This window comes from Hyperolius riggenbachi, chromosome 4 (genome assembly GCF_040937935.1).
Source record: "Hyperolius riggenbachi isolate aHypRig1 chromosome 4, aHypRig1.pri, whole genome shotgun sequence".
Lineage (NCBI taxonomy): Eukaryota > Metazoa > Chordata > Amphibia > Anura > Hyperoliidae > Hyperolius > Hyperolius riggenbachi.
Window position 1 is genome coordinate 116875907 of NC_090649.1, and position 72089 is coordinate 116947995.

Here is a 72089-nt window from a genome sequence, read left to right on the forward strand (position 1 = left end):
AGGATGTGCGCCATCTTGTGGCCAAAGTTGAGAAAGCAGTGCAATAAAGATAAGTGGGTAAAACATAATAAAACATAATAAAATAGTGATTAAGGGCAGGAACCTGCCTATGTGACACTGGAATCATTAATTTATTGCTTTGCATAGCAAATTAGTGGCCTAAGTGTAGGCATTACATTATCGCGTGCACTAAATACGTGAATTATTAAATATATTGCAAACTGTGCACTCAAAATGTGGCGTGCCAAGTGGAGGTAGTGGCTAAAATAAGGACAGCATCGAGCTGCACTTGCTTAAAATACAAAGTTCGGGGGGGGGGGGGGGGGGGTAGAATGAGGGGGAGTCTACTGGGTATAAGGACTGTTTTTTTTATACATAACTGGCACAGTGGAACTATGTTCTATAAAAGAGGGGAAGGACAGGCACAAAAAGTGTATATCCACATTAGAGACATAGCCTCCATTGTGCGGTATAAGATCATTATCAATAAAGATAGGAAGGGGTCAAATGGAGGGCAGGGGGCCATGGACCAGGGACACGGATAACAGACAACTGTTCACATGAAGTCATGGATCCAAAAACAGGACAAATCAGTGTAATCGTTACGTCCCAGTGCACCCATTGCATCTGAACGTATTATAAGGAGGACTTCCTCCCTTTTGAGTTTCCTTTCTCTATCCCCACCACGAGACAGGGGGGGGGGCACTTGCAGGATACTTGCAAAAGTCATTAGCCTGGGATTTCCTCCATGAGCTTCTCTCATGTGTTTGATCAATCGTAGTGAGCCATGTCCCGATTTAATAGAATTGAAGTGTTCTCTAAACCTTCTGCTGACTGCTCTAGTAGTCTTCCCTATATAGAATCGAACTGTGTATTTTAAGCAAGTGCAGCTCGATGCCTCCGTTGAAGCGCACGTTCGCGCGAAACGGCCGTCAGGCACACAGTGCCCAGCACCCACCGCCACCCACATTGCTTCATCTAACTGGTATGTCTATATTTTCACACTGAATATGTGATTTTTGTATGCACCTTATACAGTATGGAACAAACAGCTGATTGAAGTGCCGGTCTCCTCTCCTCTCTCTCCTCCTTCTGCACAGCAATACTACTTCATATACCAGAGCACGCAATTGCAACCATACTGTTTGAAGCACAGTGGGTCCTGTCAGCTCCCCACTCAAGTTTTCTACACCTGCTGTAGTGCCAACCTGCACACCTCTTTACGCCACAACTCTCTAGAACAGGGGTCTCAAACTCAATTTACCTGGGGGCCGAAGGAGGCAAAGTCAGGATGAGGCTGGGCCGCATAAGGAATTTCACAATCGCGGCGCATCGCCGCCTCTGCCTGCCCCTCTCACTCTTCTTTCACAGAGAGGGGCGGGGAGAGGCGGTGATTGACGTCAGGAGGGGCAGAGCTGAAGCTGAAAGCTCTGCCCCTTCCAGGAAATGCCGGCGGATTGCCCCCCGGGCGATTTGGGGGCTCTGCAGCCCTCGTTTAGCGGCGGGGATGCAGCGGATTACTTGGGAGCACTGAAGCGAACTATAAGGAAGCTTTTGCCAGCGAGGGCCACAAAATATTGTATCGAGGGCCGCAAATGGCCCGCGGGTCGCGAGTTTGAGACCCCTGCTCTAGAAGTAAGAGTTCTTCCTTAGTTCACACATTACAAGGACAAGTAGTTCCCTAAAAAACCGCACCACTCAACCAATATATCAGAAAATATAATTCATCTTTATTCAGTACAAAAATCAATAAAAACACTAAAAACCATGAACAGAGGGGCACTCTGTGATATAATAAATCATGCAGTAAATACATATAACCACAATGCCTAGCAATACATCTCCTATAATACCATATTACTGAATAATAGTAATAAGCTGTCCCAGGGGCGTAGCAATAGGGGGTGCAGAGGTAGCGACCGCATCGGGGCCCTTGGGCCAGAGGGGCCCCGAAGGGCTCTCCCTCAACTACAGTATCAGCTCTCTATTGGTCCTGTGCTCATAATAATCACTTCTATAGATACTGTGAATGGTGGTAATCACTAACAAACTGCTCCCCATCCCCTTCTTGCACCTCTGACACTGTAGTTGCCATTGGCAGGTTTTGGTGCGCAGTGGCAATTGTTATGTATAGAATGCTTGGGGGGCCCCACTGTAAAACTTGCATCAGGGCCCACAGCACCTTAGCTACGCCACTGAGCTGTCCAAATAAATATAAGGTAGTATTAAAGTAGCCCCGGAAAAGATGTCAGCCAAAAAAATGCAAGAACTAGATGAAAAATAAATAAAGTGCATAAAGACATCAGAGGATGGTAGAGAATAGGGAACCATCCATAGTAAGTAATATCAGTGAAAGGACCGTAGTGCAAAGATATGAGCAAAGCAGTATGCATTGAAGTGATGTGTAAAAGTAAGAAAGAGGCTGCAGCTTACCGGAGAAAGTGAGAGTCAGTCAAGGGAAAGGTGTGCCCCACACTTGCCGTCGCGATTCGCTGCCTGTAATGCGCAGCTTCGTCAGATGTATATAACTGGTCCATAGATTAAGATCAATTAAGCTGGCCACTAACGTCCAATTTCTAGCGAAAAATCGTTTGAGCGATCAGAAATTCTGATCGGACGAAAAATCGTTTACTACACCATCAACTAACCAATCATTGCTTCCTATCTATCACGACCACCAAGAAAATCCAAATTTTCGTTCGACGAAAATTCATTCGGGCGACATTTTTTTCACTCGTTCATAATCGATTGTGTCCACCAATGGAGATTATTTACAACCAATCCGATCAGAATTTCTGATCGCTCGAACGATTTTTCGCTAGAAATTGGACAGTTAGTGGCCAGCTTTAGATTGATCCAGCCAAAATTAATATATTTTTTAATTTTTGATAATTGAATTTATGATTGATAATAGATTGATTGCTTGGTTAATTAATTTAAAAATTGGTTATTGAGCCTTATGAGAACATTAAATAAAAGAGGTTACACTGGTCCCCTAATTAGGGATTAATGACTAACTAATTACATTTACTGCCAATGTTGACCAATTATGTATTGCTGGGCTATTGTTGATTCTTGTTGATTGTTGATTCTAGCTGCTGACTTTTTGGGTTGTTTTTTTGTGATTGTGATTATCGTTATTTATGTGCGATTATTTTGAATTTTTATGGATCCTTTGTTGTATGTTTTTTTCTGTTCCAGTTGCTCCTGCTTGTATGTGTTTTGCCTGAGGAAGCGGGCTTGTGTCCCGTGAAACGCGTTGCAAACTAACTGTTTTTCATTTGGAGTGCTAAATTGATTAAATTTATTTTACCATACAAAGTGGTCCTTGGCTTTCTGTAGGGTAGGCAAGTCCACCATTGCCACCCACATTTTAATTGATTTCAATTGGCATTATTTTTATTCTATTGGCGCCTCTGTTTTCTTCATTTACGCAATTATCTATCTGGTGGATGGGTGTGGACACCCTTTCTTCTTCACAGAGAGCGACTTCTTAGCCTGAGCGGGGACAGGTCTAATCACCCCGTCTGCGATACAAGTGGTTGCCTGATCTCGGCAACCCGCACTTGTGAGTATAATCTACTATCTATTCATTTACGTCAACTAACTTACAATAATACACTATTGGGGGCTCTCGATTGTTCCTTCTTCTCTTTCCTTCCAGTGCAACTCGAGGGGCTTGATCCACAAAGCCATGCTAACTCATAGCACGGTCACGCTAGCGTTTTTCGCGCAACGATTTTTGCGCACAATCACAGTTTTTCTATTCGTGGTTGTGTGCGAAAATTTGCGATTGCACATGAAAATTAGCAATTGAGCAATCGTTACGAGCGTTATAATGCGCAAAAAACTCTAGCGTGACCGTGCTATGAGTTAGCACGGCTTTGTGAATTAAGCCCGAAGTGTGCAAGACCCCATACACTTGCATTGCCCTCACATTACCCTGTGGTAAAACAGGGTAACTACACAACACACGCTTGAAATACAAATGTAAAAGGGGCCTGAAAAAAAATGCATACCTTTATTACTGAATGATAACCTGATGCTCTGGTCTTGCTGCTGGTTCTCCACAACCTTCTGGTGACCTGCAATATATATACACGATAGTAAACAGGAAGCACATGGAGGTCCGATGCCAGAGACAGTGTACGCGTGCATCAGCGGGCTTGTGACGATCAGACGGCTTGCCGAGAAGCGTAGGAGCCGGCGGTTTGGCCCCAGTCCCCCTGCCTCTCCATTGCAGACGGATCCTTGAAGCCCTGGCCAGGCTCAAGACGTGGGTGATACTCGCTGGCGGCCTCCCACATGTGCAAAACCTGTACATAGACTGTAAGTGCAATTGTTTTTAGCGTGGACGTTTAAAATAAAAAGTTAATGCACCATAGGAGCGCACCCTTGTTCTCTTGTTTCCCATACGCTAGATTCCTGGCACCACCCAGTGGAGGGAGCAGCACCGTGGGCATAACATATATCTAAAGGGCCATACCTAGCTGAAGCTAGCGCAGGATAAACTACTTCTCTGACCTGCAATATAGTTTGTAAGAACTTTTGTATCAATGTCTTTATCTTCACTGCAGAGCCGGGACAAGGTCCTCCAACACCCAAGGCTGAGACCCCAAAGTGCGCCCCTTCATTCCTCCCACCCCAGCCCTCACACACTGATTACTATTGGACTAAGAGGTTCCCCCCCCCCCCCCCCCCAACATCTTAATATCTAGTTATTTGGCTTGCAGTCACCGCCATGTGTCCCCTTTTCTAATTGCTTCACTGTGACATTAACAGGAAGTTCACTTATGGAGAGTATAATTAATGATTTTTATATTGCCGTCATATTCCACAAACCATGACAGGAACATAGGTGAGTAAAGTACATAGTTCAACTACAATATAAATATAAACATATGTACATACAAATACATGCAGTCACGGCAATATATATACAGCAATGATAAGAAACAATAAGAGGGTCCTGCCTCTACAGACTTACATTTAAGAAAATAGTCGGGAGGATGAACTTTTACTTCATTAAAAAAATAGCTTTCAAAAGGGAATAATTATGGTCATATTTTCTGCAGCACTAAAATCTCCGGTGCTGAGAATCTCTGAAGTCTGTGGTGAATCCACTCAGTGTCTGAATAAACTGTGTGGAAATGATATGGCTGTTGTGTAATCTCAGCACATGCTGCTTCACCAAGGTAGTTTTGGCGTGGCTGCGGTCACTACTCTATTCACATACATGGAGCACCCATGGCCACTAGAAGCAAGAAGCAACTAGTTTTTGCAACTAGTTTTTGTACTGGTCATACTGGCCAGTGGCCAATATGACCAGTGATGGGTCCTGCACCAAAAACTAGTTGCTTCTTTGTTCTAGTGAGATGCTATTTCCAGATAACAAACAGCTATAGTCATTGTTGCAATAGAAGCATTTGCATTGTAGTTAAAGGGTACCTGAAGGGAAAAAAAGTGCCCCTCCAAGGTACTTACCTCAGGAAGGGAAGCCTTTGGATCCTTAATAGGCTTTCCCCATCCTCCTTCACTGGTTTGTTTTACCCCTGAAAAGCCAATTGTTGCAGTAGACATGGCTCAGCTTTTTCCACTGGAGCCTGAGCTGGTCTGTGCTACTGTGCAGTCGCTCCGCGCTGCACTTTTGGGGTCACATTGCTGGTTCGGCCTGGCTGAAGAGGACGGGGGAGCCTCTTTAGATCCAGAGGCTTCCCTCTCCTGAGGTGAGTATTTGTTCTCTGGGTTTATCAAAAACTTAAAACTACATTTACTTAACTATAACTATATGGACCTAATTTCAGAAAAGTCAAGGACTGAAAACAAAAATCATGTTTTAGAAACCTGGATAACTACTCACCCTCTCCCTCTCTCTTCAAATCTTTGTTTCCTTCATCATTCTCAAATCCTACATGAGATGAAATATGTGAGCAATACCTTCATTACACATTTATTGCACAATGTCCAATTTCTAAGTTAAGTTACACGTTCCCACTATATGTCAGCAGTGATACTAGGCCTGGGTGCTGCTGACTAACCTAACCACCATGCTGCATTGTACATCAGAACCTTCACACACACAAATAAGCCATTCTGGTGATATATAAGGCCGAACTTCCCAGCACTGATGCTTATATTATTGCCTTGAGATCTTGATCTTCAGACTAAGCAACAATGCTGGTGGCAATAGATGGACAGATGTGTCACCAAAACACATTTCAGTACAGAGGATACCAAGTGGAATACCGTTACACTCCACTCATCTCCAGGCAGCGCACGGCCAGGGATAACCAATCCCAGTGAATATGTAAAGTCGATTACATCCACATGATGCAAAAATGAGTCTTTATTTATGGGTGTATCCAATCACAGCAACATTATAACACAAAGCTGACATGTTTCTGACTATACTAGTCCTCAGTCATACCTGTTGTACAAAGGAAAAACATCTGCATAAATAGGTATGGTGCTAAGAGCAAACCCTCAGACCCCCCACAAGTGGGATGGAGGAACCGTATTCCACCACCCAGAGGGAGGAATATCAAATAATATAAAAAAAGGCTGGCCCTCATTGTGAGACCATAGCCTATACCTATCTAAATACATTTCATACAACACAAAATAAAATATGCATATTAAGCACAACAGGTAAAAAAGATGTTAAAAAAGAGAGAGAATGATGTGATGTGTGATTGGACACATCCATAAATAACAACTCATTTCAATATGGTGTGGAGCTACTCTCTGCCTTTCAAAGGGGATAAATGGACAGCAGGTCATGTGACTCAAGTTCATTGATTTTCCAGCAAGTTACAAATCTGTGTGATTTCCGTGATTCCAATACTTAGAGAAGCTTCTCATCTTCCCTGACAGAACCTCTATCATTTATTACTCAAGATGTTTTATAAGCGCATAACTGCCTCTATACATTCCATTTACAGCGGGCCACACACTTCTTCTTACCTTTATTTGTAAATGACGACTTCTGTTTTTTCTGCTTGACTTCATCTGTGTTATTTGATAAAGTACATATTACAATAGAGCCATTACAGTATATTCATAAGTGTATAGCTACAGTATATGACCTATTAAATAATCACTTACATCTATTTTCACACACTGTCTCCTGCCCATTATCTGTACAAATATGAATCTAAAACACCCCTTACCAATATCTATCTCCTGCGCAGTGTGGAACTCATCAGCATCAGCTTTCTTACCTACCCACCTTGTCATTCTTCTCTCTCTTCCCCCTATTGTCTAATTCAGTGTTGTCAAACTCAATCATGTGAGGGACCAAAATCTAACATTGTCGCGGGCCAAATTGCTTATTAAAGCGGTATAAAACCCTGACATAATATTTATTCAATAAAAACGTTTTCCTACTTTTTATATGTCATACGGTTATCATATTTGCTTTTGTGCATAAGTATTATTATTCATTTAGAAATTACAAGTTTCCAAAGTACACTTTTTTTGCCCTGAGAGCTGACTTTGCATTTTATTTATAACTGCTTTATTCATCTTCTAACTTAACATGAAATGCTTTCTGATTGTCTGACTTTGTTCAGCAGAGCCTGCCGTGTCAGAGAAGTGTTTATTTACATTCCTCACTTGATAAAATTAAATACAAGATAATATTATCTACGTTCAGATGGTCCAGATTTGCTGGCAGGGAACATCTAAGTCCTGTGTGTAACCCTTTGAATGCTGTTCTAGTAAAAAAAAAATCCTGGCTGCATATAATATGCTGTAAATAATCTATTAGAGCAAAGAAGAAATGTTGGGTTTCATTCCGCTTTAAGATTTAACATTTATTGAACAGTCTCAAATAAAGTGGTGTAATTAGAATGACCAGAGGGGGGTCTGGATCCCAGCTCCTCCCCCTTCTGCAGAGAGGCACAGTGGAGCAGTTTAAGGCTCCCTGCACACTGCAAATCCGTTTTGCGATTCCGATTCCGTTTCCGATTCCGATTTTCCCTGAATGCAATAAACAGAAAAACGGAGGAAAAAATAAAAATCGGAATCGGATGTAAAAAACGATTAAAAACCGGAATTGGATTTGCATGCAGTGTGCAGGGAGCCTAATATTTACCTGCTTCAGTGCTGCATCAGGTCTCCTTAACCACTTAAGATCTCAGTCGTTTTCAGCTTATGCATCCGAGCAATGTTCACCTCCCATTCATTAGCCTATAACTTTATCACTACTTATCACAATGAACTGATCTATATCTTGTTTTTTCCGCCACCAATTAGGCTTTCTTTGGGGGGTACATTTTGCTAAGAGCCACTTTACTGTAAATGCATTTTAACAGGAAGAATAAGAAAAAAAATGAAAAAAATCATTATTTGTCAGTTTTCGGTCATTATAGTTTTAAAATAATACATGCCTCCATAATTAAAACCCACGTATTGTTATTGCCCATTTGTCACGGTTATTTCACCATTTAAATTATGTCCCTATCACAATTTATCGCGACAATATTTTATTTGGAAATAAAAGAGCATTTTTTCCGTTTTGCATACATCACTATTTACAAGCCTATAAAAAAAAAATAGAGAGAAATATTTCATCTTTACATAGATATTTAAAAAGTTTAGACCCTTAGGTAAATATTTATGTGTTTTTGTTTTTTTTATAGTAATGTTTTTTTTTGTTTTTTTTTATTAAACATTTTATGTGGGCATTTTTGGGAGGGTGGGTTTTAAAAGTGTTTTATTTGGGGAAATATTGGTGTATTGTAATGTTTTTGGGCATTTACATGTAGTTTTACATTTTGGCCACAAGATGGCAATCTCGATTTTTTTTACATGACGTCACTCTAAGCGTACAATGTACGCTTAGAGGGACACAGCTTCAGAAAGAGCGAAGCTTCCGAGAGAAGCTGTCGCTTTTTCAGCGGGGGAGAGGAATCAATGATCGGGCTCCCCAGCCCGATACATTGATTCCGTGGCTACCGACTCCGCGGCCGGGAGTGCGCGTGCACGCGCGCGATCGGCCGCGGGAGCGCGCGGGAGCGCGCCTGTCCTCCTTGACGTTTTTATACGTCAAGGAGGACAAAGTGGTTAATATTCCTGATAGACACACATTCTATTCTGCATAGCTCTGGCTGTGAATGCTTGTCATGTGATTGGGAGCTGGAGGTAAGTATAGAGCTGTGATGGCTAACCTTGGCACTCCAGCTGTGGTGGAACTACCCATGAGCTGTGGTGGAAGCAGAGCCGGGACAAGGTCCTCCAGCACACAAGGCTGAGACACCAAAGTGCGCCCCACCATCCCTGCCACCCCAGCCATCACACACTGATAGCTATTACACTAAGAGGCGCCACAGGGCCCACAACCTCCCCAACACCTTCATCTCTAGTTATCTGGCTTGCAGTCACTGCCATGTATCCCCTTTTCTTATTTCTTTCTGCTTCAAACACAATTAGGAATGACAGCTGAATGAATTCTGCGTCCCCTCCTACACTGCGCCCTGAGGCTGGAGCCTCTCCAGCCTATGCCTCGGCCCGGCCCTGGGTGGAAGTCCCATGAGACATTGCAATACTCTGACAGCTCTAAGCATAACTCGGGGAGGCAGAGGCATGATGGGATTTGTAGTTTTGTCACAGCTGGAGTGCCAAGGTGAGCCATCGCTGGTATAGAGTGTACAACGGCCAGGAAGAAAATAAGGGATGGAACATACTATGCTATGTGGAGAGAGGGTGCCAGGGGGAAGGTATACAGGTGTGTGTGTGTTTTATCAGTTACGTAGGGGGATTTGGCTATTAGGAGGGGACCCTATGCTAATTATGCATTTTACTACTCACAATGGTGCACATTGAAGCTTTTGAGGGTCACATAAAATGGCAAAGAGAGCTGCATATAACACGCATGTTTGACGCACGTGGTTGAATTTATATTGTGAGCTCTCAAGGCCAGGGCTCCCTCCCCTATTGTTTTCTTGCAACTACTGTTTTGTATCGTAAAACATTTTGCGGTAGCAGGAAAAAAGGGTGCCAGCTGATGGTTGATGAAAATGGCGCTGCCATGGACTCTAATGCAATTATCATTAATACAGCGAAAAAAGCAGAAAAAAGGCACTGCAATAAATATCGTTAACTACATTAGAACATTAAAGAGAATCTGTATTGTTAAAATCGCACAAAAGTAAACATACCAGTGCGTTAGGGGACATCTCCTATTTCCCTCGGTCACAATTTCGCCGTTCTCCGCCGCATTAAAAGTGGTTAAAAACAGTTTTAAAAAGTTTGTTTATAAACAAACAAAATGGCCACCAAAACAGGAAGTAGATTGATGTACAGTATGTCCACACATAGAAAATACATCCATACACAAGCAGGCTGTATACACCCTTCCTTTTGAATCTCAAGAGATCATTTGTGTGTTTCTTTACCCCTGCAGTTCTCATGCACTGAAGTTTCAGGCTGCTCATTTCTTCCTGCAAACAGCTTTGCCTTTGTCTGTAATTCCTCAGTATGTGAAAGCCCAGCCAGCTCAGAGGACGATTTATCCAGCTTGTAAAAGATAAAAGAGAAGAGAGAAGCTGCCCTGATCTAAATAATACACAGGCAGTGTGCATAGAGGGGCCTGGAAGGGGGAGTTCATAGCAGAACCACAACACTGAAGAACTTGGCAGCCCTCCAGACACAGGCTGACAAATCTGACAGGGGAAAGATACATTGATTTATTACAGAGACAGTGATAGTATAAAGTGCTGCAGTAAGCCAGAACACATTAGAATAGCTTTTTGAACTTGTAGGATGATAAAAAACAGGATGCAATTTTTGTTACGGAGTTTCTTTAAGGGTTCTGCCTCTCAGTAAGGAGTTCTTTGGGCAAGACTCCCTAACACTGCTACTGCCTACTGAGTGCGCTCTAGTGGCTGCCTCGCAAGCGCTTTGAGTCCAACAGGAGAAAGGCGCTATCCAAAAAAAAAAGGAAAAGTACCAATAAAATTATTTTCAGTATTTTCTTGGTTGCTGTGGTTGAAAGGGAATTTTATTGACAATTTTGAAAATATCACCTAGGAGACTGTGATAGTAGAAAGTGCTGCAGTAAGCCAGAACACATTAGAATAGCTTTTGGAACTTGTAGGATGATAAAAAACAGGATGCAATTTTTGATACGGAGTCTCTTTAAAGTTATTGAAGTATGTTATCGTTTCAGAAGCTTGCAGCATTATAGTTTTTATCGTATTATTTGGGGGGGTTAGGCGTCTACAGGGGAGTGGTTAGTTGTAGGTAGTGGTGCTCAAATACCCCTTTTTAAAATTCGAGTTTGGTCGAATTCGAATAGTAAATTATTCGAGGTCAGTCGAATATTCGAGTCGAATAATTTTTACTATTCGATTCGACCTCGGACTTCGAGCTCACTATTCGAGTCGGTATTTGAGCTCATTATTCGAGCTGACTATTCGAATTGGCCTTAAATAGCTTCCAACACTTGTTTTGAGGGTGAATGATGCAAGAAACATCTTTTTTTCCAAGTAACAACAGCAAGTGATTATGTGGGGATGTTCCTTTAAAAAAAAAAAAGGTGAAAAGAGAAGTTGTGTCCAGAATTTTGTTCAGTACTGTATATACTTCTTCTTCTTCTTCTTCTTCTTCTTCTTTATCTTCTATCTTCTTCTTCTTCTATATCTTCTTCTTCTATATCTTCTTCTTCTATATCTTCTTCTATATCTTCTTCTTCTTCTATATTGTCTTCTTCTTCTTCTTCTTCTTCTTCTTCATCTTCATCTTCTTCATCTTCTTCATCATCATCTTCTTCATCTTCTTCATCATCATCATCTTCTTCTTCTTCTTCTTCTTCATCTTCTTCTTCTTCATCTTCTTCATCTTCTTCATCTTCTTCTTCTTCATCTTCTTCTTCTTCATCTTCTTCTTCATCTTCTTCATCTTCTTCATCTTCTTCTTCATCTTCTTCATCTTCTTCATCTTCTTCTTCTTCTTCTTCATCTTCTTCTTCTTCTTCATCTTCTTCTTCTTCTCCTTCTTCTTCTTCTTCTTCTTCTTCATCTTCTTCTTCTTCATCTTCTTCATCTTCTTCTTCTTCTTCTTCATTTTCTTCTTCATCATCTTCTTCTTCTTCTCCTCCTTCATCTTCTTCTTCTTCTTCTTCATTTTCTTCTTCATCATCTTCTTCTTCTTCTTCTTCTTCTTCTTCTTCTTCTTCTTCTTCTTCTTCTTCATCTTCTTCTTCTTCATCTTCTTCTTCTTCATCTTCTTCTTCTTCATCTATATCGTCTTCTTCTTCACTTATTTCTCTTTTCAAAATTTTTTTTTAAAGAAATGCAGCTATTTTTGAGCGTAACAAATAGCTGGTGGCGCACGCATGTTGGAAGCGCCATTGTATGTGCTCCCTGGCAGTGGAAACACACAGACAGCAGGAGGTAAATTCAGCAGCAGGAGGAGGAGGATGAGTGTGTGGCAGCAGGCAGTCAATGAGGCAGGCAGCGTGACATAATAGCCCTGGTACCTAGCGGTGATACCAGGGCTGTAAATAAACACAGCAGGCAGGAGGTCCCAGACAGCGGTCGTGCAGCCCACATCGTGTCCAATACACAACTGGGACAACACAGTTTTCAACCCGGGCACCTCAGAAAAATTAAACTTTTTTTTTTTTTTAATGGTTTTTTGGTTTTGTTTGTAAAATCAATTACACAGATATATAGCTATTGTTTGACGTAATAGCTGGTGGCAGAGTGGCAGCAGAATGTAATTCTGTGTACCCTGGCAGTGGGAAACACAGACCGACAGCAGCAGCAGCAGGAGGAATGGAGGAGTAATGTGAGCAGCTATTGTTTGACGTAATAGCTGGTGGCAGAGTGGCAGCAGAAGGTAATTCTGTGTACCCTGGCAGTGGGAAACACAGACAGACAGCAGCAGCAGGAGGAATGGAGGAGTAGTGTGAGTGTGGCAGCAGGCAGGCAGCGTGACATAATAGCCCTGGTACCTAGCGGTGATACCAGGGCTGTAAATAAACACAACAGGAGGTCCCAGACAGCGGTCGTGCAGCCCACATCGTGTCCAATACACAACTGGGACAACACAGTTTTCAACCCGGGCACCTCAGAAAAATTAAACTTTTTTTTTTTTTAATGGTTTTTTGGTTTTGTTTGTAAAACCAATTACACAGATATATAGCTATTGTTTGACGTAATAGCTGGTGGCAGAGTGGCAGCAGAATGTAATTCTGTGTACCCTGGCAGTGGGAAACACAGACCGACAGCAGCAGCAGCAGGAGGAATTGAGGAGTAATGTGAGCAGCTATTGTTTGACGTAATAGCTGGTGGCAGAGTGGCAGCAGAAGGTAATTCTGTGTACCCTGGCAGTGGGAAACACAGACAGACAGCAGCAGCAGGAGGAATGGAGGAGTAGTGTGAGTGTGGCAGCAGGCAGGCAGCGTGACATAATAGCCCTGGTACCTAGCGGTGATACCAGGGCTGTAAATAAACACAACAGGAGGTCCCAGACAGCGGTCGTGCAGCCCACATCGTGTCCAATACACAACTGGGACAACACAGTTTTCAACCCGGGCACCTCAAAAAAATTAAACCTTTTTTTTTTTTTTTTTTTTTAATGGTGTTTTGGTTTTGTTTGTAAAACCAATTACACAGATATATAGCTATTGTTTGACGTAATAGCTGGTGGCAGAGTGGCAGCAGAATGTAATTCTGTGTACCCTGGCAGTGGGAAACACAGACTGACAGCAGCAGCAACAGGAGGAATGGAGGAGTAGTGTGAGCAGCTATTGTTTGACGTAATAGCTGGTGGCAGAGTGGCAGCAGAAGGTAATTCTGTGTACCCTGGCAGTGGGAAACACAGACAGACAGCAGCAGCAGGAGGAATGGAGGAGTAGTGTGAGTGTGGCAGCAGGCAGGCAGCGTGACATAATAGCCCTGGTACCTAGCGGTGATACCAGGGCTGTAAATAAACACAACAGGAGGTCCCAGACAGCGGTCGTGCAGCCCACATCGTGTCCAATACACAACTGGGACAACACAGTTTTCAACCCGGGCACCTCAGAAAAATTAAACCTTTTTTTTTTTTTTTAATGGTTTTTTGGTTTTGTTTGTAAAACCAATTACACAGATATATAGCTATTGTTTGACGTAATAGCTGGTGGCAGAGTGGCAGCAGAAGGTAATTCTGTGTACCCTGGCAGTGGGAAACACAGACCGACAGCAGCAGCAGGAGGAATGGAGGAGTAGTGTGAGTGTGGCAGCAGGCAGGCAGCGTGACATAATAGCCCTGGTACCTAACGGTGATACCAGGGCTGTAAATAAACACAACAGGAGGTCCCAGACAGCGGTCGTGCAGCCCACATCGTGTCCAATACACAACTGGGACAACACAGTTTTCAACCCGGGCACCTCAGAAAAATTAAACCTTTTTTTTTTTTTTTTTAATGGTGTTTTGGTTTTGTTTGTAAAACCAATTACACAGATATATAGCTATTGTTTGACGTAATAGCTAGTGGCAGAGTGGCAGCAGAATGTAATTCTGTGTACCCTGGCAGTGGGAAACACAGACCGACAGCAGCAGCAGCAGGAGGAATGGAGGAGTAATGTGAGCAGCTATTGTTTGACGTAATAGCTGGTGGCAGAGTGGCAGCAGAAGGTAATTCTGTGTACCCTGGCAGTGGGAAACACAGACAGACAGCAGCAGCAGGAGGAATGGAGGAGTAGTGTGAGTGTGGCAGCAGGCAGGCAGCGTGACATAATAGCCCTGGTACCTAGCGGTGATACCAGGGCTGTAAATAAACACAACAGGAGGTCCCAGACAGCGGTCGTGCAGCCCACATCGTGTCCAATACACAACTGGGACAACACAGTTTTCAACCCGGGCACCTCAGAAAAATTAAACCTTTTTTTTTTTTTTTAATGGTTTTTTGGTTTTGTTTGTAAAACCAATTACACAGATATATAGCTATTGTTTGACGTAATAGCTGGTGGCAGAGTGGCAGCAGAATGTAATTCTGTGTACCCTGGCAGTGGGAAACACAGACCGACAGCAGCAGCAGCAGGAGGAATTGAGGAGTAATGTGAGCAGCTATTGTTTGACGTAATAGCTGGTGGCAGAGTGGCAGCAGAAGGTAATTCTGTGTACCCTGGCAGTGGGAAACACAGACAGACAGCAGCAGCAGGAGGAATGGAGGAGTAGTGTGAGTGTGGCAGCAGGCAGGCAGCGTGACATAATAGCCCTGGTACCTAGCGGTGATACCAGGGCTGTAAATAAACACAACAGGAGGTCCCAGACAGCGGTCGTGCAGCCCACATCGTGTCCAATACACAACTGGGACAACACAGTTTTCAACCCGGGCACCTCAGAAAAATTAAACCTTTTTTTTTTTTTTTAATGGTGTTTTGGTTTTGTTTGTAAAACCAATTACACAGATATATAGCTATTGTTTGACGTAATAGCTGGTGGCAGAGTGGCAGCAGAATGTAATTCTGTGTACCCTGGCAGTGGGAAACACAGACCGACAGCAGCAGCAGCAGGAGGAATGGAGGAGTAGTGTGAGCAGCTATTGTTTGACGTAATAGCTGGTGGCAGAGTGGCAGCAGAAGGTAATTCTGTGTACCCTTTCAGTGGGAAACACAGACAGACAGCAGCAGCAGGAGGAATGGAGGAGTAGTGTGAGTGTGGCAGCAGGCAGGCAGGCAGCGTGACATAATAGCCCTGGTACCTAGCGGTGATACCAGGGCTGTAAATAAACACAACAGGAGGTCCCAGACAGCGGTCGTGCAGCCCACATCGTGTCCAATACACAACTGGGACAACACAGTTTTCAACCCGGGCACCTCAGAAAAATTAAACCTTTTTTTTTTTTTTAATGGTTTTTTGGTTTTGTTTGTAAAACCAATTACACAGATATATAGCTATTGTTTGACGTAATAGCTGGTGGCAGAGTGGCAGCAGAAGGTAATTCTGTGTACCCTGGCAGTGGGAAACACAGACAGACAGCAGCAGCAGGAGGAATGGAGGAGTAGTGTGAGTGTGGCAGCAGGCAGGCAGCGTGACATAATAGCCCTGGTACCTAGCGGTGATACCAGGGCTGTAAATAAACACAACAGGAGGTCCCAGACAGCGGTCGTGCAGCCCACATCGTGTCCAATACACAACTGGGACAACACAGTTTTCAACCCGGGCACCTCAGAAAAATTAAACCTTTTTTTTTTTTTTTAATGGTGTTTTGGTTTTGTTTGTAAAACCAATTACACAGATATATAGCTATTGTTTGACGTAATAGCTGGTGGCAGAGTGGCAGCAGAATGTAATTCTGTGTACCCTGGCAGTGGGAAACACAGACCGACAGCAGCAGCAGCAGGAGGAATGGAGGAGTAATGTGAGCAGCTATTGTTTGACGTAATAGCTGGTGGCAGAGTGGCAGCAGAAGGTAATTCTGTGTACCCTGGCAGTGGGAAACACAGACAGACAGCAGCAGCAGGAGGAATGGAGGAGTAGTGTGAGTGTGGCAGCAGGCAGGCAGCGTGATATAATAGCCCTGGTACCTAGCGGTGATACCAGGGCTGTAAATAAACACAACAGGAGGTCCCAGACAGCGGTCGTGCAGCCCACATCGTGTCCAATACACAACTGGGACAACACAGTTTTCAACCCGGGCACCTCAGAAAAATTAAACCTTTTTTTTTTTTTTTTTTAATGGTTTTTTGGTTTTGTTTGTAAAACCAATTACACAGATATATAGCTATTGTTTGACGTAATAGCTGGTGGCAGAGTGGCAGCAGAATGTAATTCTGTGTACCCTGGCAGTGGGAAACACAGACAGACAGCAGAAGGGCAGTACACAGCAGCCCACTGTAGGTGTAAAATGTGTGGCTGCAGGCGACGTAATAGTCAAACTGAACCAGGCTGGCTTAGTGAGCAGGAGCCAGGAGGTGGTAAAGGGTGGTAAGGCACATTAACGATGTCCCCCTCTCGCCGACAACAGGGGCCAGGAACTCGCCTTCCACCCCCGCCTGGTTCATCTTGAGAAACGTCAGTCTGTCCACAGACTTGTGAGACAGACGTGAGCGTTTCTCGGTGACCACGCCACCAGCTGCACTGAAGCAGCGCTCGGACAGCACGCTGCAAGGGGGGCAGGACAGCACTTCCAGGGCGTACTGCGCCAGCTCGCTCCAGATCTCCAGGCGCTTGACCCAATACTCCATGGGATCAACAGGTGCATCGCTGTCAAGCCCGCTGTAGGACCCCATGTAGTCAGCCACCATGGGGGTCAGGCGCTGGCTGTGACCGGAGGAGGATGCTGCTGCATCATGCACCTCCTCTCTAGTCACTGCTGCCGGAGCCTCTACAGTCCTGTAGAGCTCGTGGCTGAGAGACAGCAGGTCTGTGGGGCGCTTGCTGCTGGATGCAGGCACCTGCTGCTGCCTCTGTGCTGGCTGCTGGACAGTGGGGGTGGAAGGCTGGGGGAAGGCTTCCTCCAAGCGCTCAACAAGGGCCTGCTGCAAGCTCCTTATTTGTTGCGCTGGGTCTCCTCCTGCAGGCGGCAGAAACTGGCTCAACTTCCCCTTGAGGCGTGGGTCCAACATCATGCTGATCCAGATGTCCTCCCTCTGCTTCATCTGGATCACCCTGGGGTCCTTGCGCAGGCACGCCAGCATGTGCGCTGCCATTGGGAAGAGGCGGGCCACGTGTGCTGGCACATCGACGGCAGTGCTGTCCTCCTCATCCTCCTCCTCTGCCGCCTCATCCTCTCTCCACCCCCGCACCAATTTAGCTGCGCTGTGCTGATCCCCCTCATCAGCAGCAAGGTCAGGGACCTCCACCAAGTCCTCCTCCCCCTCAGAGGTGGACTGTGCAGCTGCTTGCCGCTCCTGCTGGTCCAAGGCTGCCGCTCCCTGTTCCAGCAAAGCATCGAGGGCCCTGTTCAGCAGACAAACCAGGGGCACCCACTCGCAGACCATAGCATGGTCCCTGCTCACCATGTTAGTGGCCTGCAGAAAGGGAGCCAGCACTAAGCACACCTGCTGCATGTGCCTCCAGTCATCATCGGGGACGATGGACGGGATGTTGCTGGTCTTGTCCCTTCTCTGAGCGGCGGAAACAGTGGCCAGGGCAAGGTACTGGTTGACAGCGTGCTTCTGTTCAACCAGACGCTCCAACATCGCCAGGGTGGAGTTCCAGCGAGTCGGAACGTCAAGGATCAGCCTATGGCGTGGCAGCTCCAGCTCCTTTTGCACGTCTTCCAGGCTCGCACAGGCTGCAGCCGAGCGCCGGAAGTGACGCACAACGTTCCTTGCCGTTTCCAGCAGTTCGCCCATCCCCTGGTAGGTGCGCAAGAACTTTTGCACCACCAGGTTCAGCACGTGGGCAAGACAGGGGATGTGGGTCAGGTTTCCCCTGTCTATTGCGGCAACCAGATTGGCCCCATTGTCGGCCACCACCTCTCCGACTCTGAGGCCTCTGGGGGTCAGCCAAATCCTCTCCTGCTCCTGGAGTTTGGCCAACACATGGGTTGCCGTCAGCTTGGTCTTCCCAAGGCTGACCAAGTGCAGCAGCGCTTGGCAGTGGCGGGCCTTCACGCTGCTGCTGAGGCGGGGGGTTTGGCCAGGTGTGCCGGAGGATGGCAGAGGATCGGAGGAACCTGCTGCAGTTCCCCTGACCCTGCGGGGGGGCACCACCCACTGTGTTGCTGCTGCTGTGCCCGCTGCTGCTCTCCCATCCTCACCCCCTTCCACCAAGCTGACCCAGTGGACAGTGAAAGACAGGTAGCAGCCTGTCCCGAAGCGGCTGCTCCAGGAGTCCATGGTGACATGGACCCTTTCACCAACCGCGTGCTCCAGCCCTCGCTCCACATTGGCCATCACAAAGCGGTGCAGTGCAGGAATGGCCTTGCGGGCGAAGAAGTGTCTGCTGGGGAGCTGCCAGTCTGGGGCTGCACAAGCAAGCAGCGCACGCATGTCGCTCCCCTCCTGCACAAGCGTGTACGGCAGGAGTTGGGAGCACATGGCCCGTGCCAGCAAGCCGTTCAGCTGCCGCACGCGACGGCTGCTGGGAGGCAGAGCCCTAACCACCCCCTGGAAGGACTCGCTCAAAAGGCTCTGGCGCGGCCTTTTGCTGGCACGGGAATCAGCAGACACAGCAGAGGAGGCCACTGAGGACTGGCTGCCAGAACAGGCCTCAGTGTCGGCGGCAGGAGTTGCAGAGGGGGGAGGAGCAATGCGTTTCCGCACTCCTGCTGGTGCTGCTGGAGGAGCAGGAGGGCGGGTGGCTGCTGTTGCTGCTGCTGCTGAAGGCTGTGCAGTGATGGGTGTGGTGCCACTGCCAGCACCAGATGCCTTCAGCCTCTGGAACTCCTCATGCTGGTGGAAATGTTTCGCAGCAAGGTGGTTGATGAGCGAGCTGGTGCTGAACTTTAAGGGGTCTGCACCTCTGCTCAACTTCCGCTGACAGTGGTTGCAAGTGGCGTACTTGCTGTACACAGTGGGCATGGTGAAAAAGCGCCAGATTGGTGACAAAAACAACCCCCTACGGCATGGAACCGCTGCTGCCTGTCTCCCTGTGGTGGTTGGGGGGGGGGGCTTGGGTGCGGCTGGTGGTGGTACTGCCAGATGCTGCTGCTGCTGCTGCTGCTGAGCCTGAGACACCAGCAGGCTGTGGGACCTGCCTACTGCTGCCAATGCTTGCAATGATGCGCCTCCTTGCAAGGCCCACAAGCGCATCCTCCTCCTCCTCCTCAGAGCTGCTGATGACGACATCCCCTGGAGCTGGTGGCACCCAGTCTCTGTCTGTCACCGTGTCATCATCATCCTCCCCCTCCTGAAACATGTCCTGCTGGGATGATGACCCCCCAAACTCCTCTCCTGATGCATGGATGGGCTGCTTGACTGTCGCCACAGTCTTGCTGTCCAATCCCTCATCCCCCAAAGAGCCCATCAGCATCTCCTCCTCCAAATCGCCAACAACAGCAGACAATACCCTGATGGTGCCTGGGGTAAAAATACTGCTGAGTGACAGGTCGCCAACTTGTGACGGTGAACTGGCCTCCTCCCCAGGCCCTGCTGGGTGGCTGCTGCGAACAGGGGTGGTGGTGGTGGTGGTGAGGGTGGAGGCCTCGGATGCAGAGCTGATGGCGGGCTGCTCATCCTCCGTCATCAGTTGCACCACAGTGTCTGCATCCTTTTCCTCAATGGGACGTTTCCGACCCGGCTGGAGGAAAATCGGAGCAGGTGCTACACGCTGCTGCTGCTGCTGTGTCTCTGCAGCGTGAGTTGCAGATGCTCCTGCTGGGCGGCGCCCAAGGCGTCCACGGCCAGTGGCTATGGGAGGAATGTTAGCCACTGACGCTGCTGCTGCGGAACTGTGCATGGTGGCGCGGCCGCGCCCGCGGCTTGCCACAATGCTGCTCCCTCTCCTCCTGATTCCCTTGCTGCCCTTCCCCTTGCCCAAACCGCGCTGGCTGCCACTTCCAGACATCTTCGATGTTTTGGGCGTAAACACAAAAGTTTTTGAAAAGGGCGGGTGAAAAGTGGGGTACTTTAATGGAGTGGGTTGGTGGGTGAGGTGACTGAGTGAGTGTCCCGACTCCCTAGTACAGTAAGTAAGTAGTAACAGTCAGGAAGTACAACTAGCAGTTACAATAATCAGTAGTAATCACAAGAAAATAGAGTGTGTGTACACTACAGACAGTGAGTGCACGCACGCGCAAACACGCGCAGGAGCTGGCCTATGAACAGAGAGTGAGTGAGTGTCCCTAGTACAGTAAGTAAGTAGTAACAGTCAGGAAGTACAACTAGAAGTTACAATAATCAGTAGTAATCACAAGGAAATAGAGTGTGTGTACACTACAGACAGTGAGTGCACGCACGCGCACACACGTGCAGGAGCTAGCCTATGAACAGTGACTGAGTGAGTGTCCCTACTACAGTAAGTAAGTAGTAACTGTCAGGAAGTAGAATTTACAATAATTAATCAGTAATCAGAAGGAAATAGAGTGTGTGTACAGTACACAGACAGTGAGTGCACACACACACGCAGGAGCTAGTAGCCTATGAACAGTGACAGTGAGTGTCCTAGTACAGTTACAGTATATAACTATTCAGAAGGAAATAGAGTGTGTGTACAGTACACAGACAGTGAGTGCACGCACACGCAGGAGCTAGTAGCCTATGAACAGTGACAGTGAGTGTCCTAGTACAGTTACAGTATATAACTATTCAGAAGGAAATAGAGTGTGTGTACAGTACACAGACAGTGAGTGCACGCACACGCAGGAGCTAGTAGCCTATGAACAGTGACAGTGAGTGTCCTAGTACAGTTACAGTATATAACTATTCAGAAGGAAATAGAGTGTGTGTACAGTACACAGACAGTGAGTGCACGCACACGCAGGAGCTAGTAGCCTATGAACAGTGACAGTCAGTGAGTGTCCTAGTACAGTTACAGTATATAACTATTCAGAAGGAAATAGAGTGTGTGTACAGTACACAGACAGTGAGTGCACGCACACGCAGGAGCTAGTAGCCTATGAACAGTGACAGTGAGTGTCCTAGTACAGTTACAGTATATAACTATTCAGAAGGAAATAGAGTGTGTGTACAGTACACAGACAGTGAGTGCACGCACACGCAGGAGCTAGTAGCCTATGAACAGTGACAGTCAGTGAGTGTCCTAGTACAGTTACAGTATATAACTATTCAGAAGGAAATAGAGTGTGTGTACAGTACACAGACAGTGAGTGCACGCACACGCAGGAGCTAGTAGCCTATGAACAGTGACAGTCAGTGAGTGTCCTAGTACAGTTACAGTATATAACTATTCAGAAGGAAATAGAGTGTGTGTACAGTACACAGACAGTGAGTGCACGCACACGCAGGAGCTGGTAGCCTATGAACAGTGACAGTCAGTGAGTGTCCTAGTACAGTTACAGTATATAACTATTCAGAAGGAAATAGAGTGTGTGTACAGTACACAGACAGTGAGTGAGTGCACGCACACGCAGGAGCTAGCCTATGAACAGTGACAGTCAGTGAGTGTCCTAGTACAGTTACAGTATATAACTATTCAGAAGGAAATAGAGTGTGTGTACACAGACAGTGAGTGCAAGCACACGCAGGAGCTAGTAGCCTATGAACAGTGACAGTGAGTGTCCTAGTACAGTTACAGTATATAACTACAATACAAAATACAATCACTAAGTAGTAAAGGACAGCAGAAATACTGTCTAATACTATCTAATACTGTCTAATACTGTCTAATACTAATGAGAAATAAACTAACAGAGGACAGGAGGACAGCTGCCCACACAGGCAGGCCCTGAGGCCTTAAGCTGTAAGCTTGCCTGCAGCAGCTGGCCTGTCTCTATGTAACACAAAAGCTACTAACTAAAATACAATGTCTATCTAACTAACAACAATATAGGTGTGTATAGGAGGTGTATGTGAGCAAAAACGCTAGGTAAATGACCACAATAGAGCTCTTGCTAAGCCAAAGCACAAAGGAGCAACTCTCTCTCTATGCAAGTCTCAGGCAAGGACGGAGAAACGGAACATGGCGGCCGCTATTTATAGGGTAGGGGCTGGCCAGGGTCCCCCTCTGTGATTGGCTGCCGTCAGAGGGCCTGGGAGCCCTCTGATTGGCTCTAAGGACATCAATCTGGGCTATGACGCTATTCGAGCTCGGTATTCGAGCTCGAATAGCGCCGTTTGCTCGAATAGCTCGAATAGTGAATGGGCTATTCGCATTTACTCGAATAGCCCATTCGAATAGCTGCAGCTATTCGGAGCTCGAATACCGAGCTCGAATAGCTGAAAAAGAGCTCGAATATTCGAGCTACTCGAATATTCGAGCTCTGCTGAGCACCACTGGTTGTAGGCACCTCCAGGGGAGGGTTCTGTGTGAGAAAAGGGTTAGGTTAAGTTGTATTGTTGTATTACGTAACATTTTTTAACGTTAATATCTTTTCGTTATTATTTCCCGTCTGTTTTTACAACAGTATTTATCGTTAACCAAGTTTGACATTGATGCATATTGTTATCAGATTTCATTATCCACTGGCACCATTTTGTTATTCAGCCGGGCCCTTTTTTCACAGTTCCCTTTTTTCCTGCACGCCATTTTGGATAGTCATACTTATGTTGTACTTTCTGTGTCTCGTGTGCCATGTCTTGTAAATATTTTGTAAAGTCCTCTGGAAAGTGATAGCCCTATTCATATTGCACCTATGCACTGCCATAAAAGGCTTGGTCATATTAGAGGTAATAGAGGTCAACCTCTGGACCCCTCTATGATATTATGCAATTTACATTCTAAGAAAAACTACAGTTATTATTAGAAAAGTCCTACCGTTTGGGTAAGAAGTAAATTATTTAGAAAACAAATGTCAAGGACACTATCTGCAAGTTGGCGTAGCACACTTGTAAGAGCCCTTATGATGCAGGCACAATGGTTGAGATGGTCCCAAATTTGTTCCAAACAAATTAGAGCCATACCCACACCCATGGGTGCCCCCAGTCGAGGTAGCCAGGTATGGGTGCCCCCAGTAGAGGTTAGCCATGTATAGGCCACCCCTGGAAACTTACATGCCCCCGATCCATCGCTGTCTCCTCTTGTCAGCTTTGCGTCCTACCGCCATGGATACTTACAGTGGCACCCCTGGCTTCATTAGAAGCGCCCACCAGGTAATCATGGTGACAGGACATGAACCTGGTGACAGGAGAAGAGAGCATTGAGAGGGGTCAGCAGGGGCATGTAAGTCACGCAGCCGCCAGCGAGGGAGCTGCAGGGAACACAGGGCAGGCTGGGCCTCAAGCAAGAAAGCCAGCCCCCCCCCCTATAAAGTGAGGCCCAAAGCATGGGGCGTGCCTCGTTTGTACGCTGTAGGCACCCCTTGAAAGAGCCCTAACTGAGATGAGTTAAAAGGATACTTAAGTAAAAAAAAAAAAGATTTTTACTCACCTGGGGCATCCCTCAGCCCCCTGAAGCTGTATGGTGCCCTCGCAGCCTCGCTCCGATCCTCCTGTCCCCGCCGGCGGCTACTTCCGGGTTCGGCGACAGCCGCCGACAGGCTGGGAATGCGAGTGATTCTCCGTGTTCCCAGCCGCTATATCACCCTCTATGCTGCTATAGCATTTAACATATACGCTATAGCAGCATAGAGGGTGATATAGCGGCTGGGAACACGGAGAATCACTCGCATTCTCAGCCTGTTGGCTGTTAAGAGATCATTTGTGCAATATTTACGTGCGTAACATACAACTGCATATTAGTTACTTATGCATCGTAATACCCTGCGTAATATGTCTACTGCTCATTCGTTTAGTGAATATACCCCTATATTCCTTACAAGGATATATCACTTCCAACAACAAACAAGTCCCTGTAAATACCCCCGCCGATGCCTAACTCTAACCTCCACCCCCACCGATGACTAACCCTAACCACTCCCCCTGGCCGATGCCTAAACCTAACCACCACCACCCTCCCCCCCCCCCCCCCCCCCGGCCAATGCCTAACCTTAATCTGCCCCACCACCTCTAGTGCCTATAAGACCCTTCCCCCCGCAACCCCTAAACTTAAAAAAAAAAGGTCGTTGACACCTAACCTTACTGCGTTAACCCGCCCCCACCGCAAACTCACTGCAAAAAAACCCCTAAAAATATAAGGCATTGTGGAAGTTTATGCACTGCAATAAGAGCCTGTAGTAATCAGTTATGGTGGTAAATAGATGGTGCCTCCAACACCCACATTTTCTTCTTACATTAGTATATATTATTTACATGTATTAGTTTATCCATTTCTTACCAATAGTGTCATCTTTTTCCTCCTTCCTTTTTATGTTATCACTTCCTTTATCATTTTTAAAGCCTGAAAGAAAAAAAAAAGAAAGAAACTACACCACTAGTATATTCACAATCACTGATGGAGTGCAAAGGTTGGACATGTTACTCACATTTTATGGAAAGCTAATATGACCTGATACCAGCTCAGCTTCCCCATCCTTTAGATATACTGTATTTCCGTCATGTCACACATTTTCTATTCTTTGCTGCCTGTAGCCAAATAGCAACAGCCAAAGCTGTGATCATATACCTATATAATATTTATATGTCTTGGGTCTGGTTACATTGTAGGCATACCAGGTATATCTTATCTGTACTGCTGCATCAGTCCATCAGGACAGCAGCAGAAGGAGAGACAGGAGCTGAAGCATTCCTTTTGGACACCTAATCTAAATACTGTTTGGGTGCATACACACATCCAGCTTTGATTGGCTAATCACTGACCACAATTTTAACACCTCCATACAGCACGAGGAGCAATAGATTTTGAATACTGTCAACAGATTGTGCTGGCAATCTCAGTCTCATACTACTAGATCAAAGGTAAACTGTGCTTCCAATTGTCCAGGACAGTACCCTAAAACAAATAAAAAGGCGCACATAGTGCCCAATACTTTATGTTTAAAAACACAAATTCCACGACGTGCTGCACTACACAGGGACGTGCCACCACCTGATCACAGACACTGGGCAACAATCCCCCTTCGTGATTCCACTCACCAGAATGTTTCTTGCACACCGCATATACCAGATAAACATCTATACACAACTTCTGGCAGGCACCGGAATTTAGACAAAAGAAGTCTTTATTGATCCTCAATAGAGATGACCCGAATGGTTCGCCCGGCGGGTAGTCCATGTGGATATCAGCTATCCGCATCCGTGGCGGGTAGCGAATACATATCGCTTTTGACCCGCCTCCTATACCTCATCATTGGGCTAAATGTTTACCTTCTACATCACAGTCAGCAGACACATGGCAGCCAATCAGGCTGCACTCATCCACAGACACCGCCTCCCCCCCCCCTACAAAAACACTGCAGTATCGGCCATCTTCTCAGTCCGCTGATCTTGCTATAGTGAGAGCAGAGAGAGCTTGCTGGAGAGATAGGAAAAGCGTTAGTTAGGCTGTTGTCAGCTTGCTTTTCGCTCAATTTTGTTGCTGAAAGCATCCCACAAAAAGCTCTTTTGAGAGCTATATTCTTCTGATCTGTTTTTTTTTGTGTGTGTGTGTGTGACCACAGACAGGCATACAGCCCTGTCGCAGCTGGGCCTAGTTGCTGTACTGTGCCAGGCCCACACTCTGTATTACCATTGCATATCTTTTCACTGTTTTGTGTGATTTAACTTAGTAAAGCATAACTGTCTTTGTGGGTGACACTGTATCACTGCATAGATACAGCACACAGACAGTTGCCATCCAGGCCAGTTGGGATTTGTAGTCCCACACTGTATTACCATACCATTGCATATATTTTCACTGTATTTGTGATTTAACATACTGAAGCATAGCTGTCTTTCTGGGTGATACTGCATACATAAAGCCCACAGACAGTTGCCAGCCAGGCCAACTGGGATTTGTAGTCCCACCACTGGCAGCACACTCTATTATACCAGTGCATACCTTTCCTCTGTACCCGTGTGACAGCATGACAGCACACTATTTTACCAGTGCATACATTTCCACAGTACCCGTGTGACAGCACACTCTATTTTACCAGTGCATACGTTTCCACTGTACCTGTTTGACAGCACACTCTATTATACCAGTGCATACCTTTCCACTGTACCTGTGTGACAGCACACTATTATACCAGTGCATACCTTTCCACACTATGGGCTTGTTTCACAAAGCCGTACTAACTTTTTATCACGGGTGTGCTAAACAGTTAGCACATGAAGTGCCGTTCGCGGACTTTTGCTCGCGCAAAGTGCTGTGATTCGCGCGATTTGCGGCAAATTGCGCGCGCAAAAGTCCGCGAACGGCACTTCACGTGCTAACTGTTTAGCACACCCGTGCTAAACAGTTGGCACGGCTTTGTGAATCAACCCCCATATATTACCAGTGCATACCTTTCCCCTGTACCTGTGTGACAGTACACTCTATCTGGGATTCCACTGTATCTGGGATTGAATGTACTATAGCATAGCTCCCTTTGTGGGTGACACTGCATACAGCCCACAGAGAGACAAGGACAGTTAGCTAGGCTGTTCTTTATTGCTGAAAGCACACCAAAACAAAAACCCTTTTGAGGGCTCATAGTGTGTGTGTGTGTGTGTGTGTGTGTGTGTGTGTGTGCGTGCGTGCGTGCGTGCGTGCGTGCGTGCGTGTGTGTGTGCGTGCGTGCGTGCGTGTGTGCCTGTGTGCGTGCGTGCGTGTCAGACACTAAATACAGGACAGGCCACAGTCATTGCTGGGCCTTGAAGTTCTACTATCCTCTTCTATCTATTACAGTCCAGCACACTGTCTATCATCATAAACTGTGCTTAGCTTCCAACTGTATTTGTGATTGAAAGTACTATTATATAGGATATCTCTTTGTGTGTGTTGATAAAGTACACAGCCCTGTGATACACACACACACACACAGCTGCTGTGTATTTGACACTGATTGCGTGCCGTGCCTCTTTGTGATTACTCAAACTGTCTACCACTAGTATTCAATATTGTTAGTACTACTGCGCATACCCCCAATATGGACAAAATAACAGGCAGAGGCAGGCCACCCAGCAGGTCTGTTCGAGGTCTTGCTGACGTGATTTCGCGCGACCCTCAACCCCCAAGAACAGTGTTCAGAAGGCACGTACCCTCAACCCCCAAGATTGTCAGGATGTACTTAACTATTTAACACAGGACAGCTCATCTTCCTCAGCTTCCGCATTGAACTGTGACATATCTTCCTCCTCCTGCTCTGATGCGGGCACACCACTTAACACTCAGCCGGCTGCCATCACCGCTACTACTAGCACCTCAGCTGCTCCATCTAAGTGTTTGCAGGAGTTATTTGGAGGGGAATTAACTGATTCACAGCCATTATTGTTACAAGATGAAGGCACTAAGGATGTTACACCACCTCATATGTCTGATTTAGGCGTCAGTATGGACGTAAGGTGTGAGGATGATGATGAAGTACCTGTTTTTGGTACAGTTTTGGAGGTGTCTGATACAAGCAAAGCTGTGGAGGATGATGATGATGATGATCCTGCCATGGATGGCACGTGGGTTCCCAATAGACGAGATGAACAGGGGGGACAGTTCAGAGGGGGAGTCAGAGAGGAGGAGACGAGTTGCTGTAAGAAGCAGGGGAAGCTCGCCGTCGGAAACAGCTCCTGGCAGTGTCCGCCGGCAGCATGTATCGCCACCTAGGGTCAGCCAGCCAACACGCCCTTCAACGTCAGTTGCTGCCACCACCACCCAAATACCGTCATCCCAGAGATCACCAGTATGGAAATTTTTTTGTTTCTCTGCCTCAGATTACAGCAATGTTATCTGTACTGTCTGCAAACAAAAATTGAGTCATGGGAAAAGCAACACCCACCTAGGGAAATCAGCCTTATGAAGGCACTTGATAAACAAGCACAAACACAAATGGGATGAGCACATAAGAAAAAGCTGCACGCAAACGCAAAGCCACCCTCCTCTTCCTCTTCCAGGTGCAGCATCTTCAGCCGCTGTATCCTCTGCTGCCCTTGCATCTTCACAGCCACCATCCTCCACTCCCTATCACAAGGAAGCAATGCACCTATATGAGTGTGTTGGAGGGCACGCCCAAGATAATAAGGTTGTTGCTTCATTGTGGACAGACCAAGTTCGATCAGCTGGACAGTCACTGTTGTTCTGTCATTGAGCTATCTCAGCCCAACCATATGGGCTGGAAAACCGCCATGGCCTGCACTCTCGCCATGGTGCGCATCAGTCCAGCACGACCATCACTACACAAACAGCTGTTCGCGGTGCGTTACACAGTGAGTTTGGTCTGTTAGTGTTAAGCAGTACACTATTTATACTGCCTGATCCATGTATACACACGCAATATGTTTTTAAGCACTTCATGCCTCCAATTTAGGAATGCAATGTGATTTCTGCACTTTAGGGATTGTAACCCTGCTATGCGTCAAATGCGTAATTTTCCTAGGAACTATTGGTCGTGTATCCCACTCCGCCATGCCACTCTCCAGGTTTTAAACCCCTTGAAACATCTTTTCCATCACTTTTGTGGCCAGAAACAGAGTTTGTAGTCTTTAAAGGATGCCTGCCCATTGAAGTCCATTGCGGTTCGCCGAGTTCCCCGGTCCGTGGACTTTTGGGGAAGGGTAGTGCGTCCACTCTTGGCTTGCTATCTTTCTGGTTGAAGCATCAGCGTGATCCTGCTCCACCCAGCAGGATCACGCTGAAGACGGCAAACCGAGAGTGGACACACTACCCTGAGTTCTGTGGCCAGGGTTTGTTTTGATCTGTTACTCTGTCGGCTTGGGGATCAATAAAGACTTCTTTTATCTGGATTCCGGTGCCTGCCAGGAGTTGTGTATACAGTAGATGTTTATCCGGTATATGCAGTGTGCAAGAAACATTCTGGTGAGTGGATTCACAAAGGGGATTGTTGCCCAGTGTCTGTGATCAGGTGGTGGCACGTCCCTGTGGAGTGCAGCACGTGGTGGAATTTGTGTTTTTAAACATAAAGTATTGGGCACTATGTACGCCTTTTTATTTATGTTTTAGGGTACTGTCCGAATTACTGGGAGTAAGCTGGACTATTGGAAGCGCAGTTTACCTTTGATCTATGCATATATGAAGAGTAAGGTGACTCTTTTTTTCCAACTGCGATCCCCTGATTATTAATCTGTTGTGGTTGTGGAGCGCAGTTTTTCTCCTCTTTTGGCTTATTGGTAATCTCATACTACTACATGGAAGTGGTAAAATTGGCCAATGATTGACCAATCAATGATTGGCTTAAAGCCTGGTACACACTTTCAATTATGATTTACCAATCACTAACCACTTTTGAATACCATGAGCAGATTATGTAGGTAAACCCTCATACTACACAGAGTTGATAAAATTGGTCAGTGATTAGCCAATAATAATTGAACGTGTGTACCAGGCTTTAAGTATTAAGCCTGGAGTGTAAAGCCAGGTACACACTTTCCATTATCATAAGTCGATCACTGACCAATTTTACCACCTCCATGTAGTATGAGGGTCAACAGATATTAAAAATGAAGAGCAGATTGTGTAGGGAAACCCTCATACTACATGGAGGTGGTAAAATTGGTCAGTGATTGGACAATCATAATTGAAAGTGTGTACCAGGCTTTAGACTTTAGCTGATAGTACTTGTTATAGATTACATTCATGTTAGTGTAATGATTTGGGTGAGAGGAAAGGGGTTAGTGTGAAGATTAGCAATGGGATTTTCTTTAGCACACTTTATTTTTACACTTGTTTTTGACTTGAAATCTAAGTTGGCCAGTTTGTGGCACCAAAATCTGGTTCCGGTAGATTCACCATGGGTGCCTAGTATTGATAAAACTCTGAAAGATACTGCGGGATCCTGGGTATGCAATGCTGTATGTGGCAGTGTTACCATCACTCCTCCTCTTTGGATCACCTAACACTAACTAATGAACTAATTTCCTTTTGGTAAATGCCCTCCTAGCATAAATCCATGCCCTCAGTCCAATATTTAGGGGCTTAGGTTATTTAATAGGCAACAGTGGCGTAGCAATAGGGGTTGCAGAGGTAGCGACCGCATCAGGGCCCTTGGGACAGAGGGGCCCCATGAGGCCCTTCCTCAACCAAAAGTATTAGCTGTCTATTGGTCCTGTGGTAGTAATAATCACTTCTATAGATACTTTGAATAGTAGTAATCATTTAACAAACGGTTCCCCATCCCCTTCTTGCACCTCTGACACTGTGGATGACCTTGGCAGGTTTTGTTGCACCGTATCAAGTTTTATCTATAGAGTGCTTGGGGGGCCCAATGTAAAACTCACACCGGGGCCCATAGCTCCATAGCTACGCCCCTGATAGCCAAGCTCATTGCCAAAAACCCAGGACACTGGCATCAGCTAGCAATGGCAACAAAACCATCTACTGTATGGCACCAAAATGAAGCTTTCATAAAAGGTAGATTTCATTTGAGTTTTGAAGAGAAAAATATTATATTTAAACTGTAAAATATGGATTTATAAAACCTTAATTTCTTCCCGTCTCCTACAGATATATGTGCTCACATGCCATGCCTATATAGAACTGGTTGGACACAGTCTTACTGTACCATTAATTAAAACTGGTTGGATAGAAAGTGTGAGGAAGGAGTCAGATGATTGTACGGCAGAACTGTGGAGAGCAGTGCAACAGCACAAAAGTGAGAATTGGGTAAAGGTTAGTTCCGTCGCCACAGAAGTCATTCGGTACAGCCCTGCAGGCTTTGCATTGGCTCGGCAAGCTTCCGGTGCAACTCGAAACATAATTGTGCAAGGCCCCATACACTTGCATTGCCTTTAGGTTACCCTGTGGTAAAACAGGTAACTATGCAACCTGAAGAAAAAAAATGCATACCTTTGTTACTGAATGATAACCTGATGCTCTGGTCTGGTTGCTGGTTCTCCACATCCTTTTGGTGACCTGCAATATAGTTTGTTATAACTTTTGAATCAATATCTTTATCTTCATTTATCTACATTAACAAGAAGAGTATAATTAACGATTTATATATTGCCATCATATTCCGCAAACCATGACAGGAACATAGGTGAGTAACATAGGTGAGTAACCTACATAGTTCAATTACATATAAATATACGTACATAAAGTCACGGCAATACATGTACAGCAATGATGAGAAACAATAAGAGAGTCCTGCCTCTCGAAGCAGGAAAAAGGGACGCATGCGGCAAGTGGACTAAATGGGCGCCACCATAGGCTCCAATACAAAATAGCGGTCTTTGGGCATCAGAGCGGAAATTTGGGCGCCCGATATATAGTGGGCACTGAAACAGCACCCGATATATAGAGAGCATGGCGGCCGCCCAAATCCCGATATTTTGTGTTGACTAAATTGCCCATTTAGTCCACTTGCCGCAACAAGTCCCCAGCAGCGCAGTGACAGTGACACAACACATACACAATAATAATCATCATAATCGTCATCCCAAGTTTGTCCTCCCCCACCCTCCACACTTGTAGAGCGCTGTTACCATAGCGGTGCCGATGAGGCCACACTTCCATCCCTGTGTGTAGCTGTCCCCTGCCGCCCTGTCACTGCAGCCACCGCTGACACTACTAAGGCAGCTACGGGTAATCCAGCTTTGACTTCCTCCTTTTTCAGCACAGCCAAGCAGGCAGGGGTAACTAGCCTGGGACAACTAGTCAAACCCAGAGAAACAGATCAAGCAGCCAGCCAGCCTTCCCCAGACACACAGTCAGTAAATAGAGGCTTGCAGCTCCAGCCGTTCGGCAATCATTTACAGGACAGCGCACATCATCCGTGGCTTTGAAAGTCTCCAGTGATCTCAGGTTTGGCCATAGTAAAATATCAATATTTAATATCGATATTTTACATTTTTAAAAATAAATATTGGTATTTAATAACGATAGTTTAACAAACATCGCTACTGTGCGCACTTATTTCCCAGTGCCTTTATTTGATGTATCCCCTGCCTCTACAGGCTACATTTAAGAAAATTAGTGACGGGAGGATGAACTTTTACTTTATTCAGTGGCGTAGCAATAGGGGTTGCAGAGGTTGCGACTGCATCGGGGCCTTTGGGCCAAAGGGGCCCTGAGGGGCCCTCTTTCAACTGCAGTATTAGCTCTTTATTGGTCCTTTGCTGGTAATAATCCTTTCTATAGATGCTTTGAATACTGATAATCATTTAGGAACTGTTTCCCATCCCCTCCTTGCACCTCTGACACTGTGGTGTCCTTTTGCAGGTTTCGGTAAGCCGTATCAATTGTTATGTTTTGAGTGCTTGGAGGGCCCCATGTAAAACTTGCACCAGGGCCCAGAGCTCCTTAGCTACACCACTGACTTTATTCAAAAATAGCTTTCAAAAGGGATTCATTATGGTCATATTTTCTGCAGCACTAAAATCTCCGGTGCTGAGAATCTCTGAAGTCTGCAGTGAATCCACTCAGAGTCTGAATAAGCTCTGTGGAAATGATATGGCTGTTGTGTAATCTCAGCACATGCTGCTTTAGCACCAAGGTAGTTTTGGCGTGGCTGCGGTCACTACTCTATTCAAATACATGGAGCACCCATGACCACTAGAACCAAGAAGCAACTAGTTTTTGGTCAGTATGACCAGTGATGGGTCCTACACCAAAAACTAGTTTCTTCTTGGTTCTGGTGAGATGCTATTTCCAGATAACGTACAGCTATAGTCATTGTTGCAGTCAATGTTGGAATAGAAGCATTTACATTGTATTTAAAGGGTACCTCAAGGGGAAAAAAGGTCACCTACAGGGTACTCACCTCAGGAAGGGGAAGGCCTATGGATCCTGGAGAGGCTTTCCCCATCCTCTTCTACTGGTTTGTTCCAGTGCTGGGACCCCTGAAAGCCAAATTTTGCGGTAGACATGGCTCAGGTTTTTCCGCTAAAGTCTGAGCTGGTTTGTGCTACTGTGCAGACGCTGTGGGCTGCACTTCAGTGGGCTGATTTGGCCTGGCTGAAGAAGATGGATTTTGGGAACCAGAGGTTTCCCTCTCGAGGAGAGTATTTGTTTTCTGTGTTTACCAACAACTTTAAACTGCATTTACTTTAATTACAGTATATCTGTATGAACCTAATTTCAGAAAAGTCAAGGACGGAAAAAACGAAATCATGTTTTAGAAGCCTGGATGACTACTCACCTTCTCTCTCTCTCTTCAAATCTTTATTTCCTTCATCATTCTCAAATCCTACATGAGATGAAATATGTGAGCAATACCTTCATTACACATTTATTGCACAATGTCCAATTTATAAACAAAGTTACACGTTCCCACTATATGTCAGCAGTGATACTAGGCCTGGGTGCTGCTGACTAACCTAACCACCATGCTGCATTGTACATCAGAACCTTCACACACACAAATAAGCCATTCTGGTGATATATAAGGCCGAACTTCCCAGCACTGATGTTTATATTATTGCCTTGAGATCTTGATCTTCCTACTAAGAAATAAAGCTGGTGGCAATAGATGGACAGATGTGTCACCAAAACACATTCAGTAGAGGGTAAATGAACCAAGTGGAATGATGTGTACACTACACTCATCTCCAGGCATCGAAAGACCAAGGATAACCAATCCCAGTGAATACGTAAAGTACATCCACACGATGCAAAAACGAGTCTTTAATTATGGATGTATCCAACCACAGCATGTTTCACTCTATACTAATAATACCTGTTGTGCAAAGGCAAACATCTGCTTAACCACTTCACGACCACCAGTAGTATTAAAAGTTTAATTTATCCCCGTTAATGGACCAATGGACGTTTTAAAACGTCCAGTTTTTAAAATCGATTTTCTCAAAAACAATAAGGTCTTTTTGAAAACTATTAGGTCTTTTCCCTGTGTAGCTGGGACCGTACTCTTTGCTACTGCGCATGTGCGCGGCACTGACCCAGCTTCACAGAGACAGAGGACAGGAACGGGGCCAAGGAGCCAGGTGGGCATGTGAGCGGGCGGCCACGTGTGCGGTGGGTGCGCGCGCGCAGTAACAGGCAGTGGGCGTCGGCAAGAAACATAGACCTTAGAGCCCATTTTTAAATGGGCTTGGGTCTGCTAGTAGGTAATAAAAGATTAGGTTGCCCAAAACTATGGTTTATAGTTGTCTTGTATACAGACACCTCATGATGTGTGGCAAGAGCTCATATGCATTTGAGCATGCTGGAGAACTATGCCGCCCTATCGCTATTGCTGTGCAGCACTTCAGGTCGTGGCAACTTGTCCTTGCTTTTTGACCCTTTCCACTCACCATAAAGCAGAGCATAGAGATTGGTAGAGAGCCAAATAGCATTTTTGTACGATGAAACTTAATTATGATCATTAATATGATCATTAATGCAATTATGTATGGGCTCTTATGTGAGGTTACGGATCCATCTGAAAATGGCGCCTGAGAATAATGGCGCACGGTGTTGCCGCTAATCCGTTTGCAGCTTATCGCTATTTAACGTTAAAGCCTTATTGTTATTTAACATTAGAGCCTTATTGTTATTTAGCGTTAACACACGGAACCTTCTCTTAACCTATCCCTAACCCCTAAACCCCCCCTGGTGGTGCCTAACCCTAACCACCCCCCTGGTGGTGCCTAACCCTAAAACCCCCCTGGTGGTGCCTAACCCTTAGACCCCCCCTGGTGGTGCCTAACCCTAAGACCCCCCTGATGGTGCCTAACCCTAAGAGCCCCCTTGTGGTGCCTAATCCTAACCACCTCCTGGTGATGCCTAACCCTAACCACCCCCCTGGTGGTGCCTAACCCCAAGACCTCCCTGGTGGTGCCTAATCCTAACCATCTCCCTGGTGGTGCCTAACCCTAAGACCTCCCTGGTGGTGCCTAACCCTTAGACCCCCCCCCCCTGGTGGTGCCTAACCCTAAGACACCCCAGTGGTGCCTAACCCTAACCTTGACAGTGTTACATTAAATCCATTCACCGTTTTGCAGTTAAATAACGTCTGCAGTTTGGCTTATGTAAGGCAATGTTGATAAATAACGTTACTGTGGGCAATAACGTCTGCTGTTTGGCAAATGAACGGCACTATTGATAAATAACATTAGTGTGTGCCGTTTTTCTTCTTTTTTTCCCTGTGCGCCATTATTATGCAGTACTAATGATAAATAGCAATAAGCGTATCTTTTTAATGTGGCGCCATTTATATGCATAGGCGCTGTGCGCCATTATTCACTGATCCGGAGGTTACTTGTATTTTAAAGCACACCTGGACTGAGACCAATACTGTGGCTGCCATATTTATTTCCTTTTAAGCAATCCCAGTTGCCTGGCAGCCCTGCTGATCTCTTTGGCATGGGGCTTATTCAGTCAGGGAGGGCACACACTTGGAGGTCCGTTTTCCCCTGCAATTCCCAGGTTTCTGTCAGCTTTTGTGATTGTGTTTTCCACAAATGTTTTGCCGCAATCCTTATGTGATTCTTTTTGTTTGCAGCAGCATATACTGTAATTGCAAACGTGTGCGTCGTATGGGAAGAAGGAAACTGAAGAATTGTGAAAGCAAAATGCAAAAGAACGGTCATGACGAGCGTTTCCCGAACTAGGCTTTTGACTTTATTAGCCAGTTTGCAGATTAACTGCTTCTGGTGGTGGAAAGCTCCTCCTCTTCAAGCACGTAAAAGCACGGTACAGCCAATCACCAAACAACTTCGGAAGCTGCATGGTGATTGGCTGTACGGAACTTCCTCCTCTTCAGTGTACAAACAGTGTACAGCCAATCACCATGCAACTACGGAAGACGCATGGTGATTGGCTGTACAGAACTTCCTCCTCTTCAGTTTACAAGCACCATGCAGCCAATCACCATTCAACTACGGAATCTGCATGGTGATTGGCTGTGTAAACTAATTAAAAACGAGAATAATGTTGTGATTGGATTTGTCCATACATAATCACTTATTTTGGCATTTTTGTATCTACTCTACTTTTCATCAAGGATAAATGGACAGCAGCAGGGCCGGTTCAAGTAACAGTTGGGCCATAGGGCAAAATTAGCCTGGGGGCCCCCCAACAGACACCTCCCGACCAAAAAGCATCATTAGAGGCCCTTTGTTGCAGCCAAACTTCCCTCCTGGGCCCCTGAGCTGGCTGCTGACCCTCCCCCAATCACCTCCCAACTTAACAGACTCTGCAGAGACCCTGGGGAGCAACAGTTAACATGGGGGAAGACACCTTGGGGGCCCCTACAGGCTCTGGGGCCGTTGCCTATTTTTTCCTATGGTAGCTCCGGCCCTGGACAGCAGGTCCTGTGAGTAGAGTAGGGGACACAAGCTCAGTGGTTTTCCAGCAAGTTACAAATCTGTATGATTTCTGTGATTCCAATCATTAGAGAAGCTTCTCATCTTTCCTGACAGAACCTCTATTATTTATCATTCCAGATGTTTTAAAAGCCCATAACTGCCTGTTTACATTCCAATTACAGCGGGCCAAACTACTTCTTACCTTTATTTGTAAATGATGACTTCTGTTTTTTCTGCTTGACATCATCTGTGTTATTTGATATAATACATATTATAATAGATCCATTACGGTATATTCATAACTTTATAGCTATATGACCTATTCAATAGACCAGTGTTTTTCAACCAGTGTTCCGCGGCACACTAGTGTGCCGTGGAACGTTGCCTGGTGTGCCGTCCTCTTCTCCCCCTCCCGCCCGTCCCCGCGGCCGCCGCTGTTATTACCTTAGCAGCGGCCGCTCTCCCCTCTCCGGCGCATGTGTTTATTCTAGCAGCGTATCTCCGGCTGCTCTGTCTGTGTGATGCGGAAGGAGGCAGGGCTCGGTTACCATAGTAACGGCGATACATATCGCCGTTACAGGAAGCCGCTGCCCGGATGCTTCCTTCCGCATCACACAGAGCAGCCGGAGATACGCTGCTAGAATAAACACATGCGGTGGAGAGGGGAGAGCGGCAGCTGTTAAGGTAATAACAGCGGCGGCCGCGGGGACGGGCGGGAGGGCACTATACTGGCTATACTGGGGCACTATTTTGGGGCACTATACTAGCTATGCTGGGGCACTATTCTGGCTATACTTGGGCACTATACTAACTATACTGGGGCACTATACTGGGGCACTATACTGGCTATACTGGGGCACTATACTGGCTATACTGGGGCACTATACTAACTATACTGGGGCACTATACTGGGGCACTATACTGGCTATACTGGGGCACTATACTGGCTATACTGGGGCACTATACTAGCTATACTGGGGCACTATACTGGCTATACTGGGGCACTATACTGGCTATACTGGGGCACTATACTAGCTATACCGGGGCACTATACTGGCTATACTGGGGCACTATTCTGGCTATACTTGGGCACTATACTAACTATACTGGGGCACTATACTGGGGCACTATACTGGCTATACTGGGGCACTATACTGGCTATACTGGGGCACTATACTAACTATACTGGGGCACTATACTGGGGCACTATACTGGCTATACTGGGGCACTATACTGGCTATACTGGGGCACTATACTAGCTATACTGGGGCACTATACTGGCTATACTGGGGCACTATACTGGCTATACTGGGGCACTATACTAGCTATACTGGGGGGCTATACTGGGGCACTATGCTTGCTATACTGGGGCACTATGCTGGCTATACTGGGGCACTATACTGGCTATACTGGGGCACTATACTGGCTATACTGGGGCACTATTCTGGCTATACTGGGGCACTATACTGGGGCACTATACTAGCTATACTGGGGGGCTATACTGGGGCACTATACTAGCTATACTGGGGCACTATACTGGGGCACCATGCTGGCTATACTGGGGCACTATACTGGCTATACTGGGGCACTATACTGGCTATACTGGGGCACTATACTGGCTATACTGGGGCACTATACTAGCTATACTGGGGGGCTATACTGTGGCACTATACTGGGGCACTATACTAGCTATACTGGGGGGCTATACTGGGGCACTATGCTGGCTATACTGGGGCACTATACTAGCTATACTGGGGCACTATTCTGGCTATACTGGGGCACTATACTGGCTATACTGGGGCACTATACTGGGGCACTATACTAGCTATACTGAGGCAACTAAACTCACCACACTGGGGCAACTATGCTAGCTATGCAGCCGCACCCCAGCGCCCCCCCCCCCCCCATAGCCTGCTGCGCACGGCACTGTCCACTAGGTCGCGCAAACAACCGGGGGCCGCGTCCCCGACCCCCAAACCCCCCCCCCCCCCCCCCGCGCGCCGTTCCCCAGAGAAAAATTTGGTCAGACAGTGTTCCCCGGGCCGGAAAAGGTTGGGAACCACTGCAATAGACAATCGCACCCATTTTCACACACATTCTCCTGCCCATTATCTGTACAAATGTATGAACATACAGTACGTATGAATATAAAGCACCCTCTGTGCAATATCTATCTCGTACTCAGTGTGGAACTCATTGCCATCAGCTTTCCTACATACCCAACTTGTGTCTCTTTTCTCTCTTCCCCCTATTGTCTAATTAGATTGTGAGCTTCCAAGGGCAAGGCTCCCTCCCCTATTGTTTTGTTGCAACTGCTGTTTTGTATTGTAGAACATCTTGGATAGTCATACTTATGTTGTACTTTGTTTGATTCGTATGCCATGTTGATACCTGGTTGTATGACAGAACTATGGAGAGCAGTGCAACAGAACAACAATGAGAATTGGAAAATAGGTATGATCAATGAGATGCAAATCATTACTCCTTGCATTAAAATGTCAAATAAATTATATGCAGCTTGAAATTTGACCAATCAGAATAACTTTCTGTCAATTTTAGTGGTCCAAGTTCAAGCTGCATAACATTTACATTACATTTGAATGCAAGGAGAAATTATTTGCATCTCATTGATCATCCCTATTGGAGAGAGGTTAGTTCAGATGGGAGAATTAACAGTACATTTGCTGCTTATATTTTGTAAATATTAGTTTTTTCTTCTACATCATATCTGCTGCTGCGTGCCCACATTTTTATAGTTCTGAAGGAAGCAAAGGAAAGAAAGTTCTGAAGGGAAAAAAAATAAAAAAAATGCATACCTTTGTTACTGAATGATAACCTGATGCTCTGGTCTGGTTGCCGATTCTCCACATCCTTCTGGTGACCTGCGATATAGTTTGTCAGAACTTTTGAATCAATATATTTATCTTCACTGTGACATTAACGGGAAGCTCACTTATGGAGAGTATAATTAAATATTTATAAAGTGGAAACATATTCCACAAACCATGACAGAACATTTAGGCTACTTACACACCAGGATGTTGCGTTTAGGGGACGTTATAGGGCACATAACGTGCCCCTAACGCAACGCCTGGTGCTCTCTGGTGTGGACGTCGGAGTGAGCCGCGTTGTGCAGCTCACTCTGGCGTCCGTGATGCGTACTCTTGGACGCATGCGGCATCATGTGGTCCCGCCCGGCCAATCGCCGCACAGAGCGGTTGCTCCAGGAAGTAAACATTGCACGTCACTGAGTGCAGTGAATATTAATTAACCATGTGCCTGGCTGCTCTCCACTCCTCCCCAACACTACTGAGCATGTGCGCACAGTCTAACGCGGCTTAGCCGCGCATAACGCACAGTATTCAGCACTCTCAATGGATATGCTGCGTTACAATGTAACGCAACGTGGGCACTGTGAACAGCCCATTGATTTTTCATTACTGTGCGGTGGGGCTGCGTTACAGGCTGCACTAACGTGCACCTGTAACGTCTCACTGTGAAAGCTCAGGGAGCAACATATGTGAGTAACGTACATAGTTTATTTAAGAGATTCAGAGATGAGTCTCACTGCAGTTTTTTACTTACCTGGGGCTTCCTCCAACCCCATAAGCATGGATGTGTCCCTCGCCATCCTCCTTAACGTCGCCGTTCTCCCGCACTTAACCCCCGGTAAGCGGTTCAATCGGATTCAGTCTGACTGAGTGACGCCAGCCGGGGCCTTCTGTGCTTGTGTAGAAGGTCGGCCGCTTATGTCACTGAGCCGCTTACCGGGGCTCACCACGGCTGAACCGGACATTGTAGGAGGACGGCGAGGGACACAGCCATGCTTATGGGGCAGGAGGAAGCCCCGGGTAAGTAAAAAATCTGTAGTGACATCTTTGAGTCTCTTTACAATATAAATATAAACATATGTCTTCCATCGAGAGACTAAGTAGCAGGCCAATTCCACTCTCTAACAAAATACATATATCCAGGCACATCGCATCTAGTTAGGACATTAAATAAGTTAAGGAAAGGGAGGTGCTGAAGGGGGTGTGGCTAGAAAACAGCAAAAATCTTTTAACCCTTCGCACTCTCACATGCAAATGTTCAAACAAATGCATTCACAGATTCACTCATCCAGGCACAACTGTTATCCCTACAGCTAAGTTAAAAGCCGGATATATGTATTTTGTTATTGTTACTGACCCCTGTGGCTAGGGTCTAATTCAGTGCACTCCCTCCTTCCCCTGTATGTGTTTGTCAGCATGCACACAGCTTATGCTGGTGTATGTGCATGGTGCACATGGATACATTACGTTAGCTCCCTTGTGCGATTGGTAAGATGTACTGTCTGTCCCAGGAGAGGACGTCAGGATGTGTGCTCCTAATCCATTAATAGGTTTGATGCAATGAATGTGGTTGCATGTCTGCACTATGCATGTTACAGGGCAAGAGTTAGGACACCTATGTTTACCTGGGTACTTCTGCGCAGTATAGGTGACTAAGCATAAGAATGCATTCTTCTGTGAACTAAAACCCCGGCTTTTAACTTAGCTGTAGGGATAACAGTTGTGCCTGGATGAGTGAATCTGTGAATGCATTTGTTTGAACATTTGCATGTGAGAGTGCGAAGGGTTAATAGATTTTTGCTGTTTTCTAGCCACACCCCCTTCAGCACTTCCCTTTCCTTAATAACTTATTTAATGTCCTAACTAGATGCGATGTGCCTGGATATATGTATTTTGTTATTGTTACTGACCCCTGTGGCTAGGGTCTAATTCAGTGCACTCCCTCCTTCCCCTGTATGTTTGTCAGCATGCACACAGCTTATGCTGGTGTATGTGCATGGTGCACATGGATACATTACGTTAGCTCCCTTGTGCGATTGGTAAGATGCACTATCTGTCCCAGGAGAGGACGTCAGGATGTGTGCTCCTAATCCATTGATAGGTTTGATGCAATGAATGTGGTTGCATGTCTGCACTATGCATGTTACAGGGCCAGAGTTAGGACACCTATGTTTACCTGGGTACTTCTGCGCAGTATAGGTGACTAAGCATAAGAATGCATTCTTCTGTGAACTAAAACCCCGGCTTTTAACTTAGTTGTAGGGATAACAATTATGCCTGGATGAGTGAATCTGTGAATGCATTTATTTGAACATTTGCATGTGAGAGTGCGAAGGGTTAATAGATTTTTGCAATTCCACTCTCTGTCTACTCTCACATTCCAAATTCCAGGAGCTCCTGAGTCACCACCAACAATGCCACACTCCCTACTGCATTGCCCCATGCTGTAGCCTTTCTCATAGCCATTAAACACTCTTGTTGGTCTCCTACTCTCACTATCACTTACAGGATTTCTTACGATGGTCACCTCTGCTATGGAACTCTCTCCCACATCCGTCATGCTTCTAGCCTGAAAATTTGCTATGATTTGCTATAGCTAGAATCTAAAGCTCACTGTCTCATCTGGTAACCCCTTTTTCTAATCCCCATTGTCTCCACCCCAAAAGTCGTCTAGACTGTAAGCTTGCAAGGGCAGGGACCTCTCCCGGAAGCAGTAGAAAAGGGCGCCGGCAGCTAGTGGACAAAAAGGGCGCTGTCATTCACTCCCAATAATAAATATCGTTTATGTGCGCCAAACAGGAAAAAAGGGCGCCGGAGACTATTAACGTTTTATAACTGCGCCCAGAGATTATTAACGTTTTATAACTGCGTCCGTGACAAATCACATTTACAAATATATTAAACATATCTATCGTATGTAACTAAAACCGTATTTATAATTTTATGATTTTCTGTTTGTAAAACATTATTATTCACATAATAAAGCGATCAGTAAGTAAATCGTAATATTTTTTTACAGTCACTATTTGTAAAACATTATTATCCACACAATAAAGCGATCACTAAGGGGGGTCTTAGGGTTAGGCACCACCAGGGGGGGGGGTCTTATAGTTAGACACCACCAGTGAGTGGTTAGGGTTAGGCACCACCAGGGGGGGTCTTAGGGTTAGACACCACCAGTGAGTGGTTAGGGTTAGGAATCACCAGGGGGTGGTTAGGGTTAGGCACCACCAGGGGGGTGGTTAGGGTTAGGCACCACCAGGGGGGTGGTTAGTGTTAGGCACCACCAGGGGAGATTTAGGGTCAGGCACCACCGGGGAGTGGTTAAGGTTAGGCACCACCAGGGGGGTGGTTAGGGTTAGGCACCACCAAGGGGGTGGTTTGGGTTATGCACCACCAGGGGGGTCTAGGGGTTAGGGATAGGTACAGGGAGGGTTCTGTGTGAGAGTAGGGTTAAGTTTAGTTGTACTAAAATGTTAGTAATATTTAACTACAGTTATTTTTCATTGTTACAAACAATATTTTCAGATTTTATTAAATGAAGAAACGATAAATGAAGGTAATACACAATATTATACAATTATAATTATTATACATATATTATCATTTTTTAACAAACGTTATTATAAGTTTCACTTTCAAAATAGGGAAGATTATCGTTTTTACAATTTGCGAACTCATACACATTATTTAATGTTTTTTAATTTGTTAAAAAACATTATTGTAAACGAAATACAACACATTATTTTTTATAAACGTTATTGCCACTTATCGTTTACACCCCGCGCCCTTTTTTCCCCGACACCCTTTTTGCATGTATGCCCTCTCCCATGCGTTTCCTCTTTCTGTGTATTTTATCAAATGAACATCTAGGAGTATTGGTGATATTTTTCAAACTACACATCAATTGTATGTATTGTGTTGCTCATGTATCTATGCTCCCCATTACTGTATGTTGTAAAACACTTCGGAAGATGTTGCTGCTATTTAAATAAAAATAATAATAATAATTAAACAACATGGGAAGATGTGATTAGTGGAAACAAATGCCACAATCCCCTCTTACTTTCACCAAGCTCCATCCTGATTGGCAGGACCAATGCTATGATGCAAGGGATCAGGCTGTCTGCTAAAAGGTATGTCTGCGCTGTCCTAATGCTGTGACTGGAGATACACTCAGTGTATCTATCAATGTAGAATGTGTTTTCACATCTCCTGCAAGGCCAGGTCTGACCTCAGCTTTACTGAGTGCAGCTTATCACAGAAAAGCAACGCTTGCTCCTTACATAGAGTAAAACACTGAATGATGCCCACAATAGAATGACATCAGTATCAAAGCAAATACAGTAAATCCTCACCAGAACTCTGATGACCTTCTTCCAGGTCACCCTCCTTCTTCTTGTCATTTCTGCAGCCTGGGAATACATGATATCCAACAGACAGAATAAGTAACACTATAAATAGAGCACCTATTCCTAAAACTACAGATCGCCAGGAAAAAAGTAAACAAAGAATATCAAGAAGTCTTCTAGAAATACAGGTCGATTGTTTATGACTTTTGTTTGCATGATAAGAATAATATGTGACAGTTAATTTAAAGCGGAATATAACCCTGCATTTCAACTTTGCTCTAAAACATTATTTACAGTATATTATATGCAACCAGCATTTTTTTTTACTAGACCAGCATTGGAAGGGTTACACAGGGCTTTAAAGTTCCTGGAGATTTCTGCAGACGCATCCGAAGCTGACATAGATACATTTTGTTTACATAAATGTATCTAAGTGTTGAATGTGACTCACTCTCTGACTGAGAAGGAGCTTGGAGGACAGCCAAAGAGTGTGTAACATTTATCAATAGATACATATAACTAAATAGAATGTAACAATCTGAACTTCTGCATATCTCTCCACGGGACTTTAAACCTCTGTGTTTAACCCTTCCAATGCTGGTCTAGTAAAACAAAATGCTTTTTGCATATAATATGCTGTAAATAATATTTTAGAGCAAAGTTGAAATGCAGGGTTATATTCCGCTTTAATACAAGTAAGTGCAGCATTCCTGTGCCAGAAACTCTTGCTGGAAGATCACTAGTTAACAATTCTTGGCAGCATAATTTTCTTTTTGTTTTTCAAATGCAAAAAAAAAAAAAAAAACTAGCCTTATGCATAGATATGCATTGTGCGTTTTTGAATGCACAACTTGCTGCATAATTTTAAAAAAATGCATGTAAAACGCACATAGGCCCATATGCAATTCACTTTTTCTCCTGCGTTTTCTCCTAGGAGATAATTTTTCATCTTCTATTTAAAATAACTTTTCAGTACTTTTCAATTTAAAAAGTCCTGAAAAGTAGGTGGAAAGTACTATCAACATTATTTTGAGTATTTTCTTGTTTTCTTGTGGCTGAAAAGGCATTTTATTGACATGTTTAAAAATATCACCTAGGAGAAAACTCAGGAGAAAAAGTGAATTGCATATGGTCCATAATGTATCCAAATGGAGACGAAGAGGAATGAGTTTTCACATGGGGTTTTGATACATTGCTATATTTAACTCCATTGGTTAGGGAAATTAATTAAAACACAAATGAGAAAAGCACAAAAAAGCCTGAATAATGCATTATAAACACATCCAAAAATGCACTAAAATAGAAAAAAATGCACAGTGTAGAAAATGCACGGTATTCTGCACTGCCTAGTGTGCTACCAGCCTGAAAAAGGGGGAAAGTATTGAAAAAAAAGCACAAACACACCAAAAATTTATAAAACCGCAAATGTATACAAAAAAATACACCCTGAGAAATTCAAAGACAAGCAATGCAGAAAAATCATGGTTTTCTTCACTGCCTTGTGTGCTCCTAGCCTCAGACATGATGTGATGTAAATAAATCTTCTGCAAATAAAATCAATGTTAGTACTTTTTTGTGCATATGTTTATATCTTCCACCTCTATGTACAATTTAAAATAAATGTGTGTCCCCTCATTGCTCATGCAATTGTATGTTCTATATACTGCCTATTGTATAGTGCCATGGAAGATGTTGAGACTGTATAAATCATAATTTAGCATGTGGTTTTGAGGTTTCCATAACAAAGTAGTATGGAACTATGGATGAGCTTTTGAATTTGTAATGGCATTCCTATGTTTAGAACAGAACCAGAATATTTACGTACATATATGGGCCACTGTATGGGAGAGGGGTGTTAACTCACCCTTCTCACCTCTTCTAACCACTGTGCTCCACGTCGTATTCCGACTCTCAGATACTCCCTCTTTCCAGGCCAAAATGAGGTAGTATTGGAGAGATGTAAGCCGATGTGGAGCGCATCGGCCAGAGGCGGTGACAAGGGTGAGTAAACCCTTTAGCCATGGGCCACATATGTAAAGGTTTTGGTTCTGTGCCAAAGCATTTGGAATGCCATTCCAAATTCAAAAACTCATCCCTACAAACTAGTAGTTATTGAAGGGATGTGGTATTTGCATTACAACTGGAAGTTGCTTTCTAAAAAGAGCTGCCCCTATGGAACTCCCTCCTTTCCCTCTTCAGACTCGCCCCCACCTTCAACTCACTCAAGCAGGCCTTAACCCCCCTGGCGGTATGATATGTGCGGCTGCGCAGCCGCAGGAGGGTTTTTTCGCCATTTTTTTTTAAGCATGTAGCTAGCCTAGCGCTAGCTACATGCTTCCCCCCTCGCCACGGCGTCCGCCCGTCCCCTCCGATCATCGCCGGCGCCGCTTGCCCATAAGGAAATCCTGTTCTGATCGGGATTTCCTTGAGGGCTTCCCCCGTCACCATGGCGACGAATGGAGTGACGTCACGACGTCACGGACGTCGTGACGTCACAGGGAGTCCCGATCCACCCCATAGTGCAGCCTGGCGGCGATTGGCCAGGCTGCGCAAGGGGTATGCGGGGGGGGGCCTGTTTCCGCAGCGGGTAGCGGCGCATCGGCGGCGGCGATCAGAGCAAACACGCAGCTAGCAAAGTGCTAGCTGCGTGTTTGAAAAAAAAATATGTAAATCGGCCCAGCAGGGCCTGAGCGGCACCCTCTGGCGGCTTACCCCGTGCCACACACGGGGTTACCGCCAAGGAGGTTAATGACCCATCTGTCTGCTATTGCGTACCCACCATCCTCATAGCTCCAACCCCCTCCCTAAGACATACATCCCCCCCATGTGTCCCTCCCACACCCCTTAGATTGCAAGCCTATTTGGCAGGGCAGCCAGGGCCCTCCTCCCCATGTGCTCTTCTCTGCCATCATATGGACTCAGTGACTCAACTGCTTTATTTATAGCTACATTGCAATATGTGTGCCATTGTTTATTAACTCTATAATGTACCTGTGTAATGTTGTTTAGTGTTATGTTGTCTCCTCTTTCTATTGTACAGTGCTGCGTAATATATTAGCACTTTATAAATAAAGTTTTAATAATAACAATAATAAACAGACATAGCAATGCTGCAGCTGGCTGATATTCATCCAAGTCTTGGACTTTTTACACTACTGTTATAGCATAGCAACAACATTGATCAATCAAAGTATGCACTAATTCTTTGTTCCCTTCCTCCTCCACATCCTTAGCATTCAAAAAAGCAGCTCACATTAGCTAATACTGATGTAAGAGAAAGTCCAGCATATGGAGATATGTATGTTACTCACATAGACAGTAGAAGCACAGGTAGAATGGCAGCACAGGAAAGCATACTATCCCAAGTATTACTTTTTGCCAGGTTGTGAGACGCTGATGTAGTGCCATGGATGGTGTTCTTCAAACAGAAAGTGACACTGTGTCGTAACTCTAGATTTATATATATTCTTCAATGGAAATATTTAGCAATAGTCCAAGGTTGGTGTATAAGTGATACACCTGAGGCACCACAGGTACACATGACCAATAAAATGACACTAGGGTGTGCTAGACTGACCTTTGGCTAAAGTAATCACTTTCCAGGCATAATTATAATTTACAACCCTATGACACAATCCCGTGTGTAATATCATTTGCATTTACACTAACAGAACTTCCTTATAAGAAATAGAAGCAAAAAGGCATAAAAGACCGAAGCCTAGCCCATCGCAAGAGACTAAGCCTGAATTTATGAAGGGTTTTCAAAATAAGCCCTACAGACAAGTGAAGAAGTGCTTGGTTATCGGAGTAGTCTTACTTAGTCAGGGCCAGTTCAATGTAAGGGGATGTTCAGAGATCCAGCAGCGCTTGGGAGCCCTGGGGCAATTGACAATTTGCCTTAATGGAAGCGCCAGCCCTGTATATAGTGTTGACGTCTTCTACACTTTACAAAGTCCATAGTCCCTCACTGTCCCCAGGGCCGGATTTGTACTCTTTACCGCCCAAGGCCACTGTTAGCAGCCGCCCCCCTCCAGTATATATAGATTGCCTGTTGACCCTTCCCTCCAGTATACGAAGCCAGATGACCCTCCCCCAGTTTAGGTAGCCTGAAGCCCCGTCCTTCCCTCCAGTATAGGTATCCTGATGACCCCCCCACCCTATCCTCTAGTATAAGAGGCCAGATGACACTTTCCCCCTTCCGTATAGATAGCCTAATGACCCCCCTCCCTCCAGTATAGGTAGCCAGGTGATCCTTTCCTTCCCCTAGAATAGCCTGCTGCTCACCCGCCCTTGATCCTTTGGTGCCCTAAGCCATGGCCTATGTGGCCTTGGTTTAAATACAGCCCTCACCGTCCCTAACTGTCCCTCAGAAGAGCTCACAATCTTATCCCTACCAAAGTCACTGTCCTATGTCCCTGTTACATGCTTAGGCTAATACTAGTGAACTCATTTGTATTTTTGGGGGGATGTGGGAGGAGACATGCCCAAACACAAGGAGAACATACAAGCTCCATGCAGATAGTGTCTACGTCAAGATTTGAACTGGGGACCCCATCACTGCAAGGTGAGCATGCGAGCCACTGCTGCACCCTGCATTCCATATTATGCCACTGTGCAGCCCATGAAATATACAGTACGTTATATGACTTTATATGACCTGAGAAATCACTTGAAGTGAATATTACATTTTTTATACTTGAAGAAAGCCAAAAACCTTACAGGACAAGGCATATTTCATGTAAGCATATTTACAATTGTATATTTGTTCTTCTGTGCATTTATTTCCATGAATGATATTTTTATTATTATATACTGCAAAATACTATGCAAGTTGTAGGCACATTTGGTGACATTGCTGCTAAGCTTCTGGGAAGTCAGTAGATGGCGTGGTTAGTCTGCATTGGGTGGATGAGCCCAGTTTACATTTATGGTCCACCTTTGCCATGTGACGTTACATTTCTCTGTAGACTACAGGGAGCCTGGTAGCATACATAGTCTATAATTCCTACCATTTGTGTTTCATTCCTTTGTCAGACCTAAGATATGCATGCAAGAAATGTATTATAGTGGTAGCATCTGCTAGTTGTACTATAACTACATTGTGTAGCGTTTAGCATTCACCTTGCAGCTCTGGGTCCCCAGTTTGAATCCCAGCCAGGGCACTATCTGCACAGAGTTTGTATTTTCTCTATGTAACTCCCCCTCATCTGTGTCTAATTCCTAGTTGTAATTTGATCTCCCCCTGTGTCACATGATTGCCATGACAGAGATGGCAGATAATCCCATTTGAAAGCATAGGCTGAAAACAATATGTCTACTTCTATGAATCAGGAAGTAGAAACTGTGCAGATTTATTTTAGGATTTGTATCAGCTGTAACAAAGAAATGTTTTTCTTTAACCACTTCAGCCTTCAGTCGTTTTCACTTTATGTATCCGAGCAATGTTCACCTCCCATTCATTAGCCTATAACTTTATCACTACTTATCACAATGAATTGATCTATGTCTCGTTTTTTTCGCCACCAATTAGGCTTTCTTTGGGGGGTACATTTTGCTAAGAGCCACTTTACTGTAAATGCATTTTAACAGAAAGAATAAGGAAAAAAATGAAAAAATGCATTATTTCTCAGTTTTCGGCAATTATAGTTTTAAAATAATACATGCCTCCACAATTAAAACTCACGTATTGTATGTGCCCATTTCTCCCGGTTATTACACCGTTTAAATTATGTCCCTATCACAATGTATGTCGACAATATTTTACTTAGAAATAAAAGTGCATTTTTTACGTTTTGCATCCATCACTACTTATAATTAAAAAAAATAAATATTTCATGTTTACATAGATATTTAAAAAGTTTAGACCCTTAGGTAAATACTTATGTGGGTTTTTTTTTAATTGTAATGCTTTTTTTTTTATTATTAGACATTTTATGTGGGTATTTTTGGAAGGGTGTGATGCAAATCAATTTTTTTTGTACATATTGGTCTATTTTTAAATTTTTCTTTTGCATTTTCATGCAGTTAGCCATGAGTTTGTTTACAATGACGTCACTCTAAGCATAACATGGATGCTTAGAGTGACGTCGGGGGATATAGGAACAAAAAAACCTCAGCTTCCGTGCAAAGCTGACGGTTTTTCTCGGGGGGAGAGCAATCAGTGATCGGGCACCATAGCCCGATTCACTGATTGCCTGGCTAGCGAACCGCGGGCCGGGAGTGCGCGTGCGATCGGCCGCGGGGGCGCACGGCAGCGCACATGGCCTCCTGGGCGTAGCTAGTACGTCCAGGAGGCCAAAGTAGGTTATTATGCTGTTGTGTATCTTTTAGAGCAGAAAGGAAGTTCTGAGTTCAGGTTCACTTTAAGTACTCTGTAGTGTACAGTACTGCGGAAGATGTCAGCGCTATATAAATAATTTGCACTATGTCTTTTAGATTACTTGCATACAAACACTGGTAAATGCTACATGCTATGGGTCATATGCAATTTACTTTTTCTCTTAAGTTTTATCCTAGGAGATAATTTTTCATCTTCTGTTTCAAAAAACTTTCAGCACTCTGCAACTGAAAAGAATTAAAAAGTAAGTGAAAAGTACTGTATTTTTGTGATGATCCGCTCAGCTGGCTGCACAGGCAGACAGCTGTTTGTCCATTCCTCTAGTCTGTGGGCTGCAGGTCTCTGGAACAGAGACCTGTCTTTCCATTGCAAGTTTCTGGTCTGTTCTCTTGCTGGGGAATTTGCATACATTCGTTATGCAAATCCCCTACCTGCCTTCTTTGATGACTGGCACTATAAGAGCTTTATGGTTCCCAGAATGCTTGGCTGGTCATTTCCCTTCCATGGTCTGTTCCTGATGGACACTGCTGGAGTGTCAGCCATTGCTATCTAGTATAGTTAATTCCTGGGGGTTGCTTTAGGCTCCCCTTCTAGCCCAGTCAGGTTGTATTATCTGTATTGCCTGTTCTGTCTTGTCTTGCCTGTTGCCATTGTCCTGTCCCTATGGTGGTCGACAGGAAATGGTTCTGATCTCTGTTCTTGGAGTATAGCTGGTGCAGCGGTTGCTGCCAGCTATCTCTTATGTTCTGTTTCCTGGGATCGCGCTAGCTACTTTTCGCTAGCGCTGGGGATCCTTCTGTTCTGTCTCCTGGGATCGCGCTAGCTACTTTTCGCTAGCGCTGGGGATCCTTCTGTTCTGCTACTCTGTACCTGGATCACACTAGCCACTTTTCGCTAGTGCTGTGGATCCTATCTCTCGTTTGTCCCTGTTTTCGTGTGTCTGTCTTGTCCGCTACGCTTGCTGCAGGCTCGGTGAGGTAACCGTTAAGCAAGCGCTCGCGTCCTCTGTTTCATGTTTGTCTGTTAATGGTTAGTTAGGCGTGCTTGTCTCTATTGTGCTTATCACGTGGAGATCACGCATAACCGCGTGCACTGTTGCGAATGAGTGCGGTGTTCGCGGTTAGCTAGCGTTGTTATTTTCCGTATCTCCTTATTGTATTTGCTGTGCCTTTGCTACCCTCGTATTCTATTCTGATCTGCCTTGTGTCACGTCTGGCGATCGCACCTCTCGCGATCGCGTTCCTATTTCGTATCTGCTGTTGTGTGTGCGCGGTCGCGGGGTGGCGACTGGATTGGCGCACACACATACAACCTATCCCTTTGCTCAATCTCATTCGCAATCGCCTCTCTTGCGATTGCGTTCTGCGCTTCGTACAATTCCTGTCTGGCATTTGTGGAGGTACAGAGGATTGGTTCCTCTGCACTCCCCAGCGCCATCTGCCGACAGGAATTTCCCTCTACAGGTGCGTAGCACCTTTTGCTGGGTGCCTGCAAATATACGCTTGTGGAGGATTTCCGCCGTGTCAGCGCACGCGTTGTGCGCTGATCACGGAGAAAGTTCCACAACCGTTACAATTTTCTTGCTTGCTGGTGACTTAAAAGGCATTTTATTAATAGATGGGAAAATATAACCTAGAAAAAAAACTTAGAAGGAAAAGTGCCAATACGTGATTTAAAGTCAAACTTTTATGACACTTTTTGGGGGTTTTCCCAGCATGTGTCACTTTTTTTTTTACTTTTCCAACACCTTTAGCACATTTGCATTTATTAAGGCGCAATCCTTATTCCCAATCTTGAATCAGGCTGAACCGCGTGTCGGGATCTTTGCAGGAACAAAAAAATAATATACCGTATTTTTCAGGCTATAAGACATGCTTTTTTTCTTCCCCGAAAATGGGGGGGGGGGGGGGGAATTCAGTGAGTCTTATGGTCCAAATAATACAATTCGGTCTGGTGCCAGAATGCTGGTCATATGTCTGCCCATTGCCCGTTGCTCTGTTTGCAAATCCTAGACGCTAAGCATCCACAAAATCAGTTACATGGCTTTAGGGCTGCAGTGCGCAGGACAGAAACAAGTTTGCACTACAATGACGCAGTGCGTTCTGAAAGTGTACTGCTGCATGCATTTCTGTGCATGAGACAGCTCTGTCCCATTCAAAGTAATTGAATGGATTCACCGCAGCAACAAAAGCAATGCCACAGTGTGAAGCCACAAAAGCAATGCCACAGTGTGGATGGGCTCTAAGGCTCAGACACACTATAAGCGCTTTTATGAGCGCTTGTGATTGATTAGCGCTTTCTGAGCACTTTATAAAAATCGCTCCCATTCACTTTCATTAAAAATCATGTGAAAATCGCGATTTTTACACGATTTTTATCGTGATTTTAATGAAATTGAATGGGAGCGATTTTTATAAAGCGCTTAAAGAGCGTTAATCAATTTTAAGCACTCAGAAAAGTGCTTATAGTGTGGCTGAGCCTTAGCATTCATGTGATTGCAGCGATGTGCCTTTACCCACAGTAAAGACTTTTCTCTTAAAAGAGAACCTTAAAGTGAAAACGAGATGAGAGTTATATGGAGGCTGCCATATTTATTTCCTTTTAAGCAATACCAGCTGTCTGGCTGTCCTGCTGATCCTTCTGCCTCTAATACTTTTAGCCATAGACCCTGAACAAGCATATGTAGATCAGGTGTTTCTGACATTATTGTCAGATGCGACAAGATTAGCTGCATGCTTGTTTCTGGTGTACTTCAGACACTACCGCAGCCAAATAGATAAGCAGGGCAGCCAGGCAACTGGTATTGTTTAAAAGGAAACAAATATGGCCGCTTCCATATCACTTTTGCCTTGGGTCTACTTGAAACGTCCCAGAGGTAGTCAGTTTGTTGGATCCCACAGGTTTCCCACTGCACTCCAGCTGTAGTAATTGGGAGCCACCCTGTCAGTGTAGTGATGTACAGCACAGCCTTCACTTGCACGCTTTCTTTTCTGCAGTAGCTAACACTATTTGTCTCCGCCATCTGTCTGCAGACATTCCACCATATCAGCTTCTATTGGTAGAAATGTGGAAAGCAGGAGCTAATTACAACAGCTGAAGCATTGATGACATATTAGCTCCATGTTCTAACATTGCAAGAATTTACCAACACTCCCGCTACTGTAAGATGTAACGGAACCTCCATATGTACGTATCTGTGCGTATGGTGTTCCACACGTCTGCAATAAATCAGGCTGACCACACTACAGATTCTTTTTATGTAACCATATAACTTGTACATAATGGGCTTGATCCAAGTTACCTTTTCTCCTGTTTTCTCAGATGCATATGCAATTAACTTTTTCTCCTGAGGTTTCTCCTAAGGAGATCATTTTGATCTTCTTTCGGCACTCTGCAGTTGAAAAATTACCAAAAAGTAGGTGAACCAATACTCTCAAAATTATTGATACTCACTGGTGGCTTAAAATACTTTTTTTCTTTTATTTTTATAAGGTGTAAAAATATTACCTCAGAGAAATCTTAAGAATAAAAGTGAAATGAATAAGGACCACTGCATATACAAATATTAACTACCTATACCACAGAGGCCATTGTGATTGACCAACATTGAAGACAGAGTGGAAGTGCACATGCAAAATCAGGCAATCTTTATTCCATTCAGTTAAAAGTACAGGCTGCAGTACCGCATTGAGGGAGAGCAGAGCCAGTTCTCTCATGAAGCAAGGTGAAACATTTGCATCAGGCGCAGAGATTTCAGGGGCAGCATTTTTGTACTTTGCGTACCTTCCTGAGAACGAATGGAGTGGCTGAGGGGGAGCAGTTTGTTTGTCACAGACTCACAGCCAGCCAGTGTGCTATTGTGTTGAGCTGCAGCATGTCATGTGAGAACATTAAATGAAGCAGAGTAAATTGTCGGGTGCTGTGCGATCATTCCAAATTGGCGTGGGGGGGGGGGGCATCCTCACAAGTTTGCCTCAGGCAGCAAAGAGTCTAGAACCGGTCCTGAGGGAGAGAGGTACAGGCAAGCAGGGGGTCAACCGCTGTTTCATGCATGGTGTGTGGCGCTTAATCAGGTCCTGATGAAGGCTCCCGCAAAACTCACATTTTCAGACAAGCATACGCTCCACCTTTAGCCATTCCCCCTTTAACCAAAGGCCAAGATGTACTCCTACTAAATAACCTGAAACACACACTGGCTCTTGATATAAATATTGTACACTACCCAACCTTTTGTTTCCCCCTATTCCTGTTCATTGTAAGCTTGCAAGGGCAGGGCTCCCTCACCTTTTTGTGTCTTGGAATATGCTATAGATTTTATTCATCATGTTACTTTTGTCACTGTAATTACCAATTCTGTATGTTGTACTAATTCTGTATTTTGTATATTGCTGTATACCATTGCCTGTATTATTATGTACCCCATGTTTGTTTCTTACTTTGTACAGGGCCACAGAAGAATATGCTGGCGCTTTATAAATTGATAATAATAAAACATTTTTACAATCTAAAACACTATGATTGGTGTGCATTGGTGTGACTACAGTGTGATGGGTCACCCTAGTGAGGATATTACAGGGTCCTTTGACTTTGACTTTCTAACCTCTGCACTACCTGTTGTGGATTGTAGTCAGAAAGCTGAATAAAAAACAATGGTTTATGAGACAACGTTGTGCAGTCCACCATTAGCAGAACAAGCCAGTATGAACTACAACACATGGATTAGAACAGTGTTTCTCAACATTTTATTGGTATGTACCCCTTTTAAAAACCTGTACCCACCAAGTACCCCCACCATAGTAAACATTATCACACGTACCCCTTGACAAATATATATTTAATCGTAGTACATGATAATTGGTTCTAAACCATTTCCAAGCATTTGCTATTGTTTTTAATTAGCTAAAACACGAATTTGGTATTGTTTTAAATAAGATTTATCATTTTCTAAAACTCTAAATTTGTTATTCTTGGTTAAGTATATCAAGCCCGAGTACCCCCTGGAACCATCAGAAGTACCCCTTGGGGTACGCGTACCACACGTTGAGAACCTAGGGATTAGAAGACTTCTGTGGTCAAAGAATGGAGTGGGGTGTGGTAGCATCCAATGGAAATTTTCCAGGGAAGCGCAACATCTTTTTGTGAACTGCAAAATCAGTGAATCTGTGAATTTTATAACAATCATTATGCATATAACATTATCATCTATGGCAGTGTAGACAGTAAAACACAGACAATAGAGGATACAATAAGTACATATATTATACATGCACCTTCATCAACAAGTGTAAAACTACATAATTCCTTTTTTTTTTTGCATAGCACCTTTCTCCTGTCGGACTCAAAGCGCCTGCGAGGCAGCCACTACAGCGCACTCAGTAGGCAGTAGCAGTGTTAGGGAATCTTGCCCAATGAACTCCTTACTGAATAGGTGCTGGATTACTGAATAGGAAGAGCCAGGATTTGAACCCAGGTCTCCTACAGAGGCAGAGCCCTTAACCATTACACTATCCAGCCACCACTGGATTGTAGTCAGAAAGCTATACATAGTTAATGCCCGATCTCGGCAATGTACCGTATTTTTTCAGACTATAAGACGGTCCTGACCATAAGATGCACCTAGGTTTAGAGGACAAAAGCCAGGGTAAAAAATATATATATACTAAACCTGGTGCATCTATGGGTGCATCTATGGTGAAGGGGCATATTGTGGATTATACCCCCTTTGCACCTCATGCCCCCTTGTACCTCTTGTGTTTTTCTGTGTTCTCCTGTGTCCCCCATGGGTTCTCCTCTATGCCCCTTTGTGTCTCCATGTCCTCCGTTTGTCCCTCTAGGTCCTCCTCTGCATGGGCACAGTACAGGGAATTCCCGACATTGCGGTGCCTTGGAGGTTCGTATTGGCAGGTGTTCACAAGTTAGGAACTCCCTGCTTATGGACTATAAGACGCAGTTACTTTTTTTTCCCCACTTTTGGGGGAGAAAAGTGAGTCTTAAAAAGTCCAAAAAATACAGTAATGTGTGTGTGCTTTAGTGATTAAGGGAGTCACCTAGCTACCTATACTTGAGGGGGAGGGGTCATCAAGCTACCTATTCTAGATGGAAAGGGAAGGGGTCATCTGGCTACCTATACTAAAGGGGGGCGGCTGGTCACAGTGGCCTTAGGCGGTAAAAAGTACAAATCCAGCCCTGATCATGCTTTGTAATGTAACAGCAGCATCTTACATCACTGTGGTAACTGTAGCTTCTACTCAATGCCGGCCTGGGCAGGGTGGTATGGGTCCCTAAAAGTGGGACTTGCTTTCCTGAACATTTGATATTGCTCACTGCCTGGGGGTAACATTTGACTGTGGACACTCCATCAGCTGCAGAAGTAACCAGCAGTGTTCACTGGTCTGCAGCAGATGAACTGCCCACGGAAGGGGCAGACGGCACCAGGCCAAATCTTCCCCCTTCAGATGTTTTTAAGATCAAATGTGATGTGGTTTATGATATGTGTAATGTGGGCGCTCCCTCAGCTGCAGTGGTAACCAGCAGCGCTAGCGTGTCTACAGCAGAGGGACTGTCCACTGAAGTGGCAAATGTTGCCGGGTCAGCAACATCCACTTCGGAACCTGGCCCTGAGGGCCCAGGAGCCTCTCTGTCTGCAGCCTTCCTGGCGTGTGTGACAGGCAGCACTGAGGTCTTTGGGGCTGTTCGATTTGACAGCAGCCTGGAAGAGCTCAGGGGTCTGGCCAGCGGGTCACCAGCTGGGGGGGGGGGGGCAGGCTGAGAGGGTTCTGGGAAGTTATTGCCTTGGAGCTGTCCGAAATGGAGGAGGCAGACCGGCAGATAATCGTTCTCCAAAGGGACCGAGAGATAGCTCCTGCCACTATAGAGAAAGTGCGTGTAGTGACGGTCGGAACCCTTCCCCAGCTGCAGCACTGTCTCTATGGTCGCAAATTTATGGTCGTCACAGATCATCATCCCCCTGGTTGGTCACGTCAGGTTGCCGGGGGCAGTGACACATTGCAGCAACCTGGCCTAGTTTTCCAGCCGTGTAGCTTGGAACTAAATGCCAGGGGGGGGGGGGGGGGGAATCCTCATGAGAATGCTAAGGAGTTACCCCACCAGGCCAGACCAGCAGTGGAGGCGCTGGCAGGATGATCTGGGAAGGTCATCTGCCCTGCGCCAATTTGAAGGCGGAGGTGTCATGATGTTAAGGATAATACAGGAACATATTTTTCATTGTGTATCTCATGTGTATGGTTGAAGGAAGCTGCTACCTTGAGTCTGTATTCAGTCCTCTGGAAGTTGGAAGCTGCTAATTGGATCTCCTGTAGTACATTTGCATCTGAGAGTGAACAATAGCAGTCAGGTCTTCACCTTTGATCTGCTGACTCAGAAGTGATTGTCTGTGTCTGGGTACAGGTAATTACATAACAACATTGCTTTGAACTCTGTGTACATGTAAATAGCTACCTGTTGGCCAAAATACAATCTGACTAATTGAGTCTGCCAAGTTCAAAGTGGACATGAAAAGCCTTGGAATTTACATATGACAGGAGGAGGCCTCACTCCACAATCTTTTGATGTATGTACTAGACTATAGTTTTACCCCAAACTTCACAAGCTAAAACAGGAACGCTTTGAAGTTGCACGCGTTAAACAGAAAATTGGATTATTCCTGGACCTGGACATTGGGGTGGCCCCGGGGCAAAAAGTTTGCTATAAAACAGCCGCTAGGACAGTCACAGATGATCTTCTCTTGGAGGTAGCGCATAGCTAGGGAGGATCCCGAGCAAATCGGAAACGGCGTTCTCCCACCAACCACGTTCTAACCTACGCTGGTAACTTTTTTTTATTTCCGTTTTATTTTTGCAACTTGTCTTGTTGTGTATCCTTGTAACTTTTATTTTGTGACTTTTTACTTTGTTTTTGTAAACCTTTTGTATATATTATTTTCTGCATTGTTCCACTTTTTTCCTGGAATATTAAATCGTTATTTAATAAGTTTGACTTCTGCTGTACTAAACTAACACTCATAGCCTAGAAGGAGAGACTGCAGTGTAGCTTGCATTACAAATCAGTGCCTGATTGTGCCGTGCTACTGTACGATTGTACTGTGTGTGTGTGCGTGGCGTTCTCGTTATCGGCCTAAAGCGCAAAGCTGACCCGAATACAAAAACGCGGATTGCATGCAGATTACTCGACAGCAGAGTGGAAGTGTCTAGCGGCAGCTAGTGGTGGCAGTGAGAAGTGTTCTGAGGGGTCACAGCCTTGTTTTAGCTTGAATAAGGCTGCTCCCCACTTGATCTGGTCAAACCCGCAGTCGGGAACCGTATCTGCAGGCTCACCACGGGGCCGGTTCCTGACACTGCCCTTCTCTACCATTCCTTCTATTGACTGCCAATTACCCAAAGAATCAACTTTAAATGGCTAACTTAACCATACAAAGCTCTTAATAAGCTGTTCATTCCATATATTTCATCAATAATCTCTAGAAATCATTCCACCTAGAGCCTCCGCTCCTTGAAAATCTTAAAACTCACCCCTAAAACACACCTCTTCCGAAATGCTTCAAATTTGTCATAGCCAGATGTTGTGGTTCATTTCCTCATTCTCTAGCCCTTTCATCCCTTCACCTAGTATCTCAACCCCACTGCCCTCTAGATTGTAAGTTTGCAAGGGCAGGGACCACCTCCTAGTGTGTTTCCTGCTTCTGTTGTACCAAACAAAAATGTATGAGTATTTATCATTCAAGCCACACATCACGTAATGTATTTGTGTTGCTTAATGCTCTGATTGTACTGGGTAATGAGCTACTTATGTATCTATGCTCTTTACTATTGTCTGTTTTGTACTCTGTACAGCGTATTTCTTATTCTGACGTAAGTTATCATATGAACATGTACCAGTATTGGTGATGTTTCAAAACAGAAATCAACTATGTATGTATTTGTACTTGTATTGCTGGATGTCCTGATTGCAGTGCTTCGAATGTTTCATGTAATTTGGTTCCCCACTACAGTAGATATATTCTACTATTCTACTGTATCCTTGTTTTTTTTTTAGATTACTATAAAGGGATATATAGTAATCTAAAAAAAAACAAGGAAAAGTAGTTTTCTATATCAGATGTTTACTATATCAGAATTAAACATGCATTGTGTATTTATACAAACACATTTGCTGGGACCTGAGGGCTGAGTTTACTATATCGAGAGGTTTACTATAACTATATCAGAGTTTACTATAATGAGATTCTCCTGTATTTGTTTATGTACTATGTACTATGCTACAAAAGATCCTGAAAAAAAAGTAAGAAACATGACACCTGTGTGAGCTAGTTATGATGAAAGCAGCCATTCCCTGACCTTTGGCCTCCATAAAATGTCTTAAATTTCCTTTCTGCTCTAAAAGATCAACAAGAGCATAATAATATTTAAAGCAGTTCTGTGTATCTTTTTAAAAACAAAAACTGACACTTACCTTTTACCGGCCCCATGCAGCTGTCATGTCCCACGCCGTCCTCTACGATCCTCCGTTCCCCGCCGCCAGTCACAGTCAAATTATTTGTCTAACTAGACGAATGCAACTGAGCCTGCGTGGCCGCACGCGTCCTCGCTCCTGCGCGCATCTTTGGGAGCTTACTGCGCGGACGCAGTACAAAAAACTTCATTCTGCACCTTCGCAGTGAGCTCCCGGCGGCGGGGAACGGAAGATTGTAGAGGACGGCGCGGGAAAGGACAGCTGCAGGGGCCCCAGGTAAGTGTCAGTTTTTATTTTTAAAAAGATACACAGAACCCCTTTAAAGAAAAACATTTCTTTGTTACAGCTGATACAAATCCTAAAATACATCTGCTGTCTGTCTAATCCTGCTTTCATGGAAGCAGACACAGGGTTAACATTTCGTGTTTACAAATTAGCTGCTCTGCCAAGGCTGCCAGCTGGCACAGCTGAGAGCTCAAATTACAGTTGTGATTAGTCACAGATGAGGGGGGATTCAGCTAAACTCTCTAAATACATACAATGTACATTTCTCTCTGTTTTCCTTCTGTCCTGTGCAAGGGTTCAGGTCCACTTTCATAAATAACTGTAGAGGAGATCAAATGGTTCACATAAGTGTTCTGTTTTGTAACAGGTTCTCTTTAAGTTGTTTAGAGAATCAGATATCAATATGAACATCTTAGTATACTGTACAGTCAGTGTTAATTCTCTCAGAGGAAACTCTTATCCAGGATCACAATTTATCTCTTGCAAATCTGTGTGTTCAGTCTTAGGAAATGTCAGCCTGTATGAAACAGGAATACAAGAGATAGCCACTGGAGAGCCTCCTGAGACTGGGGAACTCTTTCTTATGCTTTACCCTGTGCCAGGCCTGTTAGGACGGTATTAGAAGGAGATTAGACTGAAGGATTCCGTCTAATAAACAACCTTTTGCACATCTTCCCCTTTTAAGGGCAGCAGTTAGAAGCAACAGTCCAGGAGCTCAGGGACTGGAGAGAGGCTCTGGAGACTGGAAGCAGGTGGGGGCGTTTATGCTGAAAGGAAGCTGATAGATCTTGACCTATACTTGTGCCATCTGGAATGAAGATATCAGGTCATGTGTTCAGCTTCAAGAGAACAGTAACTGAGCCCAGAGAAAAGTCACACTTTCTGGTCTGTCATCTGTGTGGGGGCAGGAAGAGTGAGAGCTGTGTATGCGGATCGCTGAGGTGCTAATCCCTATGTCAGCAACATGAAACCCCATGGATGGAAGCGTTTACCTGACCTCAGCAGTTGAATTCAGCAGAGAAAAGCTCTGGTTAGGATTCTTAAAGTGAAGATCTTTAGCCTTTCAAAAAATGATAATACAGAATAAAAACAAGACACACACTCTCTCTCACTCTCTCTCTCTCACCCTCTCCCTTCATCTCTCTCTCTCTCTCTCTTTCCCACACCTTACTACAGGCAAATTAAGTGTCCTAAAAATCTCCCAAAGCCCTGCAGATGCCATTATGAACTAGAAGACACCCTGCTTTAGGGGTGTAGGGACCCTACACAGTGGCCTCTTTATGGTCTACTCTATTGAAGTAGAGAACCACTCACCCAAATTATCCAAACACAGACCCAAATAATGAAGAAGACATCAGAAAAAAATCAACCTGGTCCATTAAGAACAGCTGACCCACTCTATCCAAACAGAAAAACTCTGACCCACTCTGCCCAACAGAGAACTACTCACCCACTTTGCCTATACCAGAGGTCTGCAAACTCATTCATCAAAAGAGCCAAAGATCAGCAGTGCAAAGATTAAGATTTCTTTTGAGAGCCAAATTTCTTTTCAAGAACCATATTTTTAGTAGTCGGTTTAAAATAACAACCGTAATTAAATACCCCCACCTTGACACAGCCTTGCATTAATAACTGTGGGTGACACAGACTCACAGGGCGACATAGAGCCAAAGGTCAAAAGTTAGTCAGCTTCAACTTATATCACAGGAACTGTAAAATAAAGCATGTAGATCCCTGCTGCTCCTTGTAGTCCCAGGCAAGTTGAGTAATGTCGACTGTCCAACTTTAGATCTTCCAGCAGTGTACTTAGTTATGATGGAACCTAAAGGCCCCTAGTAGTGCCCAGCCTGCCCGCTCACATCCAGCACATTAAAAGCTATAATTACAGGCAGCAGCAGCCTAGGTTGCGTACTGTTACGTCTTGCTGATGATGATTTGCTGGCGGAGTCTTGGACTAGTCTGGAGGAGTGCACTGCAAAGTCTACACAGTGCAGTACAGCCTGGGTGCACTCGGGCGGCTACACACACTACAGTCACACAGCGCCGCTGTGGAGAGGACCAGAGGGGAGGAGATAAAGGGTTTTGCAAGGCTCGGAGGGCTGAGATGCCCCAACTTGCAATTACACAAAGGGGGCGGAGCATAATGGCAGGTTATCCCCAACCGCTAGCAGAGCCGTACTAAGGTGGTTTAAGAGCCACATATGGCTCTAGAGCAGCAGATTCTGAACCCTGGCCCATACCAAGACCCCTTGATCAATTCTGTCTAAAAAGAAAAACTCACAAACAAAGAATCTGCTGTAGACAAACAATGACACTCTCTTTAGTAAATTAACTGACCCATCCTATCCAAATAAAAAAAAAACATTTACCTGTCTACCCAAACTGAGAAAAATGACTACCTCCAAGCAAATAGGGTAAACCTCACCAACTGGTGGCATAGTAATAAAAAGATGCAGAGGTTGTGACCACACTAGGGCCCCTAGACCTGAGTTGTTTACATGACGCCATCCTCCAGTCACTGCTATGGCTCTTTACTGATGCTGTAGTGGTAATGACTACCTATGTAGGTGCTTTGAACAATAGTAATTATAAACAAACCATTCTTTTTGATATGCTTATACCTTGATCACAGAGTGGTTGTCCTTGAAAAAGCCAACTCTGGTGGTCTGTATCATTGAACGAAACAGTGCTAGGGAGCCCAATGTAATCTTTGCACTGGGGTTTGTGGCTCTGTAGCTAAGCCACTGTCCCCAGCTCTACCCACATGGAGAAAGTCATGAAGTAAAACCTGACCGAGATTCAAATTTTGAGCCACTCTGCCAAGACAGAGAACAACTTACCCACTGTAACTAAACAGTAAACCTTGACAAAAACAGAGAACCACCAACGCACACTGCCCATACAAAGATCCCCAGTTTCATTCTACTTAGCCATAGAACCACTCTCCAACTCTACCCAGACAAAGCAACTCTGACCCAGTTTGTCCAGAAGAAAAGAACTCATTGAGTCTACCCAACCATAAAACCACTGAAGTCCATACAGAGATAATAACCTGACCTACTCTGCTAAAACAGAGAACCACTCACTCAACCAAAACACAAAAACACTGACTGAGCTGACCCAAACACTGAAGACCTTGCATGGGATCAAACTTGACCCACTCTACCCAAACACAGAAACACTGACTCATCTGATCCAAACACTGAAGACCTTTACAGAGGATGAAACCCTGACCCACTCTACCCAAACACAGAAACAATGACTCACCTAGCCCAAACACCGAAAAGACCTTGCAGGGGATGAAACCTTCACCCACTGTACCCAAAAATAGAAAACACTGACTCATCTGACCCAAACACTGAAGACCTTTGCAGAGGATGAAACCCTGACCCACTCTACCCAAACACAGACAGAAACACTGACTCACCTAGCCCAAACACTGAAGACCTTGCAGGGGATGAAACCTTCACCCACTGTACCCAAAAATTGAAAACACTGACTCATCTGACCCAAACACTGAAGACCTTTGCAGAGGATGAAACCCTGACCCACTCTACCCAAACACAGACAGAAACACTGACTCACCTAGCCCAAACACTGAAGACCTTGCAGGGGATGAAACCTTCACCCACTGTACCCAAAAATAGAAACACTGACTAATCTAGCCCAACACTGAAGACCTTTGCAGAGGATGAAACCTTGGCTTACTCTACCCAAATATTTTGGAGAGTTGCTTTTTAACCCACAATTCCAGCCAAACCAGTGTTGCTTGCGAATTTTCACCTAAGTCATTTTCACATTGAAAATCCGTTTTCGAATTTGGCGAATTTTCGCGATAATCTTTATATTTGCGTTTTCGAAGAGCATCGAAAATTGTATGCGGATGCTTATGCGGAAAAATGCCTGCAATAATCCGCATGGAAATTCATTGTATGCGGACGCTTATGGCCTTATACGGAAAAATGTCCGCAATAATCCGCATGGAAATTCATTCTATGCGGACGCTTATGCCTTTATGCTGAAAAATGTCCGCAATAATCCGCAAGAAAATTCGTATGCGGACGCTTATGCCCTTATGCGGAAAAATGTCCGCAATAATGCGCAAGAAACTTCTCTGTATGCGGACGCTAATGCCCTTATGCAGAAAAATGTCCGCAATAATAACGAGTAACGCGAAGATGACGGGTATTAGGTGAAAATTAACGCAAAAAAATTTGATTGAAAATTCGCCTGTCGAAACGAAATTAGGCGAAAATTCAGCGAAAATTCGGCGAAACGAATTTTTGCTTTTTCGCTCATCACTGAGCCAAACCTTTTATTGTTATATTTTTTATTAATTTTGGTACAGTAAGTAAAAGATAAAACTTCTCAAATGTTATAATAATTTTGACATTTTCCCTTTGCTCTTCGCCTTTTTGGGTGGATGAGGGTATTGAACGTCACATTTCCTAATGAAGATAGGTTCTTCATTCCACACTATTGAGAAAAAATGTTGACAAAAGTCTAGTTCATCATTAGCAAGGTGATTATTTTTGTATCACGCAAGTCTATAAAATGGAATATTTATAAATATAAAGATCCAGTTTTTCTATTTATTTTAAGTTTGTCTATATTTGAAACTATGGTTAAATGTAACCTCTGACCACGTCAGTATTGTCACGTGTCTTCTGCTTGTGTTCTGGATAAGGATCCTGTCTGCTTTGGAAAGTTCTGTCCAGTGTAACATCATATGTGGAACACCATTAACAGATCATTAAATGTGAAGAAATATTTATTGAAACCTTGTCAAAATCATCAGCCAGCTTCAACCTGATCTACGGTTTGGCACCTAATTTACATTCATTCCATTTTTTTTAAAGTGTGTCAGTCTGGCAGTATTAGAAATATAAATTAAAGTAATCAGGTGCAGCTATCACTCATCCACAATGGTGAGGAGCAACAGTGATGTGCTTCTGGATGATCCAAATGGAAGGCAGTTGTGCATTTACTAAAACATAAGAGAAAGTTTTTGAATTACCCCGTAATAGACTGCATAAATAACTGTATGCTGGAGAAATGCATTCCATAAGTGTATGAGTTGAGAAGAGCCCCTGAAGTTAGTGCAGGCGCAGGATGGCACACCCGAGCACTAGCTACTATTATTAGAATTCGTTTTATTAGATTCTTTAGTTGTTATCACTGACTACTTTAGAACTGTCTTGTCATATGCTGTCAGAAACAGATGCCTGTATGAATATCCCCTGAATGGAATGACTCAGAACATCCCTCCCTACAGTCATGGCCAAAAGCTCTGAGAATGACATTTAGGCCTAGTTCTTGCCCAAAAATCGCAACCGCTTAGCGCTTTTTTTTTAGCAATCTGCAGTAGCGATTCTTGGCATGTGCCTAGCGATTTTCTATTTATGCTTAGCGATTTTGGAGTGTTTGCGTTTAGCGACTTTGTAGTTCTTGTACACTTTGATCTGGAAGTGAACAGCTTTTGGCAAAAAAAACTTTGAAAATCGCTCTGTGCACAGTTTTTTAAAGCAATTTTACAGTTTTGCTACACTTTATATTGAGGTGTAATCACCGGAAGCAGGAAATTTGGGCGCATGAGGCAGGTGGACAAAAAGGGCGCCGCCATTCACTCCCATAATAAATATCGTTTAAATCGGCGCCCAACAGGAAAAAAGGGCGCCGGAGAAAAATAATGTTTTAAAAGCGGCGCCCGGAGACTTTTAATGTTTTATAACTGTTTCTCATGATTACACATTATTTAATGATTTATAATTTTTAAAACATTATTTTTAAACGAAAAACAGTACAATATTTTTTAAAACATTACTTTTAAACGAAAAACCGTACAATTTTTTTTTTTTTTTTTTTTTTTTTTTTGCATTTTTAAACGAAAAACCGCACCATATTTTTTTAAAACGTTATTAATGCTTATCACAGGGGGGTCTTAGGTTTAGGCACCAACAGGGGGGTCTTAGGTTTAGGCACCAACAGGGGGGTCTTAGGGTTAGGCACCAACAGGGGGGTCTTAGGGTTAGGCACCAACAGGGGGGTCTTAGGGTTAGGCACCAACAGGGGGGTCTTAGGGTTAGGCACCAACAGGGGGGTCTTAGGGTTAGGCACCAACAGGGGGGTCTTAGGTTTAGGCACCAACAGGGGGGTCTTAGGGTTAGGCACCAACAGGGGGGGGTCTTAGGGTTAGGCACCAACAGGGGGGTCTTAGGGTTAGGCACCAACAGGGGGGTCTAGGGGTTAGGGATAGGTACAGGGAGGGTTCTGTGTGAGAGTAGGGTTAGGTATAGCTTTACTAAAATTCTTATCAATGTTTTATAAAACGTTATTATAAATTTCAATTTTTAAACAGGGAAGATTAACGTTTTTAAAATTGCCGATTTTATACACATTATTTAATGATTTATAACTTTATAAAACATTATTTTTAAACGAAATATAACACAATTTTTTTTAAACGTTATTCATGATTATCTTTTAAAACCCTGCGCCCTTTTTTCCCGGCGCCCTTTTTTAACGTACGCGTAATCACCTCCACAATGCTGCATTTAGGGAAAATCACATGTTCTGGTTTCTTTTTGAAACTCTAGCACTTTTGAAAGCACTCTTGGTGTGAACCACCAGCTCTCATTTTTTTTTTTACAAAATGTACTGTTTCAATTTTTATTATGACAATGTGCATATATGCCAGATTGCTATGGATAGTGATCAGATGCATAGCAAAGTCCTTTTTTGCCATGAAAATGAACTTAATTCTAAAAACCCCATTTCCACTCAGCCCTGCCGGAAAAAGGACCTGCTGAGATAATTTCAGTAATCTTCTCATAAGACAGGTGAGCGTGTTGATGGACACAAGGCTGGAGATCATTTTGTCATGCTGAGTTTAGAATAGCTGACTAGATGCTTTAGAAGGAGGGGGATGCTTGAAATCTGTTAACCATGGTTACCTGACAACAAGTGCAGTCATCATTGCATCATCATTTATCCTTGCGTAACATAAAAAGGGTTTCACAGGTAAGGATATTGCTGCTACTGAGATTGTACCTTTATCAATCATTTATCGGATCAATTGTGAAGAAGGCTTTGGGCACCCCAGAAAGTCCAGAAAGTTGCAGGACCATCTCTTAACCACTTCACGCCCACAGTGCTAACCCCCCTAAAGATCAGGCCGTTTTCTGCAGTACTGGGCTGTGCAGGCTTCTCAGCCACCAACACAGCCCAGCTTAGGAGCCCAGCGATCGGACTCACCTCCTTTTTTTGTCCCTTAGGGGACATGCCACCGGAAGGGTCCGATCGCTGCGGCAGTTTGTATTTTTTTTTCTTTAGCCTCTACGAGGCTCTCTCTCCTTCTCTCCCTCCTCCCCCCCGGCATCTGATTTGGAACAGGACGGCGATCTGTCCTGTTCCGCCTCTCATAGGCATCAGCCTATGAGAGGACGGCACTCCCCGGCCAATCAGAGGCCGGGAATCGCCGATCTCGTACAGCGCTGCGGCCCCCGGCAGCGATGTACACATGTAAACAAAGGTGATTTCTTTCCCCTTATGCTTACAAGCTGCCTGCGAGCCGCGATCGGCGGATAGCAGGCTATTCACGGAACTCCGTTCCGTGAAGTGGCAGGGAATAATCGCGCATGCGCACGGCCGTTCCCTGGCAAACTGCAGCCCCAGGACTTGACGCCATTTGGCATTAGGCAGTCCTGGGGCTGCCGCCGCGGTCTTTAAGTAGTTAAAGATGATTCAGGTGCGAGATCGGGGTGCCACCAGTGCAGACCTTGCTCAGGAATGGCAGCAGGCCAGTGTGAGTGCATCTGCATGCACAGTGCGGAGAAGACTTTTGAAGGAAGGCCTGTTGTCAAGAAGGGCAACCAAAAAGCTACTTCTCTCCAAGAAAAGCATCAGTGACAGGCTGATATTCTGTATACAGTACAGGGATTGGACTGCTGAGGACATTTTCTCTTTCCCAATATTTGGGGCATCTGGTAAAAATGACGAGAATGGAAGGTTTAGCACTATCATCACTCCTGTCTCATGCTAGCATGAAAGCATTCTGAGACCATTCATGTTTGGAGCTGCTTCTCAGCAATATTTTTTTTTGCTCAAACAATAATTTTAGCATTGTGTATTTACATGTATAAACATTTCTGTGACTGCAATGCAGAAAAAAAATATTATGTATTATAAACTATAAAATTTGGTATGAAAGGTGGATAAACCGGAAACACAAAATAGCCTCACCGTCAGTTCCTCTCAGAAGCTCACCATTTTCTTCTTACAGTGATCCCTTCCAGTTCTGACAATATTTTGTCAGAACTGAAATATACCAGTTGCTGTCAGTTACAACTGAATGTGCAAGGTAATGTCCATGTTTCCCTATGGCTAAAGTGGGCGATGTTACAGTTTAACAGTGTGCTGACCAGGAAGCTGTTATGGGGTAATGGCCATTTTCAAAATGGAGGTTGGAGAAATCCATCGATTACAGTGGACAAATGGGACGCAGGAGAGGAGAAAGAGATTGCGGAGTAGACTACACAGGAAGTAAGTATGACCTGTGTATGATTATTTTGACTTATTTTCAGTTCAGGTTCTCTTAAGGTCTGCATACTGTTGCCACATACATGTATCTAACTTTAATTATTAAATATGTTTATCATTTTTAATTATATTTTTATTCTCATATACTTAAAACATTTTTTAACCTGGGAGAGACAATTATATTAGATACTCACCTCAGCAGTCAGGAGGCCTCCTGGATCCTTCTGGTGCCCACCATTTTAGCACTGGGTCCCTCTGAACATATTCCACAAGAGCTTGTCAAATATGTTCTCGTGGCCACTCTCCTGTCTGTCAGCCGTACTACACCTGTGCAAGTACGGTCCATGCCTATGTGAGTACAGTCCGTGCCTGTACGGTGGCATGAAGCTGTTCATGCACAACTTTTTCCTCTATGTAGGAGTGGCCTCATGCTATGGACCATATTTGCACAACTACAGCGTGGGTGTACTTGCCCATGAAAGGGAGTGTGGCCACAAAGAAGGTCTTGGGCAACAGTGTGAAGTACCCTGGCCATGACCTACTTATGGACCTCCTTCTTGGACCTCACCTTTAGCACCATGTTTGCATTTCTTAAATCAATATTTAATATTAATTATTGTATATTGCATTTATATTAAAAGACCTCAAGTCATTTGTTGCCTAGCTACACCCTGTTTTAGCCAACCAGAACGCATCCGCGCTTTCTGAAGATTCGCTACCGAGAAGTGTTGTTATTAGCGAGAATAGCCTGTGTTAACCATTTTTATTTACAGGTCTTAGAATCAGTCAGAGTGGGCTTCTCTTTCCCATTTAAAAAGAGATGGTGGCAGCCTGGTATTTTGTGTTTTATAGTTCGCACGCTGCAGCCGAATTCCAGCGCAGCGGTTGCCATGCACCGATTGCGTCCACGAGATTGGATAGTCTGTGTGCTGAGAGAGGTTGGAAGGCATTGTGCACTCTGGCCACCAGGGGGTGTGTGACGCCATCTACCGGGTATTACTGGCAAAACTGCAGTCTAACTAGACCAGGCATGGGCAAACCCCATGCCCTCCAGCTGTTAAGGAACTACAAGTCCCACAATGCATTGCAGGAGTCTGACAGCCACAGTCATGACTCCTAAAGGCAAATGCATTGTGGGACTTGTAGTTCCGTAACAGCTGGAGGGTAGAGTTTGCCCATGCCCGAACTAGACCCTAATTCAAAAAGCAAAGGCTCAAGTAGAAGCATTTTTTAAAGATATACAGCAGTTAACTTGAAAAACATACTGGTACACTTTCCTATTAATGACATCCTTAAACATATAAACTCACAAAAACCTTAATCCAATACTTAACAGCAAATGTGGGAAAGTTTACAAACAACCCCCCCCCCCTCCCCCTAAAAAACATATTAGTAATGAAGATCACTGATGATGAGGTATGTGTATGAAATGTCTGCAATGGCATCTGGTCATAAATTATGACACGGCATTTTTCAGTGACAAGTCTCTGATAGTGCTACACTTGAGATGACTACATAAGCAAAGTTCCCGATTGCCCTGCTATGCATATCTGAATGTAAAACTGCAACATGCAGCAATTCTCTGTATAAACAAGCTGTTATGCACGATGCCACTGTACACATTGGACTTTTCTGTCATAGGAAGTCCTGGAAGAAAATCTAATAGTCCAGTTTAATTACAGAAAGCATTTTTCACATGTACTGTACTGTAGCTAATTTAACACAATTTTGCCGCAAATTAAGTCAAAACAGAGAAATCACAATTAGGCCCCGTTCACACTGGCACAAAAAAAAATGTTCAGTTTGGTGTAAGGAAATGGAAAGGACCTGAACGAATCCTAAGCAAACCTTTGGGTCCTGCGCAACTATTCCGGATCTGCTGGACAAAGCGGATGGCGACATAGGCCGACGGAATCAATGTAGGTCTTAGAAAATGGACGGTGACTATTCTCACTGAGTTGCTTACTGCCTATGTTATCCTAAATACTCCAAACTGTTTTATCTCCAAAGAGCTCACGTTGTCATATATCACTTCTATACCTCAGTGGGACACTCACCAACAGGGGCGTATCTGGGTAATATAGAACCTATGGCAAACACTGAAATTGTGCCCCCCTCCCCCTATCAGAGCCCCCTTCCCCTCTAAAAACGGCATCATTTCTCACGTACATGTGTTCTTATTGCCTCAGGATATTACTAAAGCTACAGTACTTTTTTGAAATTTTAGGAATATTCCCACTCTGTCCTCTTTTCTAAAACCAAGTGAGGCCTACATACATATATTAAATAGCCATATTTCTCAGATAACAGAATTGATCTGGTCTGAGTGATGGGGAGGCATGAGGACAGGCATGGCGGCGCAGCACAGGAGGAGACATGGAGCCCATGGTGCTGTGGCGCCCATGGCACAAGCCATGCCTGCACCCCTCTAGATACGCCTCTGCTCACCAAGTCTGATGGACCATCACCACAATGGTCTTAACTCACATGTGGGACATTTAGTGGGCTCCCCTCACCTCTCAATCTGACACCTCAATCTCCCTGCAGTGATCTTCCCTTGCTTTGCATATATTCAGCAGCATAATACCTCAGAGCAATCATAATGACACATCATCGCGCAACTTTGCTTTAAAACATCTGTGTTTATTCAAATATTGCACTCACATTTTGTTAGAGGTTTAGACAGCATTGAGGTTTACAGCGCGCTCTCCACTGCGCGGTCTCCCGGTATGACCGCCGTGGTGTTCCTCCACGCTGCACACTCTCGCATCGGGTCACTCTATTTCATCTCTCTATCGCCGTCAGAGACTCCGCCCTCTACCAGTTTCGTCATAAACACATGACTCATCAGGAGGAGATTTTAAGGGAAAGTTGCGCAATGATGTGTCATTATGATTCTCCTGACGTGATATGGGTCATTAAAATCCTCCCTGGTGCTCATGGTAGATTCCCATTGGTCTTTTGCAAAACAATTGGAGCCTGATGCTTCAGATGGGGCTCTGGGATCTGTATAGAGGTGTTTCTAGCAGACAGGGAACCGAGCGGCGGTGTCAACGGCACAGAGGTTAATAAAATATACACAAGAATATCCCTGTGCGCTGATATCAGTCCAGACACTCAAATGCAGGTAGTGCACCTTCTGTTTATATAATAATGTTCAGTTCTTTAGTAATCAGTATGGTGCATCACAGTCCCTTGCAACGGGCAGAGGACCTGTTGGATGGCGCAGGAAGCAAGCCTGTAGTGACGGAATGGAACCAGATGAAAAACTGATGCCATTATAACAAACTGATCAGTTTAAAGTGAACCCGAGGTGAGAGTGATATGGTGCTGCCATATTTATTTTCCTTCTTAAGGAATACCAGTTGCCTGGCTGTCCTGATGATCCTCTACCTCTAAAAATGTTTAGCCATTGACCAGTAACAAGCATATGCAGATCAGATGTTTCCGACAACATTGTCAAAAATAAGATTAGTTGCATGCTTGATTCTGGTGTAATTCGGAC

The 72089-nt window shown here is 44.6% G+C and overlaps 1 long non-coding RNA gene across 1 annotated transcript; it reads right to left on the reverse strand.

The window, feature by feature from the left end:
• Positions 1-5861: 5861 nt before the first annotated feature.
• Positions 5862-31442, reverse strand: LOC137570473 (uncharacterized). Its single transcript, XR_011031061.1, has 4 exons — positions 31375-31442; positions 24775-24837; positions 6964-7008; positions 5862-5908 (listed from the first exon to the last, which is right to left on the reverse strand). It is a non-coding gene; the product is annotated as an uncharacterized lncRNA (long non-coding RNA).
• Positions 31443-72089: the final 40647 nt, after the last annotated feature.